The sequence below is a fragment of the Urocampus carinirostris genome, chromosome 1 (genome assembly GCF_059441175.1).
Source record: "Urocampus carinirostris isolate Australia breed hairy pipefish chromosome 1, RoL_Ucar_1.0, whole genome shotgun sequence".
Classification (NCBI taxonomy): domain Eukaryota; kingdom Metazoa; phylum Chordata; class Actinopteri; order Syngnathiformes; family Syngnathidae; genus Urocampus; species Urocampus carinirostris.
In genome coordinates, this window is record NC_142349.1 from 72817804 (window position 1) to 72885705 (window position 67902).

The 67902-nt window shown below is 47.8% G+C and overlaps 12 non-coding genes across 12 annotated transcripts; all 12 read right to left on the reverse strand.

The window, feature by feature from the left end:
• Positions 1-2797: 2797 nt before the first annotated feature.
• Positions 2798-2869, reverse strand: trnae-cuc (transfer RNA glutamic acid (anticodon CUC)). Its single transcript has one exon. It is a non-coding gene; the product is annotated as a tRNA-Glu (tRNA).
• A 4240-nt stretch (positions 2870-7109) lies between these two features.
• On the reverse strand, positions 7110-7181 carry trnae-cuc (transfer RNA glutamic acid (anticodon CUC)). Its single transcript has one exon. It is a non-coding gene; the product is annotated as a tRNA-Glu (tRNA).
• Positions 7182-9085: 1904 nt separating this feature from the next.
• Positions 9086-9157, reverse strand: trnae-cuc (transfer RNA glutamic acid (anticodon CUC)). The gene has a single exon. It is a non-coding gene; the product is annotated as a tRNA-Glu (tRNA).
• A 5188-nt stretch (positions 9158-14345) lies between these two features.
• trnae-cuc (transfer RNA glutamic acid (anticodon CUC)) lies at positions 14346-14417 on the reverse strand. Its single transcript has one exon. It is a non-coding gene; the product is annotated as a tRNA-Glu (tRNA).
• Positions 14418-21157: 6740 nt separating this feature from the next.
• On the reverse strand, positions 21158-21229 carry trnae-cuc (transfer RNA glutamic acid (anticodon CUC)). Its single transcript has one exon. It is a non-coding gene; the product is annotated as a tRNA-Glu (tRNA).
• Positions 21230-25925: 4696 nt separating this feature from the next.
• trnae-cuc (transfer RNA glutamic acid (anticodon CUC)) lies at positions 25926-25997 on the reverse strand. The gene has a single exon. It is a non-coding gene; the product is annotated as a tRNA-Glu (tRNA).
• Positions 25998-30334: 4337 nt separating this feature from the next.
• On the reverse strand, positions 30335-30406 carry trnae-cuc (transfer RNA glutamic acid (anticodon CUC)). The gene has a single exon. It is a non-coding gene; the product is annotated as a tRNA-Glu (tRNA).
• Positions 30407-37428: 7022 nt separating this feature from the next.
• On the reverse strand, positions 37429-37500 carry trnae-cuc (transfer RNA glutamic acid (anticodon CUC)). Its single transcript has one exon. It is a non-coding gene; the product is annotated as a tRNA-Glu (tRNA).
• An 8066-nt stretch (positions 37501-45566) lies between these two features.
• On the reverse strand, positions 45567-45638 carry trnae-cuc (transfer RNA glutamic acid (anticodon CUC)). Its single transcript has one exon. It is a non-coding gene; the product is annotated as a tRNA-Glu (tRNA).
• Positions 45639-46766: 1128 nt separating this feature from the next.
• On the reverse strand, positions 46767-46838 carry trnae-cuc (transfer RNA glutamic acid (anticodon CUC)). The gene has a single exon. It is a non-coding gene; the product is annotated as a tRNA-Glu (tRNA).
• Positions 46839-54936: 8098 nt separating this feature from the next.
• trnae-cuc (transfer RNA glutamic acid (anticodon CUC)) lies at positions 54937-55008 on the reverse strand. Its single transcript has one exon. It is a non-coding gene; the product is annotated as a tRNA-Glu (tRNA).
• Positions 55009-58790: 3782 nt separating this feature from the next.
• trnae-cuc (transfer RNA glutamic acid (anticodon CUC)) lies at positions 58791-58862 on the reverse strand. The gene has a single exon. It is a non-coding gene; the product is annotated as a tRNA-Glu (tRNA).
• Between the last annotated feature and the right edge of the window lie 9040 nt (positions 58863-67902).

Sequence of the window (67902 nt, forward strand, 5' to 3'; positions counted from 1 at the left end):
CTGTCTGTCTGTCTGTCTGTCTGTCTGTCTGTCTGTCTGTCTGTCTGTCTGTCTGTCTGTCTGTCTGTCTGTCTGTCTGTCTGTCTGTCTGTCTGTCTGTCTGTCTGTCTGTCTGTCTGTCTGTCTGTCTGTCTGTCTGTCTGTCTGTCTGTCTGTCTGTCTGTCTGTCTGTCTGTCTGTCTGTCTGTCTGTCTGTCTGTCTGTCTGTCTGTCTGTCTGTCTGTCTGTCTGTCTGTCTGTCTGTCTGTCTGTCTGTCTGTCTGTCTGTCTGTCTGTCTGTCTGTCTGTCTGTCTGTCTGTCTGTCTGTCTGTCTGTCTGTCTGTCTGTCTGTCTGTCTGTCTGTCTGTCTGTCTGTCTGTCTGTCTGTCTGTCTGTCTGTCTGTCTGTCTGTCTGTCTGTCTGTCTGTCTGTCTGTCTGTCTGTCTGTCTGTCTGTCTGTCTGTCTGTCTGTCTGTCTGTCTGTCTGTCTGTCTGTCTGTCTGTCTGTCTGTCTGTCTGTCTGTCTGTCTGTCTGTCTGTCTGTCTGTCTGTCTGTCTGTCTGTCTGTCTGTCTGTCTGTCTGTCTGTCTGTCTGTCTGTCTGTCTGTCTGTCTGTCTGTCTGTCTGTCTGTCTGTCTGTCTGTCTGTCTGTCTGTCTGTCTGTCTGTCTGTCTGTCTGTCTGTCTGTCTGTCTGTCTGTCTGTCTGTCTGTCTGTCTGTCTGTCTGTCTGTCTGTCTGTCTGTCTGTCTGTCTGTCTGTCTGTCTGTCTGTCTGTCTGTCTGTCTGTCTGTCTGTCTGTCTGTCTGTCTGTCTGTCTGTCTGTCTGTCTGTCTGTCTGTCTGTCTGTCTGTCTGTCTGTCTGTCTGTCTGTCTGTCTGTCTGTCTGTCTGTCTGTCTGTCTGTCTGTCTGTCTGTCTGTCTGTCTGTCTGTCTGTCTGTCTGTCTGTCTGTCTGTCTGTCTGTCTGTCTGTCTGTCTGTCTGTCTGTCTGTCATAGTTTCCCTGACCGGGAATCAAACCCGGGCCACAGCAGTGAGAGTGCTGGATCCTAGCCACTAGACCACCAAGGACTTTACTAGAAAAAAGTTGACTGTCGTCAAATCCATTTTATAAAAGGAACCTCTTTCAATGCTTTCTCCGATAAAAAAATTTCTGTCTTTCCGTCTATTATAATAGACCTGACCGGGAATCGAACCCGGGCCACAGCAGTGAGAGTGCTGGATCCTAGCCACTAGACCACCAAGGACTTTACTAGAAAAAAAGTTGACTGTCGGAAAACCCATTCTAGAAAAAGGAACCTCTTTCAATGTTCATTCCAATTCCTCAAGAGGAATTTTCTATCTGCGTGTAACAGTTTCCCTGACCTGGAATCGAACCCAGGCCACAGCAGTGAAAGTGCTGAATCCTAGCCACTAGACCACCAAGGACTTTACTAGAAAAAAAGTTGACTGTCGTCAAATCCATTCTATAAAAGGAACCTCTTTCAATGCTTTCTCCAATAAGAATTTTCTGTCTTTCCGTCTATAATAATAGACCTGACCTGGAATCGAACCCAGGCCACAGCAGTGAAAGTGCTGGATCCTAGCCACTAGACCACCAAGGACTTTACTAGAAAAAAAGTTGACTGTCGGAAAACCCATTCTAGAAAAAGGAACCTCTTTCAATGCTTTCTCCAATAAGAATTTTCTGTCTTTCCGTCTATTATAATAGACCTGACCGGGAATCGAACCCGGGCCACAGCAGTGAGAGTGCTGGATCCTAGCCACTAGTCCATCAGGGAATGAACAGGAAAAAAGTTGACTGTCGGAAAACCCATTCTAGAAAAAGGAACATCTTTCAATTTTCTTTCCAATTCCTCAAGAGGAATTTTCTATCTGCGTGTAACAGTTTTCCTGACCTGGAATCGAACCCAGGCCACAGCAGTGAAAGTGCTGGATCCTAGCCACTAGACCACCAAGGACTTTACTAGAAAAAAAGTTGACTGTCGTCAAATCCATTCTATAAAAGGAACCTCTTTCAATGCTTTCTCCAATAAGAATTGTCCGTCCGTCCGTCCGTCCGTCCGTCCGTCCGTCCGTCCGTCCGTCCGTCCGTCCGTCCGTCCGTCCGTCCGTCCGTCCGTCCGTCCGTCCGTCCGTCCGTCCGTCCGTCCGTCCGTCCGTCCGTCCGTCCGTCCGTCCGTCCGTCCGTCCGTCCGTCCGTCCGTCCGTCCGTCCGTCCGTCCGTCCGTCCGTCCGTCCGTCCGTCCGTCCGTCCGTCCGTCCGTCCGTCCGTCCGTCCGTCCGTCCGTCCGTCCGTCCGTCCGTCCGTCCGTCCGTCCGTCCGTCCGTCCGTCCGTCCGTCCGTCCGTCCGTCCGTCCGTCCGTCCGTCGGAAAACCCATTCTAGAAAAAGGAACATCTTTCAATTTTCTTTCCAATTCCTCAAGAGGAATTTTCTATCTGCGTGTAACAGTTTTCCTGACCTGGAATCGAACCCAGGCCACAGCAGTGAAAGTGCTGGATCCTAGCCACTAGACCACCAAGGACTTTACTAGAAAAAAAGTTGACTGTCGTCAAATCCATTCTATAAAAGGAACCTCTTTCAATGCTTTCTCCAATAAGAATTTTCTGTCTTTCCGTCTATTATAATAGACCTGACCGGGAATCGAACCCGGGCCACAGCAGTGAGAGTGGATCCTAGCCACTAGACCACCAAGGACTTTACTAGAAAAAAAGTTGACTGTCGGAAAACCCATTCTAGAAAAAGGAACATCTTTCCAATTCCTCAAGAGGAATTGTCTGTCTGTCTGTCTGTCTGTCTGTCTGTCTGTCATAGTTTCCCTGACCGGGAATCGAACCCGGGCCACAGCAGTGAGAGTGCTGGATCCTAGCCACTAGACCACCAAGGACTTTACTAGAAAAAAAGTTGACTGTCGTCAAATCCATTCTATAAAAGGAACCTCTTTCAATGCTTTCTCCAATAAGAATTTTCTGTCTTTCCGACTATTATAATAGACCTGACCGGCAATCGAACCCGGGCCACAGCAGTGAGAGTGCTGGATCCTAGCCACTAGTCCATCAGGGAATGAACAGGAAAAAAGTTGACTGTCGGAAAACCCATTCTAGAAAAAGGAACATCTTTCAATTTTCTTTCCAATTCCTCAAGAGGAATTTTCTATCTGCGTGTAACAGTTTCCCTGACCTGGAATCGAACCCGGGCCACAGCAGTGAAAGTGCTGGATCTTAGCCACTAGACCACCAAGGACTTTACTAGAAAAAAAGTTGACTGTCGTCAAATCCATTCTATAAAAAGAACCTCTTTCAATGCTTTCTCCAATAAGAATTGTCTGTCTGTCGTCCGTCCGTCCGTCCGTCCGTCCGTCCGTCCGTCCGTCCGTCCGTCCGTCCGTCCGTCCGTCCGTCCGTCCGTCCGTCCGTCCGTCCGTCCGTCCGTCCGTCCGTCCGTCCGTCCGTCCGTCCGTCCGTCCGTCCGTCCGTCCGTCCGTCCGTCCGTCCGTCCGTCCGTCTGTCTGTCATAGTTTCCCTGACCGGGAATCAAACCCGGGCCACAGCAGTGAGAGTGCTGGATCCTAGCCACTAGACCACCAAGGACTTTACTAGAAAAAAGTTGACTGTCGTCAAATCCATTTTATAAAAGGAACCTCTTTCAATGCTTTCTCCAATAAGAATTGTCTGTCTGTCTGTCTGTCTGTCTGTCTGTCTGTCTGTCTGTCTGTCTGTCTGTCTGTCTGTCTGTCTGTCTGTCTGTCTGTCTGTCTGTCTGTCTGTCTGTCTGTCTGTCTGTCTGTCTGTCTGTCTGTCTGTCTGTCTGTCTGTCTGTCTGTCTGTCTGTCATAGTTTCCCTGACCGGGAATCAAACCCGGGCCACAGCAGTGAGAGTGCTGGATCCTAGCCACTAGACCACCAAGGACTTTACTAGAAAAAAGTTGACTGTCGTCAAATCCATTTTATAAAAGGAACCTCTTTCAATGCTTTCTCCGATAAAAAAATTTCTGTCTTTCCGTCTATTATAATAGACCTGACCGGGAATCGAACCCGGGCCACAGCAGTGAGAGTGCTGGATCCTAGCCACTAGTCCATCAGGGAATGAACAGGAAAAAAGTTGACTGTCGGAAAACCCATTCTAGAAAAAGGAACATCTTTCAATTTTCTTTCCAATTCCTCAAGAGGAATTTTCTATCTGCGTGTAACAGTTTTCCTGACCTGGAATCGAACCCAGGCCACAGCAGTGAAAGTGCTGGATCCTAGCCACTAGACCACCAAGGACTTTACTAGAAAAAAAGTTGACTGTCGTCAAATCCATTCTATAAAAGGAACCTCTTTCAATGCTTTCTCCAATAAGAATTGTCTGTCTGTCTGTCTGTCCGTCCGTCCGTCCGTCCGTCCGTCCGTCCGTCCGTCCGTCCGTCCGTCCGTCCGTCCGTCCGTCCGTCCGTCCGTCCGTCCGTCCGTCCGTCCGTCCGTCCGTCCGTCCGTCCGTCCGTCCGTCCGTCCGTCCGTCCGTCCGTCCGTCCGTCCGTCCGTCCGTCCGTCCGTCCGTCCGTCCGTCCGTCCGTCCGTCCGTCCGTCCGTCCGTCCGTCCGTCCGTCCGTCTGTCTGTCTGTCTGTCATAGTTTCCCTGACCGGGAATCAAACCCGGGCCACAGCAGTGAGAGTGCTGGATCCTAGCCACTAGACCACCAAGGACTTTACTAGAAAAAAGTTGACTGTCGTCAAATCCATTTTATAAAAGGAACCTCTTTCAATGCTTTCTCCGATAAAAAAAATTCTGTCTTTCCGTCTATTATAATAGACCTGACCGGGAATCGAACCCGGGCCACAGCAGTGAGAGTGCTGGATCCTAGCCACTAGACCACCAAGGACTTTACTAGAAAAAAAGTTGACTGTCGGAAAACCCATTCTAGAAAAAGGAACCTCTTTCAATGTTCATTCCAATTCCTCAAGAGGAATTTTCTATCTGCGTGTAACAGTTTCCCTGACCTGGAATCGAACCCAGGCCACAGCAGTGAAAGTGCTGAATCCTAGCCACTAGACCACCAAGGACTTTACTAGAAAAAAAGTTGACTGTCGTCAAATCCATTCTATAAAAGGAACCTCTTTCAATGCTTTCTCCAATAAGAATTTTCTGTCTTTCCGTCTATAATAATAGACCTGACCTGGAATCGAACCCAGGCCACAGCAGTGAAAGTGCTGGATCCTAGCCACTAGACCACCAAGGACTTTACTAGAAAAAAAGTTGACTGTCGGAAAACCCATTCTAGAAAAAGGAACCTCTTTCAATGCTTTCTCCAATAAGAATTTTCTGTCTTTCCGTCTATTATAATAGACCTGACCGGGAATCGAACCCGGGCCACAGCAGTGAGAGTGCTGGATCCTAGCCACTAGTCCATCAGGGAATGAACAGGAAAAAAGTTGACTGTCGGAAAACCCATTCTAGAAAAAGGAACATCTTTCAATTTTCTTTCCAATTCCTCAAGAGGAATTTTCTATCTGCGTGTAACAGTTTTCCTGACCTGGAATCGAACCCAGGCCACAGCAGTGAAAGTGCTGGATCCTAGCCACTAGACCACCAAGGACTTTACTAGGAAAAAAGTTGACTGTCGTCAAATCCATTCTATAAAAGGAACCTCTTTCAATGCTTTCTCCAATAAGAATTGTCTGTCTGTCTGTCTGTCTGTCTGTCTGTCTGTCTGTCTGTCTGTCTGTCTGTCTGTCTGTCTGTCTGTCTGTCTGTCTGTCTGTCTGTCTGTCTGTCTGTCTGTCTGTCTGTCTGTCTGTCTGTCTGTCTGTCTGTCTGTCTGTCTGTCTGTCTGTCTGTCTGTCTGTCTGTCTGTCTGTCTGTCTGTCTGTCTGTCTGTCTGTCTGTCTGTCTGTCTGTCTGTCTGTCTGTCTGTCTGTCTGTCTGTCTGTCTGTCTGTCTGTCTGTCTGTCTGTCTGTCTGTCTGTCATAGTTTCCCTGACCGGGAATCAAACCCGGGCCACAGCAGTGAGAGTGCTGGATCCTAGCCACTAGACCACCAAGGACTTTACTAGAAAAAAGTTGACTGTCGTCAAATCCATTTTATAAAAGGAACCTCTTTCAATGCTTTCTCCGATAAAAAAATTTCTGTCTTTCCGTCTATTATAATAGACCTGACCGGGAATCGAACCCGGGCCACAGCAGTGAGAGTGCTGGATCCTAGCCACTAGTCCATCAGGGAATGAACAGGAAAAAAGTTGACTGTCGGAAAACCCATTCTAGAAAAAGGAACATCTTTCAATTTTCTTTCCAATTCCTCAAGAGGAATTTTCTATCTGCGTGTAACAGTTTTCCTGACCTGGAATCGAACCCAGGCCACAGCAGTGAAAGTGCTGGATCCTAGCCACTAGACCACCAAGGACTTTACTAGAAAAAAAGTTGACTGTCGTCAAATCCATTCTATAAAAGGAACCTCTTTCAATGCTTTCTCCAATAAGAATTGTCTGTCTGTCTGTCTGTCCGTCCGTCCGTCCGTCCGTCCGTCCGTCCGTCCGTCCGTCCGTCCGTCCGTCCGTCCGTCCGTCCGTCCGTCCGTCCGTCCGTCCGTCCGTCCGTCCGTCCGTCCGTCCGTCCGTCCGTCCGTCCGTCCGTCCGTCCGTCCGTCCGTCCGTCCGTCCGTCCGTCCGTCCGTCCGTCCGTCCGTCCGTCCGTCCGTCCGTCGGAAAACCCATTCTAGAAAAAGGAACATCTTTCAATTTTCTTTCCAATTCCTCAAGAGGAATTTTCTATCTGCGTGTAACAGTTTTCCTGACCTGGAATCGAACCCAGGCCACAGCAGTGAAAGTGCTGGATCCTAGCCACTAGACCACCAAGGACTTTACTAGAAAAAAAGTTGACTGTCGTCAAATCCATTCTATAAAAGGAACCTCTTTCAATGCTTTCTCCAATAAGAATTTTCTGTCTTTCCGTCTATTATAATAGACCTGACCGGGAATCGAACCCGGGCCACAGCAGTGAGAGTGCTGGATCCTAGCCACTAGACCACCAAGGACTTTACTAGAAAAAAAGTTGACTGTCGGAAAACCCATTCTAGAAAAAGGAACATCTTTCCAATTCCTCAAGAGGAATTGTCTGTCTGTCTGTCTGTCTGTCTGTCTGTCTGTCATAGTTTCCCTGACCGGGAATCGAACCCGGGCCACAGCAGTGAGAGTGCTGGATCCTAGCCACTAGACCACCAAGGACTTTACTAGAAAAAAAGTTGACTGTCGTCAAATCCATTCTATAAAAGGAACCTCTTTCAATGCTTTCTCCAATAAGAATTTTCTGTCTTTCCGACTATTATAATAGACCTGACCGGCAATCGAACCCGGGCCACAGCAGTGAGAGTGCTGGATCCTAGCCACTAGTCCATCAGGGAATGAACAGGAAAAAAGTTGACTGTCGGAAAACCCATTCTAGAAAAAGGAACATCTTTCAATTTTCTTTCCAATTCCTCAAGAGGAATTTTCTATCTGCGTGTAACAGTTTCCCTGACCTGGAATCGAACCCGGGCCACAGCAGTGAAAGTGCTGGATCTTAGCCACTAGACCACCAAGGACTTTACTAGAAAAAAAGTTGACTGTCGTCAAATCCATTCTATAAAAAGAACCTCTTTCAATGCTTTCTCCAATAAGAATTGTCTGTCTGTCTGTCCGTCCGTCCGTCCGTCCGTCCGTCCGTCCGTCCGTCCGTCCGTCCGTCCGTCCGTCCGTCCGTCCGTCCGTCCGTCCGTCCGTCCGTCCGTCCGTCCGTCCGTCCGTCCGTCCGTCCGTCCGTCCGTCCGTCCGTCCGTCCGTCCGTCCGTCCGTCCGTCCGTCCGTCCGTCCGTCCGTCTGTCTGTCTGTCATAGTTTCCCTGACCGGGAATCAAACCCGGGCCACAGCAGTGAGAGTGCTGGATCCTAGCCACTAGACCACCAAGGACTTTACTAGAAAAAAGTTGACTGTCGTCAAATCCATTTTATAAAAGGAACCTCTTTCAATGCTTTCTCCGATAAAAAAATTTCTGTCTTTCCGTCTATTATAATAGACCTGACCGGGAATCGAACCCGGGCCACAGCAGTGAGAGTGCTGGATCCTAGCCACTAGACCACCAAGGACTTTACTAGAAAAAAAGTTGACTGTCGGAAAACCCATTCTAGAAAAAGGAACCTCTTTCAATGTTCATTCCAATTCCTCAAGAGGAATTTTCTATCTGCGTGTAACAGTTTCCCTGACCTGGAATCGAACCCAGGCCACAGCAGTGAAAGTGCTGAATCCTAGCCACTAGACCACCAAGGACTTTACTAGAAAAAAAGTTGACTGTCGTCAAATCCATTCTATAAAAGGAACCTCTTTCAATGCTTTCTCCAATAAGAATTTTCTGTCTTTCCGTCTATAATAATAGACCTGACCTGGAATCGAACCCAGGCCACAGCAGTGAAAGTGCTGGATCCTAGCCACTAGACCACCAAGGACTTTACTAGAAAAAAAGTTGACTGTCGGAAAACCCATTCTAGAAAAAGGAACCTCTTTCAATGCTTTCTCCAATAAGAATTTTCTGTCTTTCCGTCTATTATAATAGACCTGACCGGGAATCGAACCCGGGCCACAGCAGTGAGAGTGCTGGATCCTAGCCACTAGTCCATCAGGGAATGAACAGGAAAAAAGTTGACTGTCGGAAAACCCATTCTAGAAAAAGGAACATCTTTCAATTTTCTTTCCAATTCCTCAAGAGGAATTTTCTATCTGCGTGTAACAGTTTTCCTGACCTGGAATCGAACCCAGGCCACAGCAGTGAAAGTGCTGGATCCTAGCCACTAGACCACCAAGGACTTTACTAGAAAAAAAGTTGACTGTCGTCAAATCCATTCTATAAAAGGAACCTCTTTCAATGCTTTCTCCAATAAGAATTTTCTGTCTTTCCGTCTATTATAATAGACCTGACCGGGAATCGAACCCGGGCCACAGCAGTGAGAGTGCTGGATCCTAGCCACTAGACCACCAAGGACTTTACTAGAAAAAAAGTTGACTGTCGGAAAACCCATTCTAGAAAAAGGAACATCTTTCCAATTCCTCAAGAGGAATTGTCTGTCTGTCTGTCTGTCTGTCTGTCTGTCTGTCATAGTTTCCCTGACCGGGAATCGAACCCGGGCCACAGCAGTGAGAGTGCTGGATCCTAGCCACTAGACCACCAAGGACTTTACTAGAAAAAAAGTTGACTGTCGTCAAATCCATTCTATAAAAGGAACCTCTTTCAATGCTTTCTCCAATAAGAATTTTCTGTCTTTCCGACTATTATAATAGACCTGACCGGCAATCGAACCCGGGCCACAGCAGTGAGAGTGCTGGATCCTAGCCACTAGTCCATCAGGGAATGAACAGGAAAAAAGTTGACTGTCGGAAAACCCATTCTAGAAAAAGGAACATCTTTCAATTTTCTTTCCAATTCCTCAAGAGGAATTTTCTATCTGCGTGTAACAGTTTCCCTGACCTGGAATCGAACCCGGGCCACAGCAGTGAAAGTGCTGGATCTTAGCCACTAGACCACCAAGGACTTTACTAGAAAAAAAGTTGACTGTCGTCAAATCCATTCTATAAAAAGAACCTCTTTCAATGCTTTCTCCAATAAGAATTGTCTGTCTGTCTGTCTGTCCGTCCGTCCGTCCGTCCGTCCGTCCGTCCGTCCGTCCGTCCGTCCGTCCGTCCGTCCGTCCGTCCGTCCGTCCGTCCGTCCGTCCGTCCGTCCGTCCGTCCGTCCGTCCGTCCGTCCGTCCGTCCGTCCGTCCGTCCGTCCGTCCGTCCGTCCGTCCGTCCGTCCGTCCGTCCGTCCGTCCGTCCGTCCGTCCGTCCGTCCGTCCGTCCGTCCGTCTGTCTGTCTGTCATAGTTTCCCTGACCGGGAATCAAACCCGGGCCACAGCAGTGAGAGTGCTGGATCCTAGCCACTAGACCACCAAGGACTTTACTAGAAAAAAGTTGACTGTCGTCAAATCCATTTTATAAAAGGAACCTCTTTCAATGCTTTCTCCGATAAAAAAATTTCTGTCTTTCCGTCTATTATAATAGACCTGACCGGGAATCGAACCCGGGCCACAGCAGTGAGAGTGCTGGATCCTAGCCACTAGACCACCAAGGACTTTACTAGAAAAAAAGTTGACTGTCGGAAAACCCATTCTAGAAAAAGGAACCTCTTTCAATGTTCATTCCAATTCCTCAAGAGGAATTTTCTATCTGCGTGTAACAGTTTCCCTGACCTGGAATCGAACCCAGGCCACAGCAGTGAAAGTGCTGAATCCTAGCCACTAGACCACCAAGGACTTTACTAGAAAAAAAGTTGACTGTCGTCAAATCCATTCTATAAAAGGAACCTCTTTCAATGCTTTCTCCAATAAGAATTTTCTGTCTTTCCGTCTATAATAATAGACCTGACCTGGAATCGAACCCAGGCCACAGCAGTGAAAGTGCTGGATCCTAGCCACTAGACCACCAAGGACTTTACTAGAAAAAAAGTTGACTGTCGGAAAACCCATTCTAGAAAAAGGAACCTCTTTCAATGCTTTCTCCAATAAGAATTTTCTGTCTTTCCGTCTATTATAATAGACCTGACCGGGAATCGAACCCGGGCCACAGCAGTGAGAGTGCTGGATCCTAGCCACTAGTCCATCAGGGAATGAACAGGAAAAAAGTTGACTGTCGGAAAACCCATTCTAGAAAAAGGAACATCTTTCAATTTTCTTTCCAATTCCTCAAGAGGAATTTTCTATCTGCGTGTAACAGTTTTCCTGACCTGGAATCGAACCCAGGCCACAGCAGTGAAAGTGCTGGATCCTAGCCACTAGACCACCAAGGACTTTACTAGAAAAAAAGTTGACTGTCGTCAAATCCATTCTATAAAAGGAACCTCTTTCAATGCTTTCTCCAATAAGAATTGTCTGTCTGTCTGTCTGTCTGTCTGTCTGTCTGTCTGTCTGTCTGTCTGTCTGTCTGTCTGTCTGTCTGTCTGTCTGTCTGTCTGTCTGTCTGTCTGTCTGTCTGTCTGTCTGTCTGTCTGTCTGTCTGTCTGTCTGTCTGTCTGTCTGTCTGTCTGTCTGTCTGTCTGTCTGTCTGTCTGTCTGTCTGTCTGTCTGTCTGTCTGTCTGTCTGTCTGTCTGTCTGTCTGTCTGTCTGTCTGTCTGTCTGTCTGTCTGTCTGTCTGTCTGTCTGTCTGTCTGTCTGTCTGTCTGTCTGTCTGTCTGTCTGTCTGTCTGTCTGTCTGTCTGTCTGTCTGTCTGTCTGTCTGTCTGTCTGTCTGTCTGTCTGTCTGTCTGTCTGTCTGTCTGTCTGTCTGTCTGTCTGTCATAGTTTCCCTGACCGGGAATCAAACCCGGGCCACAGCAGTGAGAGTGCTGGATCCTAGCCACTAGACCACCAAGGACTTTACTAGAAAAAAGTTGACTGTCGTCAAATCCATTTTATAAAAGGAACCTCTTTCAATGCTTTCTCCGATAAAAAAATTTCTGTCTTTCCGTCTATTATAATAGACCTGACCGGGAATCGAACCCGGGCCACAGCAGTGAGAGTGCTGGATCCTAGCCACTAGACCACCAAGGACTTTACTAGAAAAAAAGTTGACTGTCGGAAAACCCATTCTAGAAAAAGGAACCTCTTTCAATGTTCATTCCAATTCCTCAAGAGGAATTTTCTATCTGCGTGTAACAGTTTCCCTGACTCCCTGACCTGGAATCGAACCCAGGCCACAGCAGTGAAAGTGCTGAATCCTAGCCACTAGACCACCAAGGACTTTACTAGAAAAAAAGTTGACTGTCGTCAAATCCATTCTATAAAAGGAACCTCTTTCAATGCTTTCTCCAATAAGAATTTTCTGTCTTTCCGTCTATAATAATAGACCTGACCTGGAATCGAACCCAGGCCACAGCAGTGAAAGTGCTGGATCCTAGCCACTAGACCACCAAGGACTTTACTAGAAAAAAAGTTGACTGTCGGAAAACCCATTCTAGAAAAAGGAACCTCTTTCAATGCTTTCTCCAATAAGAATTTTCTGTCTTTCCGTCTATTATAATAGACCTGACCGGGAATCGAACCCGGGCCACAGCAGTGAGAGTGCTGGATCCTAGCCACTAGTCCATCAGGGAATGAACAGGAAAAAAGTTGACTGTCGGAAAACCCATTCTAGAAAAAGGAACATCTTTCAATTTTCTTTCCAATTCCTCAAGAGGAATTTTCTATCTGCGTGTAACAGTTTTCCTGACCTGGAATCGAACCCAGGCCACAGCAGTGAAAGTGCTGGATCCTAGCCACTAGACCACCAAGGACTTTACTAGAAAAAAAGTTGACTGTCGTCAAATCCATTCTATAAAAGGAACCTCTTTCAATGCTTTCTCCAATAAGAATTGTCTGTCTGTCTGTCTGTCTGTCTGTCTGTCTGTCTGTCTGTCTGTCTGTCTGTCTGTCTGTCTGTCTGTCTGTCTGTCTGTCTGTCTGTCTGTCTGTCTGTCTGTCTGTCTGTCTGTCTGTCTGTCTGTCTGTCTGTCTGTCTGTCTGTCTGTCTGTCTGTCTGTCTGTCTGTCTGTCTGTCTGTCTGTCTGTCTGTCTGTCTGTCTGTCTGTCTGTCTGTCTGTCTGTCTGTCTGTCTGTCTGTCTGTCTGTCTGTCTGTCTGTCTGTCTGTCTGTCTGTCTGTCTGTCTGTCTGTCTGTCTGTCTGTCTGTCTGTCTGTCTGTCTGTCTGTCTGTCTGTCTGTCTGTCTGTCTGTCTGTCTGTCTGTCTGTCTGTCTGTCTGTCTGTCTGTCTGTCTGTCTGTCTGTCTGTCTGTCTGTCTGTCTGTCTGTCTGTCTGTCTGTCTGTCTGTCTGTCTGTCTGTCTGTCTGTCTGTCTGTCTGTCTGTCTGTCTGTCTGTCTGTCTGTCTGTCTGTCTGTCTGTCTGTCTGTCTGTCTGTCTGTCTGTCTGTCTGTCTGTCTGTCTGTCTGTCTGTCTGTCTGTCTGTCTGTCTGTCTGTCTGTCTGTCTGTCTGTCTGTCTGTCTGTCTGTCTGTCTGTCTGTCTGTCTGTCTGTCTGTCTGTCTGTCTGTCTGTCTGTCTGTCTGTCTGTCTGTCTGTCTGTCTGTCTGTCTGTCTGTCTGTCTGTCTGTCATAGTTTCCCTGACCGGGAATCAAACCCGGGCCACAGCAGTGAGAGTGCTGGATCCTAGCCACTAGACCACCAAGGACTTTACTAGAAAAAAGTTGACTGTCGTCAAATCCATTTTATAAAAGGAACCTCTTTCAATGCTTTCTCCGATAAAAAAATTTCTGTCTTTCCGTCTATTATAATAGACCTGACCGGGAATCGAACCCGGGCCACAGCAGTGAGAGTGCTGGATCCTAGCCACTAGTCCATCAGGGAATGAACAGGAAAAAAGTTGACTGTCGGAAAACCCATTCTAGAAAAAGGAACATCTTTCAATTTTCTTTCCAATTCCTCAAGAGGAATTTTCTATCTGCGTGTAACAGTTTTCCTGACCTGGAATCGAACCCAGGCCACAGCAGTGAAAGTGCTGGATCCTAGCCACTAGACCACCAAGGACTTTACTAGAAAAAAAGTTGACTGTCGTCAAATCCATTCTATAAAAGGAACCTCTTTCAATGCTTTCTCCAATAAGAATTGTCTGTCCGTCCGTCCGTCCGTCCGTCCGTCCGTCCGTCCGTCCGTCCGTCCGTCCGTCCGTCCGTCCGTCCGTCCGTCCGTCCGTCCGTCCGTCCGTCCGTCCGTCCGTCCGTCCGTCCGTCCGTCCGTCCGTCCGTCCGTCCGTCCGTCCGTCCGTCCGTCCGTCCGTCCGTCCGTCCGTCCGTCCGTCCGTCCGTCCGTCCGTCCGTCCGTCCGTCCGTCCGTCCGTCCGTCCGTCCGTCCGTCCGTCCGTCCGTCCGTCCGTCCGTCCGTCCGTCCGTCCGTCCGTCCGTCCGTCGGAAAACCCATTCTAGAAAAAGGAACATCTTTCAATTTTCTTTCCAATTCCTCAAGAGGAATTTTCTATCTGCGTGTAACAGTTTTCCTGACCTGGAATCGAACCCAGGCCACAGCAGTGAAAGTGCTGGATCCTAGCCACTAGACCACCAAGGACTTTACTAGAAAAAAAGTTGACTGTCGTCAAATCCATTCTATAAAAGGAACCTCTTTCAATGCTTTCTCCAATAAGAATTTTCTGTCTTTCCGTCTATTATAATAGACCTGACCGGGAATCGAACCCGGGCCACAGCAGTGAGAGTGCTGGATCCTAGCCACTAGACCACCAAGGACTTTACTAGAAAAAAAGTTGACTGTCGGAAAACCCATTCTAGAAAAAGGAACATCTTTCCAATTCCTCAAGAGGAATTGTCTGTCTGTCTGTCTGTCTGTCTGTCTGTCTGTCATAGTTTCCCTGACCGGGAATCGAACCCGGGCCACAGCAGTGAGAGTGCTGGATCCTAGCCACTAGACCACCAAGGACTTTACTAGAAAAAAAGTTGACTGTCGTCAAATCCATTCTATAAAAGGAACCTCTTTCAATGCTTTCTCCAATAAGAATTTTCTGTCTTTCCGACTATTATAATAGACCTGACCGGCAATCGAACCCGGGCCACAGCAGTGAGAGTGCTGGATCCTAGCCACTAGTCCATCAGGGAATGAACAGGAAAAAAGTTGACTGTCGGAAAACCCATTCTAGAAAAAGGAACATCTTTCAATTTTCTTTCCAATTCCTCAAGAGGAATTTTCTATCTGCGTGTAACAGTTTCCCTGACCTGGAATCGAACCCGGGCCACAGCAGTGAAAGTGCTGGATCTTAGCCACTAGACCACCAAGGACTTTACTAGAAAAAAAGTTGACTGTCGTCAAATCCATTCTATAAAAAGAACCTCTTTCAATGCTTTCTCCAATAAGAATTGTCTGTCTGTCTGTCCGTCCGTCCGTCCGTCCGTCCGTCCGTCCGTCCGTCCGTCCGTCCGTCCGTCCGTCCGTCCGTCCGTCCGTCCGTCCGTCCGTCCGTCCGTCCGTCCGTCCGTCCGTCCGTCCGTCCGTCCGTCCGTCCGTCCGTCCGTCCGTCCGTCCGTCCGTCCGTCCGTCCGTCCGTCCGTCCGTCCGTCCGTCCGTCCGTCCGTCCGTCCGTCCGTCCGTCCGTCCGTCCGTCCGTCCGTCTGTCTGTCATAGTTTCCCTGACCGGGAATCAAACCCGGGCCACAGCAGTGAGAGTGCTGGATCCTAGCCACTAGACCACCAAGGACTTTACTAGAAAAAAGTTGACTGTCGTCAAATCCATTTTATAAAAGGAACCTCTTTCAATGCTTTCTCCGATAAAAAAATTTCTGTCTTTCCGTCTATTATAATAGACCTGACCGGGAATCGAACCCGGGCCACAGCAGTGAGAGTGCTGGATCCTAGCCACTAGACCACCAAGGACTTTACTAGAAAAAAAGTTGACTGTCGGAAAACCCATTCTAGAAAAAGGAACCTCTTTCAATGTTCATTCCAATTCCTCAAGAGGAATTTTCTATCTGCGTGTAACAGTTTCCCTGACCTGGAATCGAACCCAGGCCACAGCAGTGAAAGTGCTGACACTAGACCACCAAGGACTTTACTAGAAAAAAAGTTGACTGTCGTCAAATCCATTCTATAAAAGGAACCTCTTTCAATGCTTTCTCCAATAAGAATTTTCTGTCTTTCCGTCTATAATAATAGACCTGACCTGGAATCGAACCCAGGCCACAGCAGTGAAAGTGCTGGATCCTAGCCACTAGACCACCAAGGACTTTACTAGAAAAAAAGTTGACTGTCGGAAAACCCATTCTAGAAAAAGGAACCTCTTTCAATGCTTTCTCCAATAAGAATTTTCTGTCTTTCCGTCTATTATAATAGACCTGACCGGGAATCGAACCCGGGCCACAGCAGTGAGAGTGCTGGATCCTAGCCACTAGTCCATCAGGGAATGAACAGGAAAAAAGTTGACTGTCGGAAAACCCATTCTAGAAAAAGGAACATCTTTCAATTTTCTTTCCAATTCCTCAAGAGGAATTTTCTATCTGCGTGTAACAGTTTTCCTGACCTGGAATCGAACCCAGGCCACAGCAGTGAAAGTGCTGGATCCTAGCCACTAGACCACCAAGGACTTTACTAGAAAAAAAGTTGACTGTCGTCAAATCCATTCTATAAAAGGAACCTCTTTCAATGCTTTCTCCAATAAGAATTGTCTGTCTGTCTGTCTGTCTGTCTGTCTGTCTGTCTGTCTGTCTGTCTGTCTGTCTGTCTGTCTGTCTGTCTGTCTGTCTGTCTGTCTGTCTGTCTGTCTGTCTGTCTGTCTGTCTGTCTGTCTGTCTGTCTGTCTGTCTGTCTGTCTGTCTGTCTGTCTGTCTGTCTGTCTGTCTGTCTGTCTGTCTGTCTGTCTGTCTGTCTGTCTGTCTGTCTGTCTGTCTGTCTGTCTGTCTGTCTGTCTGTCTGTCTGTCTGTCTGTCTGTCTGTCTGTCTGTCTGTCTGTCTGTCTGTCTGTCTGTCTGTCTGTCTGTCTGTCTGTCTGTCTGTCTGTCTGTCTGTCTGTCTGTCTGTCTGTCTGTCTGTCTGTCTGTCTGTCTGTCTGTCTGTCTGTCTGTCTGTCTGTCTGTCTGTCTGTCTGTCTGTCTGTCTGTCTGTCTGTCTGTCTGTCTGTCTGTCTGTCTGTCTGTCTGTCTGTCTGTCTGTCTGTCTGTCTGTCTGTCTGTCTGTCTGTCTGTCTGTCTGTCTGTCTGTCTGTCTGTCTGTCTGTCTGTCTGTCTGTCTGTCTGTCTGTCTGTCTGTCTGTCTGTCTGTCTGTCTGTCTGTCTGTCTGTCTGTCTGTCTGTCTGTCTGTCTGTCTGTCTGTCTGTCTGTCTGTCTGTCTGTCTGTCTGTCTGTCTGTCTGTCTGTCTGTCTGTCTGTCTGTCTGTCTGTCTGTCTGTCTGTCTGTCTGTCTGTCTGTCTGTCTGTCTGTCTGTCTGTCTGTCTGTCTGTCTGTCTGTCTGTCTGTCTGTCTGTCTGTCTGTCTGTCTGTCTGTCTGTCTGTCTGTCTGTCTGTCTGTCTGTCTGTCTGTCTGTCTGTCTGTCTGTCTGTCTGTCTGTCTGTCTGTCTGTCTGTCTGTCTGTCTGTCTGTCTGTCTGTCTGTCTGTCTGTCTGTCTGTCTGTCTGTCTGTCTGTCTGTCTGTCTGTCTGTCTGTCTGTCTGTCTGTCTGTCTGTCTGTCTGTCTGTCTGTCTGTCTGTCTGTCTGTCTGTCTGTCTGTCTGTCTGTCTGTCTGTCTGTCTGTCTGTCTGTCTGTCTGTCTGTCTGTCTGTCTGTCTGTCTGTCTGTCTGTCTGTCTGTCTGTCTGTCTGTCTGTCTGTCTGTCTGTCTGTCTGTCTGTCTGTCTGTCTGTCTGTCTGTCTGTCTGTCTGTCTGTCTGTCTGTCTGTCTGTCTGTCTGTCTGTCTGTCTGTCTGTCTGTCTGTCTGTCTGTCTGTCTGTCTGTCTGTCTGTCTGTCTGTCTGTCTGTCTGTCTGTCTGTCTGTCTGTCTGTCTGTCTGTCTGTCTGTCTGTCTGTCTGTCTGTCTGTCTGTCTGTCTGTCTGTCTGTCTGTCTGTCTGTCTGTCTGTCTGTCTGTCTGTCTGTCTGTCTGTCTGTCTGTCTGTCTGTCTGTCTGTCTGTCTGTCTGTCTGTCTGTCTGTCTGTCTGTCTGTCTGTCTGTCTGTCTGTCTGTCTGTCTGTCTGTCTGTCTGTCTGTCTGTCTGTCATAGTTTCCCTGACCGGGAATCAAACCCGGGCCACAGCAGTGAGAGTGCTGGATCCTAGCCACTAGACCACCAAGGACTTTACTAGAAAAAAGTTGACTGTCGTCAAATCCATTTTATAAAAGGAACCTCTTTCAATGCTTTCTCCGATAAAAAAATTTCTGTCTTTCCGTCTATTATAATAGACCTGACCGGGAATCGAACCCGGGCCACAGCAGTGAGAGTGCTGGATCCTAGCCACTAGTCCATCAGGGAATGAACAGGAAAAAAGTTGACTGTCGGAAAACCCATTCTAGAAAAAGGAACATCTTTCAATTTTCTTTCCAATTCCTCAAGAGGAATTTTCTATCTGCGTGTAACAGTTTTCCTGACCTGGAATCGAACCCAGGCCACAGCAGTGAAAGTGCTGGATCCTAGCCACTAGACCACCAAGGACTTTACTAGAAAAAAAGTTGACTGTCGTCAAATCCATTCTATAAAAGGAACCTCTTTCAATGCTTTCTCCAATAAGAATTGTCTGTCTGTCTGTCTGTCTGTCCGTCCGTCCGTCCGTCCGTCCGTCCGTCCGTCCGTCCGTCCGTCCGTCCGTCCGTCCGTCCGTCCGTCCGTCCGTCCGTCCGTCCGTCCGTCCGTCCGTCCGTCCGTCCGTCCGTCCGTCCGTCCGTCCGTCCGTCCGTCCGTCCGTCCGTCCGTCCGTCCGTCCGTCCGTCCGTCCGTCCGTCCGTCCGTCCGTCCGTCCGTCCGTCCGTCCGTCCGTCCGTCCGTCTGTCTGTCTGTCTGTCATAGTTTCCCTGACCGGGAATCAAACCCGGGCCACAGCAGTGAGAGTGCTGGATCCTAGCCACTAGACCACCAAGGACTTTACTAGAAAAAAGTTGACTGTCGTCAAATCCATTTTATAAAAGGAACCTCTTTCAATGCTTTCTCCGATAAAAAAAATTCTGTCTTTCCGTCTATTATAATAGACCTGACCGGGAATCGAACCCGGGCCACAGCAGTGAGAGTGCTGGATCCTAGCCACTAGACCACCAAGGACTTTACTAGAAAAAAAGTTGACTGTCGGAAAACCCATTCTAGAAAAAGGAACCTCTTTCAATGTTCATTCCAATTCCTCAAGAGGAATTTTCTATCTGCGTGTAACAGTTTCCCTGACCTGGAATCGAACCCAGGCCACAGCAGTGAAAGTGCTGAATCCTAGCCACTAGACCACCAAGGACTTTACTAGAAAAAAAGTTGACTGTCGTCAAATCCATTCTATAAAAGGAACCTCTTTCAATGCTTTCTCCAATAAGAATTTTCTGTCTTTCCGTCTATAATAATAGACCTGACCTGGAATCGAACCCAGGCCACAGCAGTGAAAGTGCTGGATCCTAGCCACTAGACCACCAAGGACTTTACTAGAAAAAAAGTTGACTGTCGGAAAACCCATTCTAGAAAAAGGAACCTCTTTCAATGCTTTCTCCAATAAGAATTTTCTGTCTTTCCGTCTATTATAATAGACCTGACCGGGAATCGAACCCGGGCCACAGCAGTGAGAGTGCTGGATCCTAGCCACTAGTCCATCAGGGAATGAACAGGAAAAAAGTTGACTGTCGGAAAACCCATTCTAGAAAAAGGAACATCTTTCAATTTTCTTTCCAATTCCTCAAGAGGAATTTTCTATCTGCGTGTAACAGTTTTCCTGACCTGGAATCGAACCCAGGCCACAGCAGTGAAAGTGCTGGATCCTAGCCACTAGACCACCAAGGACTTTACTAGGAAAAAAGTTGACTGTCGTCAAATCCATTCTATAAAAGGAACCTCTTTCAATGCTTTCTCCAATAAGAATTGTCTGTCTGTCTGTCTGTCTGTCTGTCTGTCTGTCTGTCTGTCTGTCTGTCTGTCTGTCTGTCTGTCTGTCTGTCTGTCTGTCTGTCTGTCTGTCTGTCTGTCTGTCTGTCTGTCTGTCTGTCTGTCTGTCTGTCTGTCTGTCTGTCTGTCTGTCTGTCTGTCTGTCTGTCTGTCTGTCTGTCTGTCTGTCTGTCTGTCTGTCTGTCTGTCTGTCTGTCTGTCTGTCTGTCTGTCTGTCTGTCTGTCTGTCTGTCTGTCTGTCTGTCTGTCTGTCTGTCTGTCTGTCTGTCTGTCTGTCTGTCTGTCTGTCTGTCTGTCTGTCTGTCTGTCTGTCTGTCTGTCTGTCTGTCTGTCTGTCTGTCTGTCTGTCTGTCTGTCATAGTTTCCCTGACCGGGAATCAAACCCGGGCCACAGCAGTGAGAGTGCTGGATCCTAGCCACTAGACCACCAAGGACTTTACTAGAAAAAAGTTGACTGTCGTCAAATCCATTTTATAAAAGGAACCTCTTTCAATGCTTTCTCCGATAAAAAAATTTCTGTCTTTCCGTCTATTATAATAGACCTGACCGGGAATCGAACCCGGGCCACAGCAGTGAGAGTGCTGGATCCTAGCCACTAGTCCATCAGGGAATGAACAGGAAAAAAGTTGACTGTCGGAAAACCCATTCTAGAAAAAGGAACATCTTTCAATTTTCTTTCCAATTCCTCAAGAGGAATTTTCTATCTGCGTGTAACAGTTTTCCTGACCTGGAATCGAACCCAGGCCACAGCAGTGAAAGTGCTGGATCCTAGCCACTAGACCACCAAGGACTTTACTAGAAAAAAAGTTGACTGTCGTCAAATCCATTCTATAAAAGGAACCTCTTTCAATGCTTTCTCCAATAAGAATTGTCTGTCTGTCCGTCCGTCCGTCCGTCCGTCCGTCCGTCCGTCCGTCCGTCCGTCCGTCCGTCCGTCCGTCCGTCCGTCCGTCCGTCCGTCCGTCCGTCCGTCCGTCCGTCCGTCCGTCCGTCCGTCCGTCCGTCCGTCCGTCCGTCCGTCCGTCCGTCCGTCCGTCCGTCCGTCCGTCCGTCCGTCCGTCCGTCCGTCCGTCCGTCCGTCCGTCCGTCCGTCCGTCCGTCCGTCCGTCCGTCCGTCCGTCCGTCCGTCCGTCCGTCCGTCCGTCCGTCCGTCCGTCGGAAAACCCATTCTAGAAAAAGGAACATCTTTCAATTTTCTTTCCAATTCCTCAAGAGGAATTTTTTCCAATTCCTCAAGAGGAATTTTCTATCTGCGTGTAACAGTTTTCCTGACCTGGAATCGAACCCAGGCCACAGCAGTGAAAGTGCTGGATCCTAGCCACTAGACCACCAAGGACTTTACTAGAAAAAAAGTTGACTGTCGTCAAATCCAATCTATAAAAGGAACCTCTTTCAATGCTTTCTCCAATAAGAATTTTCTGTCTTTCCGTCTATTATAATAGACCTGACCGGGAATCGAACCCGGGCCACAGCAGTGAGAGTGCTGGATCCTAGCCACTAGACCACCAAGGACTTTACTAGAAAAAAAGTTGACTGTCGGAAAACCCATTCTAGAAAAAGGAACATCTTTCCAATTCCTCAAGAGGAATTGTCTGTCTGTCTGTCTGTCTGTCTGTCTGTCTGTCATAGTTTCCCTGACCGGGAATCGAACCCGGGCCACAGCAGTGAGAGTGCTGGATCCTAGCCACTAGACCACCAAGGACTTTACTAGAAAAAAAGTTGACTGTCGTCAAATCCATTCTATAAAAGGAACCTCTTTCAATGCTTTCTCCAATAAGAATTTTCTGTCTTTCCGACTATTATAATAGACCTGACCGGCAATCGAACCCGGGCCACAGCAGTGAGAGTGCTGGATCCTAGCCACTAGTCCATCAGGGAATGAACAGGAAAAAAGTTGACTGTCGGAAAACCCATTCTAGAAAAAGGAACATCTTTCAATTTTCTTTCCAATTCCTCAAGAGGAATTTTCTATCTGCGTGTAACAGTTTCCCTGACCTGGAATCGAACCCGGGCCACAGCAGTGAAAGTGCTGGATCTTAGCCACTAGACCACCAAGGACTTTACTAGAAAAAAAGTTGACTGTCGTCAAATCCATTCTATAAAAAGAACCTCTTTCAATGCTTTCTCCAATAAGAATTGTCTGTCTGTCTGTCTGTCCGTCCGTCCGTCCGTCCGTCCGTCCGTCCGTCCGTCCGTCCGTCCGTCCGTCCGTCCGTCCGTCCGTCCGTCCGTCCGTCCGTCCGTCCGTCCGTCCGTCCGTCCGTCCGTCCGTCCGTCCGTCCGTCCGTCCGTCCGTCCGTCTGTCTGTCTGTCATAGTTTCCCTGACCGGGAATCAAACCCGGGCCACAGCAGTGAGAGTGCTGGATCCTAGCCACTAGACCACCAAGGACTTTACTAGAAAAAAGTTGACTGTCGTCAAATCCATTTTATAAAAGGAACCTCTTTCAATGCTTTCTCCGATAAAAAAATTTCTGTCTTTCCGTCTATTATAATAGACCTGACCGGGAATCGAACCCGGGCCACAGCAGTGAGAGTGCTGGATCCTAGCCACTAGACCACCAAGGACTTTACTAGAAAAAAAGTTGACTGTCGGAAAACCCATTCTAGAAAAAGGAACCTCTTTCAATGTTCATTCCAATTCCTCAAGAGGAATTTTCTATCTGCGTGTAACAGTTTCCCTGACCTGGAATCGAACCCAGGCCACAGCAGTGAAAGTGCTGAATCCTAGCCACTAGACCACCAAGGACTTTACTAGAAAAAAAGTTGACTGTCGTCAAATCCATTCTATAAAAGGAACCTCTTTCAATGCTTTCTCCAATAAGAATTTTCTGTCTTTCCGTCTATAATAATAGACCTGACCTGGAATCGAACCCAGGCCACAGCAGTGAAAGTGCTGGATCCTAGCCACTAGACCACCAAGGACTTTACTAGAAAAAAAGTTGACTGTCGGAAAACCCATTCTAGAAAAAGGAACCTCTTTCAATGCTTTCTCCAATAAGAATTTTCTGTCTTTCCGTCTATTATAATAGACCTGACCGGGAATCGAACCCGGGCCACAGCAGTGAGAGTGCTGGATCCTAGCCACTAGTCCATGGAACATCTTTCAATTTTCTTTCCAATCATTCTAGAAAAAGGAACATCTTTCAATTTTCTTTCCAATTCCTCAAGAGGAATTTTCTATCTGCGTGTAACAGTTTTCCTGACCTGGAATCGAACCCAGGCCACAGCAGTGAAAGTGCTGGATCCTAGCCACTAGACCACCAAGGACTTTACTAGAAAAAAAGTTGACTGTCGTCAAATCCATTCTATAAAAGGAACCTCTTTCAATGCTTTCTCCAATAAGAATTGTCTGTCTGTCTGTCTGTCTGTCTGTCTGTCTGTCTGTCTGTCTGTCTGTCTGTCTGTCTGTCTGTCTGTCTGTCTGTCTGTCTGTCTGTCTGTCTGTCTGTCTGTCTGTCTGTCTGTCTGTCTGTCTGTCTGTCTGTCTGTCTGTCTGTCTGTCTGTCTGTCTGTCTGTCTGTCTGTCTGTCTGTCTGTCTGTCTGTCTGTCTGTCTGTCTGTCTGTCTGTCTGTCTGTCTGTCTGTCTGTCTGTCTGTCTGTCTGTCTGTCTGTCTGTCTGTCTGTCTGTCTGTCTGTCTGTCTGTCTGTCTGTCTGTCTGTCTGTCTGTCTGTCTGTCTGTCTGTCTGTCTGTCTGTCTGTCTGTCTGTCTGTCTGTCTGTCTGTCTGTCTGTCTGTCTGTCTGTCTGTCTGTCTGTCTGTCTGTCTGTCTGTCTGTCTGTCTGTCTGTCTGTCTGTCTGTCTGTCTGTCTGTCTGTCTGTCTGTCTGTCTGTCTGTCTGTCTGTCTGTCTGTCTGTCTGTCTGTCTGTCTGTCTGTCTGTCTGTCTGTCTGTCTGTCTGTCTGTCTGTCTGTCTGTCTGTCTGTCTGTCTGTCTGTCTGTCTGTCTGTCTGTCTGTCTGTCTGTCTGTCTGTCTGTCTGTCTGTCTGTCTGTCTGTCTGTCTGTCTGTCTGTCTGTCTGTCTGTCTGTCTGTCTGTCTGTCTGTCTGTCTGTCTGTCTGTCTGTCTGTCTGTCTGTCTGTCTGTCTGTCTGTCTGTCTGTCTGTCTGTCTGTCTGTCTGTCTGTCTGTCTGTCTGTCTGTCTGTCTGTCTGTCTGTCTGTCTGTCTGTCTGTCTGTCTGTCTGTCTGTCTGTCTGTCTGTCTGTCTGTCTGTCTGTCTGTCTGTCTGTCTGTCTGTCTGTCTGTCTGTCTGTCTGTCTGTCTGTCTGTCTGTCTGTCTGTCTGTCTGTCTGTCTGTCTGTCTGTCTGTCTGTCTGTCTGTCTGTCTGTCTGTCTGTCTGTCTGTCTGTCTGTCTGTCTGTCTGTCTGTCTGTCTGTCTGTCTGTCTGTCTGTCTGTCTGTCTGTCTGTCTGTCTGTCTGTCTGTCTGTCTGTCTGTCTGTCTGTCTGTCTGTCTGTCTGTCTGTCTGTCTGTCTGTCTGTCTGTCTGTCTGTCTGTCTGTCTGTCTGTCTGTCTGTCTGTCTGTCTGTCTGTCTGTCTGTCTGTCTGTCTGTCTGTCTGTCTGTCTGTCTGTCTGTCTGTCTGTCTGTCTGTCTGTCATAGTTTCCCTGACCGGGAATCAAACCCGGGCCACAGCAGTGAGAGTGCTGGATCCTAGCCACTAGACCACCAAGGACTTTACTAGAAAAAAGTTGACTGTCGTCAAATCCATTTTATAAAAGGAACCTCTTTCAATGCTTTCTCCGATAAAAAAATTTCTGTCTTTCCGTCTATTATAATAGACCTGACCGGGAATCGAACCCGGGCCACAGCAGTGAGAGTGCTGGATCCTAGCCACTAGACCACCAAGGACTTTACTAGAAAAAAAGTTGACTGTCGGAAAACCCATTCTAGAAAAAGGAACCTCTTTCAATGTTCATTCCAATTCCTCAAGAGGAATTTTCTATCTGCGTGTAACAGTTTCCCTGACCTGGAATCGAACCCAGGCCACAGCAGTGAAAGTGCTGAATCCTAGCCACTAGACCACCAAGGACTTTACTAGAAAAAAAGTTGACTGTCGTCAAATCCATTCTATAAAAGGAACCTCTTTCAATGCTTTCTCCAATAAGAATTTTCTGTCTTTCCGTCTATAATAATAGACCTGACCTGGAATCGAACCCAGGCCACAGCAGTGAAAGTGCTGGATCCTAGCCACTAGACCACCAAGGACTTTACTAGAAAAAAAGTTGACTGTCGGAAAACCCATTCTAGAAAAAGGAACCTCTTTCAATGCTTTCTCCAATAAGAATTTTCTGTCTTTCCGTCTATTATAATAGACCTGACCGGGAATCGAACCCGGGCCACAGCAGTGAGAGTGCTGGATCCTAGCCACTAGTCCATCAGGGAATGAACAGGAAAAAAGTTGACTGTCGGAAAACCCATTCTAGAAAAAGGAACATCTTTCAATTTTCTTTCCAATTCCTCAAGAGGAATTTTCTATCTGCGTGTAACAGTTTTCCTGACCTGGAATCGAACCCAGGCCACAGCAGTGAAAGTGCTGGATCCTAGCCACTAGACCACCAAGGACTTTACTAGAAAAAAAGTTGACTGTCGTCAAATCCATTCTATAAAAGGAACCTCTTTCAATGCTTTCTCCAATAAGAATTGTCCGTCCGTCCGTCCGTCCGTCCGTCCGTCCGTCCGTCCGTCCGTCCGTCCGTCCGTCCGTCCGTCCGTCCGTCCGTCCGTCCGTCCGTCCGTCCGTCCGTCCGTCCGTCCGTCCGTCCGTCCGTCCGTCCGTCCGTCCGTCCGTCCGTCCGTCCGTCCGTCCGTCCGTCCGTCCGTCCGTCCGTCCGTCCGTCCGTCCGTCCGTCCGTCCGTCCGTCCGTCCGTCCGTCCGTCCGTCCGTCCGTCCGTCCGTCCGTCCGTCCGTCCGTCCGTCCGTCCGTCCGTCCGTCCGTCCGTCCGTCGGAAAACCCATTCTAGAAAAAGGAACATCTTTCAATTTTCTTTCCAATTCCTCAAGAGGAATTTTCTATCTGCGTGTAACAGTTTTCCTGACCTGGAATCGAACCCAGGCCACAGCAGTGAAAGTGCTGGATCCTAGCCACTAGACCACCAAGGACTTTACTAGAAAAAAAGTTGACTGTCGTCAAATCCATTCTATAAAAGGAACCTCTTTCAATGCTTTCTCCAATAAGAATTTTCTGTCTTTCCGTCTATTATAATAGACCTGACCGGGAATCGAACCCGGGCCACAGCAGTGAGAGTGCTGGATCCTAGCCACTAGACCACCAAGGACTTTACTAGAAAAAAAGTTGACTGTCGGAAAACCCATTCTAGAAAAAGGAACATCTTTCCAATTCCTCAAGAGGAATTGTCTGTCTGTCTGTCTGTCTGTCTGTCTGTCTGTCATAGTTTCCCTGACCGGGAATCGAACCCGGGCCACAGCAGTGAGAGTGCTGGATCCTAGCCACTAGACCACCAAGGACTTTACTAGAAAAAAAGTTGACTGTCGTCAAATCCATTCTATAAAAGGAACCTCTTTCAATGCTTTCTCCAATAAGAATTTTCTGTCTTTCCGACTATTATAATAGACCTGACCGGCAATCGAACCCGGGCCACAGCAGTGAGAGTGCTGGATCCTAGCCACTAGTCCATCAGGGAATGAACAGGAAAAAAGTTGACTGTCGGAAAACCCATTCTAGAAAAAGGAACATCTTTCAATTTTCTTTCCAATTCCTCAAGAGGAATTTTCTATCTGCGTGTAACAGTTTCCCTGACCTGGAATCGAACCCGGGCCACAGCAGTGAAAGTGCTGGATCTTAGCCACTAGACCACCAAGGACTTTACTAGAAAAAAAGTTGACTGTCGTCAAATCCATTCTATAAAAAGAACCTCTTTCAATGCTTTCTCCAATAAGAATTGTCTGTCTGTCCGTCCGTCCGTCCGTCCGTCCGTCCGTCCGTCCGTCCGTCCGTCCGTCCGTCCGTCCGTCCGTCCGTCCGTCCGTCCGTCCGTCCGTCCGTCCGTCCGTCCGTCCGTCCGTCCGTCCGTCCGTCCGTCCGTCCGTCCGTCCGTCCGTCCGTCCGTCCGTCCGTCCGTCCGTCTGTCTGTCATAGTTTCCCTGACCGGGAATCAAACCCGGGCCACAGCAGTGAGAGTGCTGGATCCTAGCCACTAGACCACCAAGGACTTTACTAGAAAAAAGTTGACTGTCGTCAAATCCATTTTATAAAAGGAACCTCTTTCAATGCTTTCTCCAATAAGAATTGTCTGTCTGTCTGTCTGTCTGTCTGTCTGTCTGTCTGTCTGTCTGTCTGTCTGTCTGTCTGTCTGTCTGTCTGTCTGTCTGTCTGTCTGTCTGTCTGTCTGTCTGTCTGTCTGTCTGTCTGTCTGTCTGTCTGTCTGTCTGTCTGTCTGTCTGTCTGTCTGTCATAGTTTCCCTGACCGGGAATCAAACCCGGGCCACAGCAGTGAGAGTGCTGGATCCTAGCCACTAGACCACCAAGGACTTTACTAGAAAAAAGTTGACTGTCGTCAAATCCATTTTATAAAAGGAACCTCTTTCAATGCTTTCTCCGATAAAAAAATTTCTGTCTTTCCGTCTATTATAATAGACCTGACCGGGAATCGAACCCGGGCCACAGCAGTGAGAGTGCTGGATCCTAGCCACTAGTCCATCAGGGAATGAACAGGAAAAAAGTTGACTGTCGGAAAACCCATTCTAGAAAAAGGAACATCTTTCAATTTTCTTTCCAATTCCTCAAGAGGAATTTTCTATCTGCGTGTAACAGTTTTCCTGACCTGGAATCGAACCCAGGCCACAGCAGTGAAAGTGCTGGATCCTAGCCACTAGACCACCAAGGACTTTACTAGAAAAAAAGTTGACTGTCGTCAAATCCATTCTATAAAAGGAACCTCTTTCAATGCTTTCTCCAATAAGAATTGTCTGTCTGTCTGTCTGTCCGTCCGTCCGTCCGTCCGTCCGTCCGTCCGTCCGTCCGTCCGTCCGTCCGTCCGTCCGTCCGTCCGTCCGTCCGTCCGTCCGTCCGTCCGTCCGTCCGTCCGTCCGTCCGTCCGTCCGTCCGTCCGTCCGTCCGTCCGTCCGTCCGTCCGTCCGTCCGTCCGTCCGTCCGTCCGTCCGTCCGTCCGTCCGTCCGTCCGTCCGTCCGTCCGTCCGTCCGTCCGTCCGTCCGTCCGTCCGTCCGTCCGTCCGTCCGTCCGTCCGTCCGTCTGTCTGTCTGTCTGTCATAGTTTCCCTGACCGGGAATCAAACCCGGGCCACAGCAGTGAGAGTGCTGGATCCTAGCCACTAGACCACCAAGGACTTTACTAGAAAAAAGTTGACTGTCGTCAAATCCATTTTATAAAAGGAACCTCTTTCAATGCTTTCTCCGATAAAAAAAATTCTGTCTTTCCGTCTATTATAATAGACCTGACCGGGAATCGAACCCGGGCCACAGCAGTGAGAGTGCTGGATCCTAGCCACTAGACCACCAAGGACTTTACTAGAAAAAAAGTTGACTGTCGGAAAACCCATTCTAGAAAAAGGAACCTCTTTCAATGTTCATTCCAATTCCTCAAGAGGAATTTTCTATCTGCGTGTAACAGTTTCCCTGACCTGGAATCGAACCCAGGCCACAGCAGTGAAAGTGCTGAATCCTAGCCACTAGACCACCAAGGACTTTACTAGAAAAAAAGTTGACTGTCGTCAAATCCATTCTATAAAAGGAACCTCTTTCAATGCTTTCTCCAATAAGAATTTTCTGTCTTTCCGTCTATAATAATAGACCTGACCTGGAATCGAACCCAGGCCACAGCAGTGAAAGTGCTGGATCCTAGCCACTAGACCACCAAGGACTTTACTAGAAAAAAAGTTGACTGTCGGAAAACCCATTCTAGAAAAAGGAACCTCTTTCAATGCTTTCTCCAATAAGAATTTTCTGTCTTTCCGTCTATTATAATAGACCTGACCGGGAATCGAACCCGGGCCACAGCAGTGAGAGTGCTGGATCCTAGCCACTAGTCCATCAGGGAATGAACAGGAAAAAAGTTGACTGTCGGAAAACCCATTCTAGAAAAAGGAACATCTTTCAATTTTCTTTCCAATTCCTCAAGAGGAATTTTCTATCTGCGTGTAACAGTTTTCCTGACCTGGAATCGAACCCAGGCCACAGCAGTGAAAGTGCTGGATCCTAGCCACTAGACCACCAAGGACTTTACTAGGAAAAAAGTTGACTGTCGTCAAATCCATTCTATAAAAGGAACCTCTTTCAATGCTTTCTCCAATAAGAATTGTCTGTCTGTCTGTCTGTCTGTCTGTCTGTCTGTCTGTCTGTCTGTCTGTCTGTCTGTCTGTCTGTCTGTCTGTCTGTCTGTCTGTCTGTCTGTCTGTCTGTCTGTCTGTCTGTCTGTCTGTCTGTCTGTCTGTCTGTCTGTCTGTCTGTCTGTCTGTCTGTCTGTCTGTCTGTCTGTCTGTCTGTCTGTCTGTCTGTCTGTCTGTCTGTCTGTCTGTCTGTCTGTCTGTCTGTCTGTCTGTCTGTCTGTCTGTCTGTCTGTCTGTCTGTCTGTCTGTCTGTCTGTCTGTCTGTCTGTCTGTCTGTCTGTCTGTCTGTCTGTCTGTCTGTCTGTCTGTCTGTCTGTCTGTCTGTCATAGTTTCCCTGACCGGGAATCAAACCCGGGCCACAGCAGTGAGAGTGCTGGATCCTAGCCACTAGACCACCAAGGACTTTACTAGAAAAAAGTTGACTGTCGTCAAATCCATTTTATAAAAGGAACCTCTTTCAATGCTTTCTCCGATAAAAAAATTTCTGTCTTTCCGTCTATTATAATAGACCTGACCGGGAATCGAACCCGGGCCACAGCAGTGAGAGTGCTGGATCCTAGCCACTAGTCCATCAGGGAATGAACAGGAAAAAAGTTGACTGTCGGAAAACCCATTCTAGAAAAAGGAACATCTTTCAATTTTCTTTCCAATTCCTCAAGAGGAATTTTCTATCTGCGTGTAACAGTTTTCCTGACCTGGAATCGAACCCAGGCCACAGCAGTGAAAGTGCTGGATCCTAGCCACTAGACCACCAAGGACTTTACTAGAAAAAAAGTTGACTGTCGTCAAATCCATTCTATAAAAGGAACCTCTTTCAATGCTTTCTCCAATAAGAATTGTCTGTCTGTCTGTCTGTCCGTCCGTCCGTCCGTCCGTCCGTCCGTCCGTCCGTCCGTCCGTCCGTCCGTCCGTCCGTCCGTCCGTCCGTCCGTCCGTCCGTCCGTCCGTCCGTCCGTCCGTCCGTCCGTCCGTCCGTCCGTCCGTCCGTCCGTCCGTCCGTCCGTCCGTCCGTCCGTCCGTCCGTCCGTCCGTCCGTCCGTCCGTCCGTCGGAAAACCCATTCTAGAAAAAGGAACATCTTTCAATTTTCTTTCCAATTCCTCAAGAGGAATTTTCTATCTGCGTGTAACAGTTTTCCTGACCTGGAATCGAACCCAGGCCACAGCAGTGAAAGTGCTGGATCCTAGCCACTAGACCACCAAGGACTTTACTAGAAAAAAAGTTGACTGTCGTCAAATCCATTCTATAAAAGGAACCTCTTTCAATGCTTTCTCCAATAAGAATTTTCTGTCTTTCCGTCTATTATAATAGACCTGACCGGGAATCGAACCCGGGCCACAGCAGTGAGAGTGCTGGATCCTAGCCACTAGACCACCAAGGACTTTACTAGAAAAAAAGTTGACTGTCGGAAAACCCATTCTAGAAAAAGGAACATCTTTCCAATTCCTCAAGAGGAATTGTCTGTCTGTCTGTCTGTCTGTCTGTCTGTCTGTCATAGTTTCCCTGACCGGGAATCGAACCCGGGCCACAGCAGTGAGAGTGCTGGATCCTAGCCACTAGACCACCAAGGACTTTACTAGAAAAAAAGTTGACTGTCGTCAAATCCATTCTATAAAAGGAACCTCTTTCAATGCTTTCTCCAATAAGAATTTTCTGTCTTTCCGACTATTATAATAGACCTGACCGGCAATCGAACCCGGGCCACAGCAGTGAGAGTGCTGGATCCTAGCCACTAGTCCATCAGGGAATGAACAGGAAAAAAGTTGACTGTCGGAAAACCCATTCTAGAAAAAGGAACATCTTTCAATTTTCTTTCCAATTCCTCAAGAGGAATTTTCTATCTGCGTGTAACAGTTTCCCTGACCTGGAATCGAACCCGGGCCACAGCAGTGAAAGTGCTGGATCTTAGCCACTAGACCACCAAGGACTTTACTAGAAAAAAAGTTGACTGTCGTCAAATCCATTCTATAAAAAGAACCTCTTTCAATGCTTTCTCCAATAAGAATTGTCTGTCTGTCTGTCCGTCCGTCCGTCCGTCCGTCCGTCCGTCCGTCCGTCCGTCCGTCCGTCCGTCCGTCCGTCCGTCCGTCCGTCCGTCCGTCCGTCCGTCCGTCCGTCCGTCCGTCCGTCCGTCCGTCCGTCCGTCCGTCCGTCCGTCCGTCCGTCCGTCCGTCCGTCCGTCCGTCCGTCCGTCCGTCTGTCTGTCTGTCATAGTTTCCCTGACCGGGAATCAAACCCGGGCCACAGCAGTGAGAGTGCTGGATCCTAGCCACTAGACCACCAAGGACTTTACTAGAAAAAAGTTGACTGTCGTCAAATCCATTTTATAAAAGGAACCTCTTTCAATGCTTTCTCCGATAAAAAAATTTCTGTCTTTCCGTCTATTATAATAGACCTGACCGGGAATCGAACCCGGGCCACAGCAGTGAGAGTGCTGGATCCTAGCCACTAGACCACCAAGGACTTTACTAGAAAAAAAGTTGACTGTCGGAAAACCCATTCTAGAAAAAGGAACCTCTTTCAATGTTCATTCCAATTCCTCAAGAGGAATTTTCTATCTGCGTGTAACAGTTTCCCTGACCTGGAATCGAACCCAGGCCACAGCAGTGAAAGTGCTGAATCCTAGCCACTAGACCACCAAGGACTTTACTAGAAAAAAAGTTGACTGTCGTCAAATCCATTCTATAAAAGGAACCTCTTTCAATGCTTTCTCCAATAAGAATTTTCTGTCTTTCCGTCTATAATAATAGACCTGACCTGGAATCGAACCCAGGCCACAGCAGTGAAAGTGCTGGATCCTAGCCACTAGACCACCAAGGACTTTACTAGAAAAAAAGTTGACTGTCGGAAAACCCATTCTAGAAAAAGGAACCTCTTTCAATGCTTTCTCCAATAAGAATTTTCTGTCTTTCCGTCTATTATAATAGACCTGACCGGGAATCGAACCCGGGCCACAGCAGTGAGAGTGCTGGATCCTAGCCACTAGTCCATCAGGGAATGAACAGGAAAAAAGTTGACTGTCGGAAAACCCATTCTAGAAAAAGGAACATCTTTCAATTTTCTTTCCAATTCCTCAAGAGGAATTTTCTATCTGCGTGTAACAGTTTTCCTGACCTGGAATGGCCACAGCAGTGAAAGTGCTGGATCCTAGCCACTAGACCACCAAGGACTTTACTAGAAAAAAAGTTGACTGTCGTCAAATCCATTCTATAAAAGGAACCTCTTTCAATGCTTTCTCCAATAAGAATTGTCTGTCTGTCTGTCTGTCTGTCTGTCTGTCTGTCTGTCTGTCTGTCTGTCTGTCTGTCTGTCTGTCTGTCTGTCTGTCTGTCTGTCTGTCTGTCTGTCTGTCTGTCTGTCTGTCTGTCTGTCTGTCTGTCTGTCTGTCTGTCTGTCTGTCTGTCTGTCTGTCTGTCTGTCTGTCTGTCTGTCTGTCTGTCTGTCTGTCTGTCTGTCTGTCTGTCTGTCTGTCTGTCTGTCTGTCTGTCTGTCTGTCTGTCTGTCTGTCTGTCTGTCTGTCTGTCTGTCTGTCTGTCTGTCTGTCTGTCTGTCTGTCTGTCTGTCTGTCTGTCTGTCTGTCTGTCTGTCTGTCTGTCTGTCTGTCTGTCTGTCTGTCTGTCTGTCTGTCTGTCTGTCTGTCTGTCTGTCTGTCTGTCTGTCTGTCTGTCTGTCTGTCTGTCTGTCTGTCTGTCTGTCTGTCTGTCTGTCTGTCTGTCTGTCTGTCTGTCTGTCTGTCTGTCTGTCTGTCTGTCTGTCTGTCTGTCTGTCTGTCTGTCTGTCTGTCTGTCTGTCATAGTTTCCCTGACCGGGAATCAAACCCGGGCCACAGCAGTGAGAGTGCTGGATCCTAGCCACTAGACCACCAAGGACTTTACTAGAAAAAAGTTGACTGTCGTCAAATCCATTTTATAAAAGGAACCTCTTTCAATGCTTTCTCCGATAAAAAAATTTCTGTCTTTCCGTCTATTATAATAGACCTGACCGGGAATCGAACCCGGGCCACAGCAGTGAGAGTGCTGGATCCTAGCCACTAGACCACCAAGGACTTTACTAGAAAAAAAGTTGACTGTCGGAAAACCCATTCTAGAAAAAGGAACCTCTTTCAATGTTCATTCCAATTCCTCAAGAGGAATTTTCTATCTGCGTGTAACAGTTTCCCTGACCTGGAATCGAACCCAGGCCACAGCAGTGAAAGTGCTGAATCCTAGCCACTAGACCACCAAGGACTTTACTAGAAAAAAAGTTGACTGTCGTCAAATCCATTCTATAAAAGGAACCTCTTTCAATGCTTTCTCCAATAAGAATTTTCTGTCTTTCCGTCTATAATAATAGACCTGACCTGGAATCGAACCCAGGCCACAGCAGTGAAAGTGCTGGATCCTAGCCACTAGACCACCAAGGACTTTACTAGAAAAAAAGTTGACTGTCGGAAAACCCATTCTAGAAAAAGGAACCTCTTTCAATGCTTTCTCCAATAAGAATTTTCTGTCTTTCCGTCTATTATAATAGACCTGACCGGGAATCGAACCCGGGCCACAGCAGTGAGAGTGCTGGATCCTAGCCACTAGTCCATCAGGGAATGAACAGGAAAAAAGTTGACTGTCGGAAAACCCATTCTAGAAAAAGGAACATCTTTCAATTTTCTTTCCAATTCCTCAAGAGGAATTTTCTATCTGCGTGTAACAGTTTTCCTGACCTGGAATCGAACCCAGGCCACAGCAGTGAAAGTGCTGGATCCTAGCCACTAGACCACCAAGGACTTTACTAGAAAAAAAGTTGACTGTCGTCAAATCCATTCTATAAAAGGAACCTCTTTCAATGCTTTCTCCAATAAGAATTGTCTGTCTGTCTGTCTGTCTGTCTGTCTGTCTGTCTGTCTGTCTGTCTGTCTGTCTGTCTGTCTGTCTGTCTGTCTGTCTGTCTGTCTGTCTGTCTGTCTGTCTGTCTGTCTGTCTGTCTGTCTGTCTGTCTGTCTGTCTGTCTGTCTGTCTGTCTGTCTGTCTGTCTGTCTGTCTGTCTGTCTGTCTGTCTGTCTGTCTGTCTGTCTGTCTGTCTGTCTGTCTGTCTGTCTGTCTGTCTGTCTGTCTGTCTGTCTGTCTGTCTGTCTGTCTGTCTGTCTGTCTGTCTGTCTGTCTGTCTGTCTGTCTGTCATAGTTTCCCTGACCGGGAATCAAACCCGGGCCACAGCAGTGAGAGTGCTGGATCCTAGCCACTAGACCACCAAGGACTTTACTAGAAAAAAGTTGACTGTCGTCAAATCCATTTTATAAAAGGAACCTCTTTCAATGCTTTCTCCGATAAAAAAATTTCTGTCTTTCCGTCTATTATAATAGACCTGACCGGGAATCGAACCCGGGCCACAGCAGTGAGAGTGCTGGATCCTAGCCACTAGTCCATCAGGGAATGAACAGGAAAAAAGTTGACTGTCGGAAAACCCATTCTAGAAAAAGGAACATCTTTCAATTTTCTTTCCAATTCCTCAAGAGGAATTTTCTATCTGCGTGTAACAGTTTTCCTGACCTGGAATCGAACCCAGGCCACAGCAGTGAAAGTGCTGGATCCTAGCCACTAGACCACCAAGGACTTTACTAGAAAAAAAGTTGACTGTCGTCAAATCCATTCTATAAAAGGAACCTCTTTCAATGCTTTCTCCAATAAGAATTGTCTGTCTGTCTGTCTGTCTGTCCGTCCGTCCGTCCGTCCGTCCGTCCGTCCGTCCGTCCGTCCGTCCGTCCGTCCGTCCGTCCGTCCGTCCGTCCGTCCGTCCGTCCGTCCGTCCGTCCGTCCGTCCGTCCGTCCGTCCGTCCGTCCGTCCGTCCGTCCGTCCGTCCGTCCGTCCGTCCGTCCGTCCGTCCGTCCGTCCGTCCGTCTGTCTGTCATAGTTTCCCTGACCGGGAATCAAACCCGGGCCACAGCAGTGAGAGTGCTGGATCCTAGCCACTAGACCACCAAGGACTTTACTAGAAAAAAGTTGACTGTCGTCAAATCCATTTTATAAAAGGAACCTCTTTCAATGCTTTCTCCGATAAAAAAAATTCTGTCTTTCCGTCTATTATAATAGACCTGACCGGGAATCGAACCCGGGCCACAGCAGTGAGAGTGCTGGATCCTAGCCACTAGACCACCAAGGACTTTACTAGAAAAAAAGTTGACTGTCGGAAAACCCATTCTAGAAAAAGGAACCTCTTTCAATGTTCATTCCAATTCCTCAAGAGGAATTTTCTATCTGCGTGTAACAGTTTCCCTGACCTGGAATCGAACCCAGGCCACAGCAGTGAAAGTGCTGAATCCTAGCCACTAGACCACCAAGGACTTTACTAGAAAAAAAGTTGACTGTCGTCAAATCCATTCTATAAAAGGAACCTCTTTCAATGCTTTCTCCAATAAGAATTTTCTGTCTTTCCGTCTATAATAATAGACCTGACCTGGAATCGAACCCAGGCCACAGCAGTGAAAGTGCTGGATCCTAGCCACTAGACCACCAAGGACTTTACTAGAAAAAAAGTTGACTGTCGGAAAACCCATTCTAGAAAAAGGAACCTCTTTCAATGCTTTCTCCAATAAGAATTTTCTGTCTTTCCGTCTATTATAATAGACCTGACCGGGAATCGAACCCGGGCCACAGCAGTGAGAGTGCTGGATCCTAGCCACTAGTCCATCAGGGAATGAACAGGAAAAAAGTTGACTGTCGGAAAACCCATTCTAGAAAAAGGAACATCTTTCAATTTTCTTTCCAATTCCTCAAGAGGAATTTTCTATCTGCGTGTAACAGTTTTCCTGACCTGGAATCGAACCCAGGCCACAGCAGTGAAAGTGCTGGATCCTAGCCACTAGACCACCAAGGACTTTACTAGGAAAAAAGTTGACTGTCGTCAAATCCATTCTATAAAAGGAACCTCTTTCAATGCTTTCTCCAATAAGAATTGTCTGTCTGTCTGTCTGTCTGTCTGTCTGTCTGTCTGTCTGTCTGTCTGTCTGTCTGTCTGTCTGTCTGTCTGTCTGTCTGTCTGTCTGTCTGTCTGTCTGTCTGTCTGTCTGTCTGTCTGTCTGTCTGTCTGTCTGTCTGTCTGTCTGTCTGTCTGTCTGTCTGTCTGTCTGTCTGTCTGTCTGTCTGTCTGTCTGTCTGTCTGTCTGTCTGTCTGTCTGTCTGTCTGTCTGTCTGTCTGTCTGTCTGTCTGTCTGTCTGTCTGTCTGTCTGTCTGTCTGTCTGTCTGTCTGTCTGTCTGTCTGTCTGTCTGTCTGTCTGTCTGTCTGTCTGTCTGTCTGTCTGTCTGTCTGTCTGTCTGTCTGTCTGTCTGTCTGTCTGTCTGTCTGTCTGTCTGTCTGTCTGTCTGTCTGTCTGTCTGTCTGTCTGTCTGTCTGTCTGTCTGTCTGTCTGTCATAGTTTCCCTGACCGGGAATCAAACCCGGGCCACAGCAGTGAGAGTGCTGGATCCTAGCCACTAGACCACCAAGGACTTTACTAGAAAAAAGTTGACTGTCGTCAAATCCATTTTATAAAAGGAACCTCTTTCAATGCTTTCTCCGATAAAAAAATTTCTGTCTTTCCGTCTATTATAATAGACCTGACCGGGAATCGAACCCGGGCCACAGCAGTGAGAGTGCTGGATCCTAGCCACTAGTCCATCAGGGAATGAACAGGAAAAAAGTTGACTGTCGGAAAACCCATTCTAGAAAAAGGAACATCTTTCAATTTTCTTTCCAATTCCTCAAGAGGAATTTTCTATCTGCGTGTAACAGTTTTCCTGACCTGGAATCGAACCCAGGCCACAGCAGTGAAAGTGCTGGATCCTAGCCACTAGACCACCAAGGACTTTACTAGAAAAAAAGTTGACTGTCGTCAAATCCATTCTATAAAAGGAACCTCTTTCAATGCTTTCTCCAATAAGAATTGTCTGTCTGTCCGTCCGTCCGTCCGTCCGTCCGTCCGTCCGTCCGTCCGTCCGTCCGTCCGTCCGTCCGTCCGTCCGTCCGTCCGTCCGTCCGTCCGTCCGTCCGTCCGTCCGTCCGTCCGTCCGTCCGTCCGTCCGTCCGTCCGTCCGTCCGTCCGTCCGTCCGTCCGTCCGTCCGTCCGTCCGTCCGTCCGTCCGTCCGTCCGTCCGTCCGTCCGTCCGTCCGTCCGTCCGTCCGTCCGTCCGTCCGTCGGAAAACCCATTCTAGAAAAAGGAACATCTTTCAATTTTCTTTCCAATTCCTCAAGAGGAATTTTCTATCTGCGTGTAACAGTTTTCCTGACCTGGAATCGAACCCAGGCCACAGCAGTGAAAGTGCTGGATCCTAGCCACTAGACCACCAAGGACTTTACTAGAAAAAAAGTTGACTGTCGTCAAATCCATTCTATAAAAGGAACCTCTTTCAATGCTTTCTCCAATAAGAATTTTCTGTCTTTCCGTCTATTATAATAGACCTGACCGGGAATCGAACCCGGGCCACAGCAGTGAGAGTGCTGGATCCTAGCCACTAGACCACCAAGGACTTTACTAGAAAAAAAGTTGACTGTCGGAAAACCCATTCTAGAAAAAGGAACATCTTTCCAATTCCTCAAGAGGAATTGTCTGTCTGTCTGTCTGTCTGTCTGTCTGTCTGTCATAGTTTCCCTGACCGGGAATCGAACCCGGGCCACAGCAGTGAGAGTGCTGGATCCTAGCCACTAGACCACCAAGGACTTTACTAGAAAAAAAGTTGACTGTCGTCAAATCCATTCTATAAAAGGAACCTCTTTCAATGCTTTCTCCAATAAGAATTTTCTGTCTTTCCGACTATTATAATAGACCTGACCGGCAATCGAACCCGGGCCACAGCAGTGAGAGTGCTGGATCCTAGCCACTAGTCCATCAGGGAATGAACAGGAAAAAAGTTGACTGTCGGAAAACCCATTCTAGAAAAAGGAACATCTTTCAATTTTCTTTCCAATTCCTCAAGAGGAATTTTCTATCTGCGTGTAACAGTTTCCCTGACCTGGAATCGAACCCGGGCCACAGCAGTGAAAGTGCTGGATCTTAGCCACTAGACCACCAAGGACTTTACTAGAAAAAAAGTTGACTGTCGTCAAATCCATTCTATAAAAAGAACCTCTTTCAATGCTTTCTCCAATAAGAATTGTCTGTCTGTCTGTCTGTCCGTCCGTCCGTCCGTCCGTCCGTCCGTCCGTCCGTCCGTCCGTCCGTCCGTCCGTCCGTCCGTCCGTCCGTCCGTCCGTCCGTCCGTCCGTCCGTCCGTCCGTCCGTCCGTCCGTCCGTCCGTCCGTCCGTCCGTCCGTCCGTCCGTCCGTCCGTCCGTCCGTCCGTCCGTCCGTCCGTCTGTCTGTCTGTCATAGTTTCCCTGACCGGGAATCAAACCCGGGCCACAGCAGTGAGAGTGCTGGATCCTAGCCACTAGACCACCAAGGACTTTACTAGAAAAAAGTTGACTGTCGTCAAATCCATTTTATAAAAGGAACCTCTTTCAATGCTTTCTCCGATAAAAAAATTTCTGTCTTTCCGTCTATTATAATAGACCTGACCGGGAATCGAACCCGGGCCACAGCAGTGAGAGTGCTGGATCCTAGCCACTAGACCACCAAGGACTTTACTAGAAAAAAAGTTGACTGTCGGAAAACCCATTCTAGAAAAAGGAACCTCTTTCAATGTTCATTCCAATTCCTCAAGAGGAATTTTCTATCTGCGTGTAACAGTTTCCCTGACCTGGAATCGAACCCAGGCCACAGCAGTGAAAGTGCTGAATCCTAGCCACTAGACCACCAAGGACTTTACTAGAAAAAAAGTTGACTGTCGTCAAATCCATTCTATAAAAGGAACCTCTTTCAATGCTTTCTCCAATAAGAATTTTCTGTCTTTCCGTCTATAATAATAGACCTGACCTGGAATCGAACCCAGGCCACAGCAGTGAAAGTGCTGGATCCTAGCCACTAGACCACCAAGGACTTTACTAGAAAAAAAGTTGACTGTCGGAAAACCCATTCTAGAAAAAGGAACCTCTTTCAATGCTTTCTCCAATAAGAATTTTCTGTCTTTCCGTCTATTATAATAGACCTGACCGGGAATCGAACCCGGGCCACAGCAGTGAGAGTGCTGGATCCTAGCCACTAGTCCATCAGGGAATGAACAGGAAAAAAGTTGACTGTCGGAAAACCCATTCTAGAAAAAGGAACATCTTTCAATTTTCTTTCCAATTCCTCAAGAGGAATTTTCTATCTGCGTGTAACAGTTTTCCTGACCTGGAATCGAACCCAGGCCACAGCAGTGAAAGTGCTGGATCCTAGCCACTAGACCACCAAGGACTTTACTAGAAAAAAAGTTGACTGTCGTCAAATCCATTCTATAAAAGGAACCTCTTTCAATGCTTTCTCCAATAAGAATTGTCTGTCTGTCTGTCTGTCTGTCTGTCTGTCTGTCTGTCTGTCTGTCTGTCTGTCTGTCTGTCTGTCTGTCTGTCTGTCTGTCTGTCTGTCTGTCTGTCTGTCTGTCTGTCTGTCTGTCTGTCTGTCTGTCTGTCTGTCTGTCTGTCTGTCTGTCTGTCTGTCTGTCTGTCTGTCTGTCTGTCTGTCTGTCTGTCTGTCTGTCTGTCTGTCTGTCTGTCTGTCTGTCTGTCTGTCTGTCTGTCTGTCTGTCTGTCTGTCTGTCTGTCTGTCTGTCTGTCTGTCTGTCTGTCTGTCTGTCTGTCTGTCTGTCTGTCTGTCTGTCTGTCTGTCTGTCTGTCTGTCTGTCTGTCTGTCTGTCTGTCTGTCTGTCTGTCTGTCTGTCTGTCTGTCTGTCTGTCTGTCTGTCTGTCTGTCTGTCTGTCTGTCTGTCTGTCTGTCTGTCTGTCTGTCTGTCTGTCTGTCTGTCTGTCTGTCTGTCTGTCTGTCTGTCTGTCTGTCTGTCTGTCTGTCTGTCTGTCTGTCTGTCTGTCTGTCTGTCTGTCTGTCTGTCTGTCTGTCTGTCTGTCTGTCTGTCTGTCTGTCTGTCTGTCTGTCTGTCTGTCTGTCTGTCTGTCTGTCTGTCTGTCTGTCTGTCTGTCTGTCTGTCTGTCTGTCTGTCTGTCTGTCTGTCTGTCTGTCTGTCTGTCTGTCTGTCTGTCTGTCTGTCTGTCTGTCTGTCTGTCTGTCTGTCTGTCTGTCTGTCTGTCTGTCTGTCTGTCTGTCTGTCTGTCTGTCTGTCTGTCTGTCTGTCTGTCTGTCTGTCTGTCTGTCTGTCTGTCTGTCTGTCTGTCTGTCTGTCTGTCTGTCTGTCTGTCTGTCTGTCTGTCTGTCTGTCTGTCTGTCTGTCTGTCTGTCTGTCTGTCTGTCTGTCTGTCTGTCTGTCTGTCTGTCTGTCTGTCTGTCTGTCTGTCTGTCTGTCTGTCTGTCTGTCTGTCTGTCTGTCTGTCTGTCTGTCTGTCTGTCTGTCTGTCTGTCTGTCTGTCTGTCTGTCTGTCTGTCTGTCTGTCTGTCTGTCTGTCTGTCTGTCTGTCTGTCTGTCTGTCTGTCTGTCTGTCTGTCTGTCTGTCTGTCTGTCTGTCTGTCTGTCTGTCTGTCTGTCTGTCTGTCTGTCTGTCTGTCTGTCTGTCTGTCTGTCTGTCTGTCTGTCTGTCTGTCTGTCTGTCTGTCTGTCTGTCTGTCTGTCTGTCTGTCTGTCTGTCTGTCTGTCTGTCTGTCTGTCTGTCTGTCTGTCTGTCTGTCATAGTTTCCCTGACCGGGAATCAAACCCGGGCCACAGCAGTGAGAGTGCTGGATCCTAGCCACTAGACCACCAAGGACTTTACTAGAAAAAAGTTGACTGTCGTCAAATCCATTTTATAAAAGGAACCTCTTTCAATGCTTTCTCCGATAAAAAAATTTCTGTCTTTCCGTCTATTATAATAGACCTGACCGGGAATCGAACCCGGGCCACAGCAGTGAGAGTGCTGGATCCTAGCCACTAGACCACCAAGGACTTTACTAGAAAAAAAGTTGACTGTCGGAAAACCCATTCTAGAAAAAGGAACCTCTTTCAATGTTCATTCCAATTCCTCAAGAGGAATTTTCTATCTGCGTGTAACAGTTTCCCTGACCTGGAATCGAACCCAGGCCACAGCAGTGAAAGTGCTGAATCCTAGCCACTAGACCACCAAGGACTTTACTAGAAAAAAAGTTGACTGTCGTCAAATCCATTCTATAAAAGGAACCTCTTTCAATGCTTTCTCCAATAAGAATTTTCTGTCTTTCCGTCTATAATAATAGACCTGACCTGGAATCGAACCCAGGCCACAGCAGTGAAAGTGCTGGATCCTAGCCACTAGACCACCAAGGACTTTACTAGAAAAAAAGTTGACTGTCGGAAAACCCATTCTAGAAAAAGGAACCTCTTTCAATGCTTTCTCCAATAAGAATTTTCTGTCTTTCCGTCTATTATAATAGACCTGACCGGGAATCGAACCCGGGCCACAGCAGTGAGAGTGCTGGATCCTAGCCACTAGTCCATCAGGGAATGAACAGGAAAAAAGTTGACTGTCGGAAAACCCATTCTAGAAAAAGGAACATCTTTCAATTTTCTTTCCAATTCCTCAAGAGGAATTTTCTATCTGCGTGTAACAGTTTTCCTGACCTGGAATCGAACCCAGGCCACAGCAGTGAAAGTGCTGGATCCTAGCCACTAGACCACCAAGGACTTTACTAGAAAAAAAGTTGACTGTCGTCAAATCCATTCTATAAAAGGAACCTCTTTCAATGCTTTCTCCAATAAGAATTGTCTGTCTGTCTGTCTGTCTGTCTGTCTGTCTGTCTGTCTGTCTGTCTGTCTGTCTGTCTGTCTGTCTGTCTGTCTGTCTGTCTGTCTGTCTGTCTGTCTGTCTGTCTGTCTGTCTGTCTGTCTGTCTGTCTGTCTGTCTGTCTGTCTGTCTGTCTGTCTGTCTGTCTGTCTGTCTGTCTGTCTGTCTGTCTGTCTGTCTGTCTGTCTGTCTGTCTGTCTGTCTGTCTGTCTGTCTGTCTGTCTGTCTGTCTGTCTGTCTGTCTGTCTGTCTGTCTGTCTGTCTGTCTGTCTGTCTGTCTGTCTGTCTGTCTGTCTGTCTGTCTGTCTGTCATAGTTTCCCTGACCGGGAATCAAACCCGGGCCACAGCAGTGAGAGTGCTGGATCCTAGCCACTAGACCACCAAGGACTTTACTAGAAAAAAGTTGACTGTCGTCAAATCCATTTTATAAAAGGAACCTCTTTCAATGCTTTCTCCGATAAAAAAATTTCTGTCTTTCCGTCTATTATAATAGACCTGACCGGGAATCGAACCCGGGCCACAGCAGTGAGAGTGCTGGATCCTAGCCACTAGTCCATCAGGGAATGAACAGGAAAAAAGTTGACTGTCGGAAAACCCATTCTAGAAAAAGGAACATCTTTCAATTTTCTTTCCAATTCCTCAAGAGGAATTTTCTATCTGCGTGTAACAGTTTTCCTGACCTGGAATCGAACCCAGGCCACAGCAGTGAAAGTGCTGGATCCTAGCCACTAGACCACCAAGGACTTTACTAGAAAAAAAGTTGACTGTCGTCAAATCCATTCTATAAAAGGAACCTCTTTCAATGCTTTCTCCAATAAGAATTGTCTGTCTGTCTGTCTGTCCGTCCGTCCGTCCGTCCGTCCGTCCGTCCGTCCGTCCGTCCGTCCGTCCGTCCGTCCGTCCGTCCGTCCGTCCGTCCGTCCGTCCGTCCGTCCGTCCGTCCGTCCGTCCGTCCGTCCGTCCGTCCGTCCGTCCGTCCGTCCGTCCGTCCGTCCGTCCGTCCGTCCGTCCGTCCGTCCGTCCGTCCGTCCGTCCGTCCGTCCGTCCGTCCGTCCGTCCGTCCGTCCGTCCGTCCGTCCGTCCGTCCGTCCGTCCGTCCGTCCGTCCGTCCGTCCGTCTGTCTGTCATAGTTTCCCTGACCGGGAATCAAACCCGGGCCACAGCAGTGAGAGTGCTGGATCCTAGCCACTAGACCACCAAGGACTTTACTAGAAAAAAGTTGACTGTCGTCAAATCCATTTTATAAAAGGAACCTCTTTCAATGCTTTCTCCGATAAAAAAAATTCTGTCTTTCCGTCTATTATAATAGACCTGACCGGGAATCGAACCCGGGCCACAGCAGTGAGAGTGCTGGATCCTAGCCACTAGACCACCAAGGACTTTACTAGAAAAAAAGTTGACTGTCGGAAAACCCATTCTAGAAAAAGGAACCTCTTTCAATGTTCATTCCAATTCCTCAAGAGGAATTTTCTATCTGCGTGTAACAGTTTCCCTGACCTGGAATCGAACCCAGGCCACAGCAGTGAAAGTGCTGAATCCTAGCCACTAGACCACCAAGGACTTTACTAGAAAAAAAGTTGACTGTCGTCAAATCCATTCTATAAAAGGAACCTCTTTCAATGCTTTCTCCAATAAGAATTTTCTGTCTTTCCGTCTATAATAATAGACCTGACCTGGAATCGAACCCAGGCCACAGCAGTGAAAGTGCTGGATCCTAGCCACTAGACCACCAAGGACTTTACTAGAAAAAAAGTTGACTGTCGGAAAACCCATTCTAGAAAAAGGAACCTCTTTCAATGCTTTCTCCAATAAGAATTTTCTGTCTTTCCGTCTATTATAATAGACCTGACCGGGAATCGAACCCGGGCCACAGCAGTGAGAGTGCTGGATCCTAGCCACTAGTCCATCAGGGAATGAACAGGAAAAAAGTTGACTGTCGGAAAACCCATTCTAGAAAAAGGAACATCTTTCAATTTTCTTTCCAATTCCTCAAGAGGAATTTTCTATCTGCGTGTAACAGTTTTCCTGACCTGGAATCGAACCCAGGCCACAGCAGTGAAAGTGCTGGATCCTAGCCACTAGACCACCAAGGACTTTACTAGGAAAAAAGTTGACTGTCGTCAAATCCATTCTATAAAAGGAACCTCTTTCAATGCTTTCTCCAATAAGAATTGTCTGTCTGTCTGTCTGTCTGTCTGTCTGTCTGTCTGTCTGTCTGTCTGTCTGTCTGTCTGTCTGTCTGTCTGTCTGTCTGTCTGTCTGTCTGTCTGTCTGTCTGTCTGTCTGTCTGTCTGTCTGTCTGTCTGTCTGTCTGTCTGTCTGTCTGTCTGTCTGTCTGTCTGTCTGTCTGTCTGTCTGTCTGTCTGTCTGTCTGTCTGTCTGTCTGTCTGTCTGTCTGTCTGTCTGTCTGTCTGTCTGTCTGTCTGTCTGTCTGTCTGTCTGTCTGTCTGTCTGTCTGTCTGTCTGTCTGTCTGTCTGTCTGTCTGTCTGTCTGTCTGTCTGTCTGTCTGTCTGTCTGTCTGTCTGTCTGTCTGTCTGTCTGTCTGTCTGTCTGTCTGTCTGTCTGTCTGTCTGTCTGTCTGTCTGTCTGTCTGTCTGTCTGTCTGTCTGTCTGTCTGTCTGTCTGTCTGTCTGTCTGTCTGTCTGTCTGTCTGTCTGTCTGTCTGTCTGTCTGTCTGTCTGTCTGTCTGTCTGTCTGTCTGTCTGTCTGTCTGTCTGTCTGTCTGTCTGTCTGTCTGTCTGTCTGTCTGTCTGTCTGTCTGTCTGTCTGTCTGTCTGTCTGTCTGTCTGTCTGTCTGTCTGTCTGTCTGTCATAGTTTCCCTGACCGGGAATCAAACCCGGGCCACAGCAGTGAGAGTGCTGGATCCTAGCCACTAGACCACCAAGGACTTTACTAGAAAAAAGTTGACTGTCGTCAAATCCATTTTATAAAAGGAACCTCTTTCAATGCTTTCTCCGATAAAAAAATTTCTGTCTTTCCGTCTATTATAATAGACCTGACCGGGAATCGAACCCGGGCCACAGCAGTGAGAGTGCTGGATCCTAGCCACTAGTCCATCAGGGAATGAACAGGAAAAAAGTTGACTGTCGGAAAACCCATTCTAGAAAAAGGAACATCTTTCAATTTTCTTTCCAATTCCTCAAGAGGAATTTTCTATCTGCGTGTAACAGTTTTCCTGACCTGGAATCGAACCCAGGCCACAGCAGTGAAAGTGCTGGATCCTAGCCACTAGACCACCAAGGACTTTACTAGAAAAAAAGTTGACTGTCGTCAAATCCATTCTATAAAAGGAACCTCTTTCAATGCTTTCTCCAATAAGAATTGTCTGTCTGTCCGTCCGTCCGTCCGTCCGTCCGTCCGTCCGTCCGTCCGTCCGTCCGTCCGTCCGTCCGTCCGTCCGTCCGTCCGTCCGTCCGTCCGTCCGTCCGTCCGTCCGTCCGTCCGTCCGTCCGTCCGTCCGTCCGTCCGTCCGTCCGTCCGTCCGTCCGTCCGTCCGTCCGTCCGTCCGTCCGTCCGTCCGTCCGTCCGTCCGTCCGTCCGTCCGTCCGTCCGTCCGTCCGTCCGTCCGTCCGTCGGAAAACCCATTCTAGAAAAAGGAACATCTTTCAATTTTCTTTCCAATTCCTCAAGAGGAATTTTCTATCTGCGTGTAACAGTTTTCCTGACCTGGAATCGAACCCAGGCCACAGCAGTGAAAGTGCTGGATCCTAGCCACTAGACCACCAAGGACTTTACTAGAAAAAAAGTTGACTGTCGTCAAATCCATTCTATAAAAGGAACCTCTTTCAATGCTTTCTCCAATAAGAATTTTCTGTCTTTCCGTCTATTATAATAGACCTGACCGGGAATCGAACCCGGGCCACAGCAGTGAGAGTGCTGGATCCTAGCCACTAGACCACCAAGGACTTTACTAGAAAAAAAGTTGACTGTCGGAAAACCCATTCTAGAAAAAGGAACATCTTTCCAATTCCTCAAGAGGAATTGTCTGTCTGTCTGTCTGTCTGTCTGTCTGTCTGTCATAGTTTCCCTGACCGGGAATCGAACCCGGGCCACAGCAGTGAGAGTGCTGGATCCTAGCCACTAGACCACCAAGGACTTTACTAGAAAAAAAGTTGACTGTCGTCAAATCCATTCTATAAAAGGAACCTCTTTCAATGCTTTCTCCAATAAGAATTTTCTGTCTTTCCGACTATTATAATAGACCTGACCGGCAATCGAACCCGGGCCACAGCAGTGAGAGTGCTGGATCCTAGCCACTAGTCCATCAGGGAATGAACAGGAAAAAAGTTGACTGTCGGAAAACCCATTCTAGAAAAAGGAACATCTTTCAATTTTCTTTCCAATTCCTCAAGAGGAATTTTCTATCTGCGTGTAACAGTTTCCCTGACCTGGAATCGAACCCGGGCCACAGCAGTGAAAGTGCTGGATCTTAGCCACTAGACCACCAAGGACTTTACTAGAAAAAAAGTTGACTGTCGTCAAATCCATTCTATAAAAAGAACCTCTTTCAATGCTTTCTCCAATAAGAATTGTCTGTCTGTCTGTCTGTCCGTCCGTCCGTCCGTCCGTCCGTCCGTCCGTCCGTCCGTCCGTCCGTCCGTCCGTCCGTCCGTCCGTCCGTCCGTCCGTCCGTCCGTCCGTCCGTCCGTCCGTCCGTCCGTCCGTCCGTCCGTCCGTCCGTCCGTCCGTCCGTCCGTCCGTCCGTCCGTCCGTCCGTCCGTCCGTCCGTCCGTCCGTCCGTCCGTCCGTCCGTCCGTCCGTCCGTCCGTCCGTCGGAAAACCCATTCTAGAAAAAGGAACATCTTTCAATTTTCTTTCCAATTCCTCAAGAGGAATTTTCTATCTGCGTGTAACAGTTTTCCTGACCTGGAATCGAACCCAGGCCACAGCAGTGAAAGTGCTGGATCCTAGCCACTAGACCACCAAGGACTTTACTAGAAAAAAAGTTGACTGTCGTCAAATCCATTCTATAAAAGGAACCTCTTTCAATGCTTTCTCCAATAAGAATTTTCTGTCTTTCCGTCTATTATAATAGACCTGACCGGGAATCGAACCCGGGCCACAGCAGTGAGAGTGCTGGATCCTAGCCACTAGACCACCAAGGACTTTACTAGAAAAAAAGTTGACTGTCGGAAAACCCATTCTAGAAAAAGGAACATCTTTCCAATTCCTCAAGAGGAATTGTCTGTCTGTCTGTCTGTCTGTCTGTCTGTCTGTCATAGTTTCCCTGACCGGGAATCGAACCCGGGCCACAGCAGTGAGAGTGCTGGATCCTAGCCACTAGACCACCAAGGACTTTACTAGAAAAAAAGTTGACTGTCGTCAAATCCATTCTATAAAAGGAACCTCTTTCAATGCTTTCTCCAATAAGAATTTTCTGTCTTTCCGACTATTATAATAGACCTGACCGGCAATCGAACCCGGGCCACAGCAGTGAGAGTGCTGGATCCTAGCCACTAGTCCATCAGGGAACTGTCGGAAAACCCATTCTAGAAAAAGGAACATCTTTCAATTTTCTTTCCAATTCCTCAAGAGGAATTTTCTATCTGCGTGTAACAGTTTCCCTGACCTGGAATCGAACCCGGGCCACAGCAGTGAAAGTGCTGGATCTTAGCCACTAGACCACCAAGGACTTTACTAGAAAAAAAGTTGACTGTCGTCAAATCCATTCTATAAAAAGAACCTCTTTCAATGCTTTCTCCAATAAGAATTGTCTGTCTGTCTGTCCGTCCGTCCGTCCGTCCGTCCGTCCGTCCGTCCGTCCGTCCGTCCGTCCGTCCGTCCGTCCGTCCGTCCGTCCGTCCGTCCGTCCGTCCGTCCGTCCGTCCGTCCGTCCGTCCGTCCGTCCGTCCGTCCGTCCGTCCGTCCGTCCGTCCGTCCGTCCGTCCGTCCGTCCGTCCGTCCGTCCGTCCGTCCGTCCGTCCGTCCGTCGTCTGTCTGTCTGTCATAGTTTCCCTGACCGGGAATCAAACCCGGGCCACAGCAGTGAGAGTGCTGGATCCTAGCCACTAGACCACCAAGGACTTTACTAGAAAAAAGTTGACTGTCGTCAAATCCATTTTATAAAAGGAACCTCTTTCAATGCTTTCTCCGATAAAAAAATTTCTGTCTTTCCGTCTATTATAATAGACCTGACCGGGAATCGAACCCGGGCCACAGCAGTGAGAGTGCTGGATCCTAGCCACTAGACCACCAAGGACTTTACTAGAAAAAAAGTTGACTGTCGGAAAACCCATTCTAGAAAAAGGAACCTCTTTCAATGTTCATTCCAATTCCTCAAGAGGAATTTTCTATCTGCGTGTAACAGTTTCCCTGACCTGGAATCGAACCCAGGCCACAGCAGTGAAAGTGCTGAATCCTAGCCACTAGACCACCAAGGACTTTACTAGAAAAAAAGTTGACTGTCGTCAAATCCATTCTATAAAAGGAACCTCTTTCAATGCTTTCTCCAATAAGAATTTTCTGTCTTTCCGTCTATAATAATAGACCTGACCTGGAATCGAACCCAGGCCACAGCAGTGAAAGTGCTGGATCCTAGCCACTAGACCACCAAGGACTTTACTAGAAAAAAAGTTGACTGTCGGAAAACCCATTCTAGAAAAAGGAACCTCTTTCAATGCTTTCTCCAATAAGAATTTTCTGTCTTTCCGTCTATTATAATAGACCTGACCGGGAATCGAACCCGGGCCACAGCAGTGAGAGTGCTGGATCCTAGCCACTAGTCCATCAGGGAATGAACAGGAAAAAAGTTGACTGTCGGAAAACCCATTCTAGAAAAAGGAACATCTTTCAATTTTCTTTCCAATTCCTCAAGAGGAATTTTCTATCTGCGTGTAACAGTTTTCCTGACCTGGAATCGAACCCAGGCCACAGCAGTGAAAGTGCTGGATCCTAGCCACTAGACCACCAAGGACTTTACTAGAAAAAAAGTTGACTGTCGTCAAATCCATTCTATAAAAGGAACCTCTTTCAATGCTTTCTCCAATAAGAATTGTCTGTCTGTCTGTCTGTCTGTCTGTCTGTCTGTCTGTCTGTCTGTCTGTCTGTCTGTCTGTCTGTCTGTCTGTCTGTCTGTCTGTCTGTCTGTCTGTCTGTCTGTCTGTCTGTCTGTCTGTCTGTCTGTCTGTCTGTCTGTCTGTCTGTCTGTCTGTCTGTCTGTCTGTCTGTCTGTCTGTCTGTCTGTCTGTCTGTCTGTCTGTCTGTCTGTCTGTCTGTCTGTCTGTCTGTCTGTCTGTCTGTCTGTCTGTCTGTCTGTCTGTCTGTCTGTCTGTCTGTCTGTCTGTCTGTCTGTCTGTCTGTCTGTCTGTCTGTCTGTCTGTCTGTCTGTCTGTCTGTCTGTCTGTCTGTCTGTCTGTCTGTCTGTCTGTCTGTCTGTCTGTCTGTCTGTCTGTCTGTCTGTCTGTCTGTCTGTCTGTCTGTCTGTCTGTCTGTCTGTCTGTCTGTCTGTCTGTCTGTCTGTCTGTCTGTCTGTCTGTCTGTCTGTCTGTCTGTCTGTCTGTCTGTCTGTCTGTCTGTCTGTCTGTCTGTCTGTCTGTCTGTCTGTCTGTCTGTCTGTCTGTCTGTCTGTCTGTCTGTCTGTCTGTCTGTCTGTCTGTCTGTCTGTCTGTCTGTCTGTCTGTCTGTCTGTCTGTCTGTCTGTCTGTCTGTCTGTCTGTCTGTCTGTCTGTCTGTCTGTCTGTCTGTCTGTCTGTCTGTCTGTCTGTCTGTCTGTCTGTCTGTCTGTCTGTCTGTCTGTCTGTCTGTCTGTCTGTCTGTCTGTCTGTCTGTCTGTCTGTCTGTCTGTCTGTCTGTCTGTCTGTCTGTCTGTCTGTCTGTCTGTCTGTCTGTCTGTCTGTCTGTCTGTCTGTCTGTCTGTCTGTCTGTCTGTCTGTCTGTCTGTCTGTCTGTCTGTCTGTCTGTCTGTCTGTCTGTCTGTCTGTCTGTCTGTCTGTCTGTCTGTCTGTCTGTCTGTCTGTCTGTCTGTCTGTCTGTCTGTCTGTCTGTCTGTCTGTCTGTCTGTCTGTCTGTCTGTCTGTCTGTCTGTCTGTCTGTCTGTCTGTCTGTCTGTCTGTCTGTCTGTCATAGTTTCCCTGACCGGGAATCAAACCCGGGCCACAGCAGTGAGAGTGCTGGATCCTAGCCACTAGACCACCAAGGACTTTACTAGAAAAAAGTTGACTGTCGTCAAATCCATTTTATAAAAGGAACCTCTTTCAATGCTTTCTCCGATAAAAAAATTTCTGTCTTTCCGTCTATTATAATAGACCTGACCGGGAATCGAACCCGGGCCACAGCAGTGAGAGTGCTGGATCCTAGCCACTAGACCACCAAGGACTTTACTAGAAAAAAAGTTGACTGTCGGAAAACCCATTCTAGAAAAAGGAACCTCTTTCAATGTTCATTCCAATTCCTCAAGAGGAATTTTCTATCTGCGTGTAACAGTTTCCCTGACCTGGAATCGAACCCAGGCCACAGCAGTGAAAGTGCTGAATCCTAGCCACTAGACCACCAAGGACTTTACTAGAAAAAAAGTTGACTGTCGTCAAATCCATTCTATAAAAGGAACCTCTTTCAATGCTTTCTCCAATAAGAATTTTCTGTCTTTCCGTCTATAATAATAGACCTGACCTGGAATCGAACCCAGGCCACAGCAGTGAAAGTGCTGGATCCTAGCCACTAGACCACCAAGGACTTTACTAGAAAAAAAGTTGACTGTCGGAAAACCCATTCTAGAAAAAGGAACCTCTTTCAATGCTTTCTCCAATAAGAATTTTCTGTCTTTCCGTCTATTATAATAGACCTGACCGGGAATCGAACCCGGGCCACAGCAGGGGCCACAGCAGTGAGAGTGCTGGATCCTAGCCACTAGTCCATCAGGGAATGAACAGGAAAAAAGTTGACTGTCGGAAAACCCATTCTAGAAAAAGGAACATCTTTCAATTTTCTTTCCAATTCCTCAAGAGGAATTTTCTATCTGCGTGTAACAGTTTTCCTGACCTGGAATCGAACCCAGGCCACAGCAGTGAAAGTGCTGGATCCTAGCCACTAGACCACCAAGGACTTTACTAGAAAAAAAGTTGACTGTCGTCAAATCCATTCTATAAAAGGAACCTCTTTCAATGCTTTCTCCAATAAGAATTGTCTGTCTGTCTGTCTGTCTGTCTGTCTGTCTGTCTGTCTGTCTGTCTGTCTGTCTGTCTGTCTGTCTGTCTGTCTGTCTGTCTGTCTGTCTGTCTGTCTGTCTGTCTGTCTGTCTGTCTGTCTGTCTGTCTGTCTGTCTGTCTGTCTGTCTGTCTGTCTGTCTGTCTGTCTGTCTGTCTGTCTGTCTGTCTGTCTGTCTGTCTGTCTGTCTGTCTGTCTGTCTGTCTGTCTGTCTGTCTGTCTGTCTGTCTGTCTGTCTGTCTGTCTGTCTGTCTGTCTGTCTGTCTGTCTGTCTGTCTGTCTGTCTGTCTGTCTGTCTGTCTGTCTGTCTGTCTGTCTGTCTGTCTGTCTGTCTGTCTGTCTGTCTGTCTGTCTGTCTGTCTGTCTGTCTGTCTGTCTGTCTGTCTGTCTGTCTGTCTGTCTGTCTGTCTGTCTGTCTGTCTGTCTGTCTGTCTGTCTGTCTGTCTGTCTGTCTGTCTGTCATAGTTTCCCTGACCGGGAATCAAACCCGGGCCACAGCAGTGAGAGTGCTGGATCCTAGCCACTAGACCACCAAGGACTTTACTAGAAAAAAGTTGACTGTCGTCAAATCCATTTTATAAAAGGAACCTCTTTCAATGCTTTCTCCGATAAAAAAATTTCTGTCTTTCCGTCTATTATAATAGACCTGACCGGGAATCGAACCCGGGCCACAGCAGTGAGAGTGCTGGATCCTAGCCACTAGTCCATCAGGGAATGAACAGGAAAAAAGTTGACTGTCGGAAAACCCATTCTAGAAAAAGGAACATCTTTCAATTTTCTTTCCAATTCCTCAAGAGGAATTTTCTATCTGCGTGTAACAGTTTTCCTGACCTGGAATCGAACCCAGGCCACAGCAGTGAAAGTGCTGGATCCTAGCCACTAGACCACCAAGGACTTTACTAGAAAAAAAGTTGACTGTCGTCAAATCCATTCTATAAAAGGAACCTCTTTCAATGCTTTCTCCAATAAGAATTGTCTGTCTGTCTGTCTGTCTGTCCGTCCGTCCGTCCGTCCGTCCGTCCGTCCGTCCGTCCGTCCGTCCGTCCGTCCGTCCGTCCGTCCGTCCGTCCGTCCGTCCGTCCGTCCGTCCGTCCGTCCGTCCGTCCGTCCGTCCGTCCGTCCGTCCGTCCGTCCGTCCGTCCGTCCGTCCGTCCGTCCGTCCGTCCGTCCGTCCGTCCGTCCGTCCGTCCGTCCGTCCGTCCGTCCGTCCGTCCGTCCGTCCGTCCGTCCGTCCGTCTGTCTGTCATAGTTTCCCTGACCGGGAATCAAACCCGGGCCACAGCAGTGAGAGTGCTGGATCCTAGCCACTAGACCACCAAGGACTTTACTAGAAAAAAGTTGACTGTCGTCAAATCCATTTTATAAAAGGAACCTCTTTCAATGCTTTCTCCGATAAAAAAAATTCTGTCTTTCCGTCTATTATAATAGACCTGACCGGGAATCGAACCCGGGCCACAGCAGTGAGAGTGCTGGATCCTAGCCACTAGACCACCAAGGACTTTACTAGAAAAAAAGTTGACTGTCGGAAAACCCATTCTAGAAAAAGGAACCTCTTTCAATGTTCATTCCAATTCCTCAAGAGGAATTTTCTATCTGCGTGTAACAGTTTCCCTGACCTGGAATCGAACCCAGGCCACAGCAGTGAAAGTGCTGAATCCTAGCCACTAGACCACCAAGGACTTTACTAGAAAAAAAGTTGACTGTCGTCAAATCCATTCTATAAAAGGAACCTCTTTCAATGCTTTCTCCAATAAGAATTTTCTGTCTTTCCGTCTATAATAATAGACCTGACCTGGAATCGAACCCAGGCCACAGCAGTGAAAGTGCTGGATCCTAGCCACTAGACCACCAAGGACTTTACTAGAAAAAAAGTTGACTGTCGGAAAACCCATTCTAGAAAAAGGAACCTCTTTCAATGCTTTCTCCAATAAGAATTTTCTGTCTTTCCGTCTATTATAATAGACCTGACCGGGAATCGAACCCGGGCCACAGCAGTGAGAGTGCTGGATCCTAGCCACTAGTCCATCAGGGAATGAACAGGAAAAAAGTTGACTGTCGGAAAACCCATTCTAGAAAAAGGAACATCTTTCAATTTTCTTTCCAATTCCTCAAGAGGAATTTTCTATCTGCGTGTAACAGTTTTCCTGACCTGGAATCGAACCCAGGCCACAGCAGTGAAAGTGCTGGATCCTAGCCACTAGACCACCAAGGACTTTACTAGGAAAAAAGTTGACTGTCGTCAAATCCATTCTATAAAAGGAACCTCTTTCAATGCTTTCTCCAATAAGAATTGTCTGTCTGTCTGTCTGTCTGTCTGTCTGTCTGTCTGTCTGTCTGTCTGTCTGTCTGTCTGTCTGTCTGTCTGTCTGTCTGTCTGTCTGTCTGTCTGTCTGTCTGTCTGTCTGTCTGTCTGTCTGTCTGTCTGTCTGTCTGTCTGTCTGTCTGTCTGTCTGTCTGTCTGTCTGTCTGTCTGTCTGTCTGTCTGTCTGTCTGTCTGTCTGTCTGTCTGTCTGTCTGTCTGTCTGTCTGTCTGTCTGTCTGTCTGTCTGTCTGTCTGTCTGTCTGTCTGTCTGTCTGTCTGTCTGTCTGTCTGTCTGTCTGTCTGTCTGTCTGTCTGTCTGTCTGTCTGTCTGTCTGTCTGTCTGTCTGTCTGTCTGTCTGTCTGTCTGTCTGTCTGTCTGTCTGTCTGTCTGTCTGTCTGTCTGTCTGTCTGTCTGTCTGTCTGTCTGTCTGTCTGTCTGTCTGTCTGTCTGTCTGTCTGTCTGTCTGTCTGTCTGTCTGTCTGTCTGTCTGTCTGTCTGTCTGTCTGTCTGTCTGTCTGTCTGTCTGTCTGTCTGTCTGTCTGTCTGTCTGTCTGTCTGTCTGTCTGTCTGTCTGTCTGTCTGTCTGTCTGTCTGTCTGTCTGTCTGTCTGTCTGTCTGTCTGTCTGTCTGTCTGTCTGTCTGTCTGTCTGTCTGTCTGTCTGTCTGTCTGTCTGTCTGTCTGTCTGTCTGTCTGTCTGTCTGTCTGTCTGTCTGTCTGTCTGTCTGTCTGTCATAGTTTCCCTGACCGGGAATCAAACCCGGGCCACAGCAGTGAGAGTGCTGGATCCTAGCCACTAGACCACCAAGGACTTTACTAGAAAAAAGTTGACTGTCGTCAAATCCATTTTATAAAAGGAACCTCTTTCAATGCTTTCTCCGATAAAAAAATTTCTGTCTTTCCGTCTATTATAATAGACCTGACCGGGAATCGAACCCGGGCCACAGCAGTGAGAGTGCTGGATCCTAGCCACTAGTCCATCAGGGAATGAACAGGAAAAAAGTTGACTGTCGGAAAACCCATTCTAGAAAAAGGAACATCTTTCAATTTTCTTTCCAATTCCTCAAGAGGAATTTTCTATCTGCGTGTAACAGTTTTCCTGACCTGGAATCGAACCCAGGCCACAGCAGTGAAAGTGCTGGATCCTAGCCACTAGACCACCAAGGACTTTACTAGAAAAAAAGTTGACTGTCGTCAAATCCATTCTATAAAAGGAACCTCTTTCAATGCTTTCTCCAATAAGAATTGTCTGTCTGTCCGTCCGTCCGTCCGTCCGTCCGTCCGTCCGTCCGTCCGTCCGTCCGTCCGTCCGTCCGTCCGTCCGTCCGTCCGTCCGTCCGTCCGTCCGTCCGTCCGTCCGTCCGTCCGTCCGTCCGTCCGTCCGTCCGTCCGTCCGTCCGTCCGTCCGTCCGTCCGTCCGTCCGTCCGTCCGTCCGTCCGTCCGTCCGTCCGTCCGTCCGTCCGTCCGTCCGTCCGTCCGTCCGTCCGTCCGTCCGTCCGTCGGAAAACCCATTCTAGAAAAAGGAACATCTTTCAATTTTCTTTCCAATTCCTCAAGAGGAATTTTCTATCTGCGTGTAACAGTTTTCCTGACCTGGAATCGAACCCAGGCCACAGCAGTGAAAGTGCTGGATCCTAGCCACTAGACCACCAAGGACTTTACTAGAAAAAAAGTTGACTGTCGTCAAATCCATTCTATAAAAGGAACCTCTTTCAATGCTTTCTCCAATAAGAATTTTCTGTCTTTCCGTCTATTATAATAGACCTGACCGGGAATCGAACCCGGGCCACAGCAGTGAGAGTGCTGGATCCTAGCCACTAGACCACCAAGGACTTTACTAGAAAAAAAGTTGACTGTCGGAAAACCCATTCTAGAAAAAGGAACATCTTTCCAATTCCTCAAGAGGAATTGTCTGTCTGTCTGTCTGTCTGTCTGTCTGTCTGTCATAGTTTCCCTGACCGGGAATCGAACCCGGGCCACAGCAGTGAGAGTGCTGGATCCTAGCCACTAGACCACCAAGGACTTTACTAGAAAAAAAGTTGACTGTCGTCAAATCCATTCTATAAAAGGAACCTCTTTCAATGCTTTCTCCAATAAGAATTTTCTGTCTTTCCGACTATTATAATAGACCTGACCGGCAATCGAACCCGGGCCACAGCAGTGAGAGTGCTGGATCCTAGCCACTAGTCCATCAGGGAATGAACAGGAAAAAAGTTGACTGTCGGAAAACCCATTCTAGAAAAAGGAACATCTTTCAATTTTCTTTCCAATTCCTCAAGAGGAATTTTCTATCTGCGTGTAACAGTTTCCCTGACCTGGAATCGAACCCGGGCCACAGCAGTGAAAGTGCTGGATCTTAGCCACTAGACCACCAAGGACTTTACTAGAAAAAAAGTTGACTGTCGTCAAATCCATTCTATAAAAAGAACCTCTTTCAATGCTTTCTCCAATAAGAATTGTCTGTCTGTCTGTCTGTCCGTCCGTCCGTCCGTCCGTCCGTCCGTCCGTCCGTCCGTCCGTCCGTCCGTCCGTCCGTCCGTCCGTCCGTCCGTCCGTCCGTCCGTCCGTCCGTCCGTCCGTCCGTCCGTCCGTCCGTCCGTCCGTCCGTCCGTCCGTCCGTCCGTCCGTCCGTCCGTCCGTCCGTCCGTCTGTCTGTCTGTCATAGTTTCCCTGACCGGGAATCAAACCCGGGCCACAGCAGTGAGAGTGCTGGATCCTAGCCACTAGACCACCAAGGACTTTACTAGAAAAAAGTTGACTGTCGTCAAATCCATTTTATAAAAGGAACCTCTTTCAATGCTTTCTCCGATAAAAAAAATTCTGTCTTTCCGTCTATTATAATAGACCTGACCGGGAATCGAACCCGGGCCACAGCAGTGAGAGTGCTGGATCCTAGCCACTAGACCACCAAGGACTTTACTAGAAAAAAAGTTGACTGTCGGAAAACCCATTCTAGAAAAAGGAACCTCTTTCAATGTTCATTCCAATTCCTCAAGAGGAATTTTCTATCTGCGTGTAACAGTTTCCCTGACCTGGAATCGAACCCAGGCCACAGCAGTGAAAGTGCTGAATCCTAGCCACTAGACCACCAAGGACTTTACTAGAAAAAAAGTTGACTGTCGTCAAATCCATTCTATAAAAGGAACCTCTTTCAATGCTTTCTCCAATAAGAATTTTCTGTCTTTCCGTCTATAATAATAGACCTGACCTGGAATCGAACCCAGGCCACAGCAGTGAAAGTGCTGGATCCTAGCCACTAGACCACCAAGGACTTTACTAGAAAAAAAGTTGACTGTCGGAAAACCCATTCTAGAAAAAGGAACCTCTTTCAATGCTTTCTCCAATAAGAATTTTCTGTCTTTCCGTCTATTATAATAGACCTGACCGGGAATCGAACCCGGGCCACAGCAGTGAGAGTGCTGGATCCTAGCCACTAGTCCATCAGGGAATGAACAGGAAAAAAGTTGACTGTCGGAAAACCCATTCTAGAAAAAGGAACATCTTTCAATTTTCTTTCCAATTCCTCAAGAGGAATTTTCTATCTGCGTGTAACAGTTTTCCTGACCTGGAATCGAACCCAGGCCACAGCAGTGAAAGTGCTGGATCCTAGCCACTAGACCACCAAGGACTTTACTAGGAAAAAAGTTGACTGTCGTCAAATCCATTCTATAAAAGGAACCTCTTTCAATGCTTTCTCCAATAAGAATTGTCTGTCTGTCTGTCTGTCTGTCTGTCTGTCTGTCTGTCTGTCTGTCTGTCTGTCTGTCTGTCTGTCTGTCTGTCTGTCTGTCTGTCTGTCTGTCTGTCTGTCTGTCTGTCTGTCTGTCTGTCTGTCTGTCTGTCTGTCTGTCTGTCTGTCTGTCTGTCTGTCTGTCTGTCTGTCTGTCTGTCTGTCTGTCTGTCTGTCTGTCTGTCTGTCTGTCTGTCTGTCTGTCTGTCTGTCTGTCTGTCTGTCTGTCTGTCTGTCTGTCTGTCTGTCTGTCTGTCTGTCTGTCTGTCTGTCTGTCTGTCTGTCTGTCTGTCTGTCTGTCTGTCTGTCTGTCTGTCTGTCTGTCTGTCTGTCTGTCTGTCTGTCTGTCTGTCTGTCTGTCTGTCTGTCTGTCTGTCTGTCTGTCTGTCTGTCTGTCTGTCTGTCTGTCTGTCTGTCTGTCTGTCTGTCTGTCTGTCTGTCTGTCTGTCTGTCTGTCTGTCTGTCTGTCTGTCTGTCTGTCTGTCTGTCTGTCTGTCTGTCTGTCTGTCTGTCTGTCTGTCTGTCTGTCTGTCTGTCTGTCTGTCTGTCTGTCTGTCTGTCTGTCTGTCTGTCTGTCTGTCTGTCTGTCTGTCTGTCTGTCTGTCTGTCTGTCTGTCTGTCTGTCTGTCTGTCTGTCTGTCTGTCTGTCTGTCTGTCTGTCTGTCTGTCTGTCTGTCTGTCTGTCTGTCTGTCTGTCTGTCTGTCTGTCTGTCTGTCTGTCTGTCTGTCTGTCTGTCTGTCTGTCTGTCTGTCTGTCTGTCTGTCTGTCTGTCTGTCTGTCTGTCTGTCTGTCTGTCTGTCTGTCTGTCTGTCTGTCTGTCTGTCTGTCTGTCTGTCATAGTTTCCCTGACCGGGAATCAAACCCGGGCCACAGCAGTGAGAGTGCTGGATCCTAGCCACTAGACCACCAAGGACTTTACTAGAAAAAAGTTGACTGTCGTCAAATCCATTTTATAAAAGGAACCTCTTTCAATGCTTTCTCCGATAAAAAAATTTCTGTCTTTCCGTCTATTATAATAGACCTGACCGGGAATCGAACCCGGGCCACAGCAGTGAGAGTGCTGGATCCTAGCCACTAGTCCATCAGGGAATGAACAGGAAAAAAGTTGACTGTCGGAAAACCCATTCTAGAAAAAGGAACATCTTTCAATTTTCTTTCCAATTCCTCAAGAGGAATTTTCTATCTGCGTGTAACAGTTTTCCTGACCTGGAATCGAACCCAGGCCACAGCAGTGAAAGTGCTGGATCCTAGCCACTAGACCACCAAGGACTTTACTAGAAAAAAAGTTGACTGTCGTCAAATCCATTCTATAAAAGGAACCTCTTTCAATGCTTTCTCCAATAAGAATTGTCTGTCCGTCCGTCCGTCCGTCCGTCCGTCCGTCCGTCCGTCCGTCCGTCCGTCCGTCCGTCCGTCCGTCCGTCCGTCCGTCCGTCCGTCCGTCCGTCCGTCCGTCCGTCCGTCCGTCCGTCCGTCCGTCCGTCCGTCCGTCCGTCCGTCCGTCCGTCCGTCCGTCCGTCCGTCCGTCCGTCCGTCCGTCCGTCCGTCCGTCCGTCCGTCCGTCCGTCCGTCCGTCCGTCCGTCCGTCCGTCCGTCCGTCCGTCCGTCCGTCCGTCCGTCCGTCGGAAAACCCATTCTAGAAAAAGGAACATCTTTCAATTTTCTTTCCAATTCCTCAAGAGGAATTTTCTATCTGCGTGTAACAGTTTTCCTGACCTGGAATCGAACCCAGGCCACAGCAGTGAAAGTGCTGGATCCTAGCCACTAGACCACCAAGGACTTTACTAGAAAAAAAGTTGACTGTCGTCAAATCCATTCTATAAAAGGAACCTCTTTCAATGCTTTCTCCAATAAGAATTTTCTGTCTTTCCGTCTATTATAATAGACCTGACCGGGAATCGAACCCGGGCCACAGCAGTGAGAGTGCTGGATCCTAGCCACTAGACCACCAAGGACTTTACTAGAAAAAAAGTTGACTGTCGGAAAACCCATTCTAGAAAAAGGAACATCTTTCCAATTCCTCAAGAGGAATTGTCTGTCTGTCTGTCTGTCTGTCTGTCTGTCTGTCATAGTTTCCCTGACCGGGAATCGAACCCGGGCCACAGCAGTGAGAGTGCTGGATCCTAGCCACTAGACCACCAAGGACTTTACTAGAAAAAAAGTTGACTGTCGTCAAATCCATTCTATAAAAGGAACCTCTTTCAATGCTTTCTCCAATAAGAATTTTCTGTCTTTCCGACTATTATAATAGACCTGACCGGCAATCGAACCCGGGCCACAGCAGTGAGAGTGCTGGATCCTAGCCACTAGTCCATCAGGGAATGAACAGGAAAAAAGTTGACTGTCGGAAAACCCATTCTAGAAAAAGGAACATCTTTCAATTTTCTTTCCAATTCCTCAAGAGGAATTTTCTATCTGCGTGTAACAGTTTCCCTGACCTGGAATCGAACCCGGGCCACAGCAGTGAAAGTGCTGGATCTTAGCCACTAGACCACCAAGGACTTTACTAGAAAAAAAGTTGACTGTCGTCAAATCCATTCTATAAAAAGAACCTCTTTCAATGCTTTCTCCAATAAGAATTGTCTGTCTGTCTGTCTGTCCGTCCGTCCGTCCGTCCGTCCGTCCGTCCGTCCGTCCGTCCGTCCGTCCGTCCGTCCGTCCGTCCGTCCGTCCGTCCGTCCGTCCGTCCGTCCGTCCGTCCGTCCGTCCGTCCGTCCGTCCGTCCGTCCGTCCGTCCGTCCGTCCGTCCGTCCGTCCGTCCGTCCGTCCGTCCGTCCGTCCGTCCGTCCGTCCGTCCGTCCGTCCGTCCGTCTGTCTGTCTGTCATAGTTTCCCTGACCGGGAATCAAACCCGGGCCACAGCAGTGAGAGTGCTGGATCCTAGCCACTAGACCACCAAGGACTTTACTAGAAAAAAGTTGACTGTCGTCAAATCCATTTTATAAAAGGAACCTCTTTCAATGCTTTCTCCGATAAAAAAATTTCTGTCTTTCCGTCTATTATAATAGACCTGACCGGGAATCGAACCCGGGCCACAGCAGTGAGAGTGCTGGATCCTAGCCACTAGACCACCAAGGACTTTACTAGAAAAAAAGTTGACTGTCGGAAAACCCATTCTAGAAAAAGGAACCTCTTTCAATGTTCATTCCAATTCCTCAAGAGGAATTTTCTATCTGCGTGTAACAGTTTCCCTGACCTGGAATCGAACCCAGGCCACAGCAGTGAAAGTGCTGAATCCTAGCCACTAGACCACCAAGGACTTTACTAGAAAAAAAGTTGACTGTCGTCAAATCCATTCTATAAAAGGAACCTCTTTCAATGCTTTCTCCAATAAGAATTTTCTGTCTTTCCGTCTATAATAATAGACCTGACCTGGAATCGAACCCAGGCCACAGCAGTGAAAGTGCTGGATCCTAGCCACTAGACCACCAAGGACTTTACTAGAAAAAAAGTTGACTGTCGGAAAACCCATTCTAGAAAAAGGAACCTCTTTCAATGCTTTCTCCAATAAGAATTTTCTGTCTTTCCGTCTATTATAATAGACCTGACCGGGAATCGAACCCGGGCCACCGGGCCACAGCAGTGAGAGTGCTGGATCCTAGCCACTAGTCCATCAGGGAATGAACAGGAAAAAAGTTGACTGTCGGAAAACCCATTCTAGAAAAAGGAACATCTTTCAATTTTCTTTCCAATTCCTCAAGAGGAATTTTCTATCTGCGTGTAACAGTTTTCCTGACCTGGAATCGAACCCAGGCCACAGCAGTGAAAGTGCTGGATCCTAGCCACTAGACCACCAAGGACTTTACTAGAAAAAAAGTTGACTGTCGTCAAATCCATTCTATAAAAGGAACCTCTTTCAATGCTTTCTCCAATAAGAATTGTCTGTCTGTCTGTCTGTCTGTCTGTCTGTCTGTCTGTCTGTCTGTCTGTCTGTCTGTCTGTCTGTCTGTCTGTCTGTCTGTCTGTCTGTCTGTCTGTCTGTCTGTCTGTCTGTCTGTCTGTCTGTCTGTCTGTCTGTCTGTCTGTCTGTCTGTCTGTCTGTCTGTCTGTCTGTCTGTCTGTCTGTCTGTCTGTCTGTCTGTCTGTCTGTCTGTCTGTCTGTCTGTCTGTCTGTCTGTCTGTCTGTCTGTCTGTCTGTCTGTCTGTCTGTCTGTCTGTCTGTCTGTCTGTCTGTCTGTCTGTCTGTCTGTCTGTCTGTCTGTCTGTCTGTCTGTCTGTCTGTCTGTCTGTCTGTCTGTCTGTCTGTCTGTCTGTCTGTCTGTCTGTCTGTCTGTCTGTCTGTCTGTCTGTCTGTCTGTCTGTCTGTCTGTCTGTCTGTCTGTCTGTCTGTCTGTCTGTCTGTCTGTCTGTCTGTCTGTCTGTCTGTCTGTCTGTCTGTCTGTCTGTCTGTCTGTCTGTCTGTCTGTCTGTCTGTCTGTCTGTCTGTCTGTCTGTCTGTCTGTCTGTCTGTCTGTCTGTCTGTCTGTCTGTCTGTCTGTCTGTCTGTCTGTCTGTCTGTCTGTCTGTCTGTCTGTCTGTCTGTCTGTCTGTCTGTCTGTCTGTCTGTCTGTCTGTCTGTCTGTCTGTCTGTCTGTCTGTCTGTCTGTCTGTCTGTCTGTCTGTCTGTCTGTCTGTCTGTCTGTCTGTCTGTCTGTCTGTCTGTCTGTCTGTCTGTCTGTCTGTCTGTCTGTCTGTCTGTCTGTCTGTCTGTCTGTCTGTCTGTCTGTCTGTCTGTCTGTCTGTCTGTCTGTCTGTCTGTCTGTCTGTCTGTCTGTCTGTCTGTCTGTCTGTCTGTCTGTCTGTCTGTCTGTCTGTCTGTCTGTCTGTCTGTCTGTCTGTCTGTCTGTCTGTCTGTCTGTCTGTCTGTCTGTCTGTCTGTCTGTCTGTCTGTCTGTCTGTCTGTCTGTCTGTCTGTCTGTCTGTCTGTCTGTCTGTCTGTCTGTCTGTCTGTCTGTCTGTCTGTCTGTCTGTCTGTCTGTCTGTCTGTCTGTCTGTCTGTCTGTCTGTCTGTCTGTCTGTCTGTCTGTCTGTCTGTCTGTCTGTCTGTCTGTCTGTCTGTCTGTCTGTCTGTCTGTCTGTCTGTCTGTCTGTCTGTCTGTCTGTCTGTCTGTCTGTCTGTCTGTCTGTCTGTCTGTCTGTCTGTCTGTCTGTCTGTCTGTCTGTCTGTCTGTCTGTCTGTCTGTCTGTCTGTCTGTCTGTCTGTCTGTCTGTCTGTCTGTCTGTCTGTCTGTCTGTCTGTCTGTCTGTCTGTCTGTCTGTCTGTCTGTCTGTCTGTCTGTCTGTCTGTCTGTCTGTCTGTCTGTCTGTCTGTCTGTCTGTCTGTCTGTCTGTCTGTCATAGTTTCCCTGACCGGGAATCAAACCCGGGCCACAGCAGTGAGAGTGCTGGATCCTAGCCACTAGACCACCAAGGACTTTACTAGAAAAAAGTTGACTGTCGTCAAATCCATTTTATAAAAGGAACCTCTTTCAATGCTTTCTCCGATAAAAAAATTTCTGTCTTTCCGTCTATTATAATAGACAGACCTGACCGGGAATCGAACCCGGGCCACAGCAGTGAGAGTGCTGGATCCTAGCCACTAGACCACCAAGGACTTTACTAGAAAAAAAGTTGACTGTCGGAAAACCCATTCTAGAAAAAGGAACCTCTTTCAATGTTCATTCCAATTCCTCAAGAGGAATTTTCTATCTGCGTGTAACAGTTTCCCTGACCTGGAATCGAACCCAGGCCACAGCAGTGAAAGTGCTGAATCCTAGCCACTAGACCACCAAGGACTTTACTAGAAAAAAAGTTGACTGTCGTCAAATCCATTCTATAAAAGGAACCTCTTTCAATGCTTTCTCCAATAAGAATTTTCTGTCTTTCCGTCTATAATAATAGACCTGACCTGGAATCGAACCCAGGCCACAGCAGTGAAAGTGCTGGATCCTAGCCACTAGACCACCAAGGACTTTACTAGAAAAAAAGTTGACTGTCGGAAAACCCATTCTAGAAAAAGGAACCTCTTTCAATGCTTTCTCCAATAAGAATTTTCTGTCTTTCCGTCTATTATAATAGACCTGACCGGGAATCGAACCCGGGCCACAGCAGTGAGAGTGCTGGATCCTAGCCACTAGTCCATCAGGGAATGAACAGGAAAAAAGTTGACTGTCGGAAAACCCATTCTAGAAAAAGGAACATCTTTCAATTTTCTTTCCAATTCCTCAAGAGGAATTTTCTATCTGCGTGTAACAGTTTTCCTGACCTGGAATCGAACCCAGGCCACAGCAGTGAAAGTGCTGGATCCTAGCCACTAGACCACCAAGGACTTTACTAGAAAAAAAGTTGACTGTCGTCAAATCCATTCTATAAAAGGAACCTCTTTCAATGCTTTCTCCAATAAGAATTGTCTGTCTGTCTGTCTGTCTGTCTGTCTGTCTGTCTGTCTGTCTGTCTGTCTGTCTGTCTGTCTGTCTGTCTGTCTGTCTGTCTGTCTGTCTGTCTGTCTGTCTGTCTGTCTGTCTGTCTGTCTGTCTGTCTGTCTGTCTGTCTGTCTGTCTGTCTGTCTGTCTGTCTGTCTGTCTGTCTGTCTGTCTGTCTGTCTGTCTGTCTGTCTGTCTGTCTGTCTGTCTGTCTGTCTGTCTGTCTGTCTGTCTGTCTGTCTGTCTGTCTGTCTGTCTGTCTGTCTGTCTGTCTGTCTGTCTGTCTGTCTGTCTGTCTGTCTGTCTGTCTGTCTGTCTGTCTGTCTGTCTGTCTGTCTGTCTGTCTGTCTGTCTGTCTGTCTGTCTGTCTGTCTGTCTGTCTGTCTGTCTGTCTGTCTGTCTGTCTGTCTGTCTGTCTGTCTGTCTGTCTGTCTGTCTGTCTGTCTGTCTGTCTGTCTGTCTGTCTGTCTGTCTGTCTGTCTGTCTGTCTGTCTGTCTGTCTGTCTGTCTGTCTGTCTGTCTGTCTGTCTGTCTGTCTGTCTGTCTGTCTGTCTGTCTGTCTGTCTGTCTGTCTGTCTGTCTGTCTGTCTGTCTGTCTGTCTGTCTGTCTGTCTGTCTGTCTGTCTGTCTGTCTGTCTGTCTGTCTGTCTGTCTGTCTGTCTGTCTGTCTGTCTGTCTGTCTGTCTGTCTGTCTGTCTGTCTGTCTGTCTGTCTGTCTGTCTGTCTGTCTGTCTGTCTGTCTGTCTGTCTGTCTGTCTGTCTGTCTGTCTGTCTGTCTGTCTGTCTGTCTGTCTGTCTGTCTGTCTGTCTGTCTGTCTGTCTGTCTGTCTGTCTGTCTGTCTGTCTGTCTGTCTGTCTGTCTGTCTGTCTGTCTGTCTGTCTGTCTGTCTGTCTGTCTGTCTGTCTGTCTGTCTGTCTGTCTGTCTGTCTGTCTGTCTGTCTGTCTGTCTGTCTGTCTGTCTGTCTGTCTGTCTGTCTGTCTGTCTGTCTGTCTGTCTGTCTGTCTGTCTGTCTGTCTGTCTGTCTGTCTGTCTGTCTGTCTGTCTGTCTGTCTGTCTGTCTGTCTGTCTGTCTGTCTGTCTGTCTGTCTGTCTGTCTGTCTGTCTGTCTGTCTGTCTGTCTGTCTGTCTGTCTGTCTGTCTGTCTGTCTGTCTGTCTGTCTGTCTGTCTGTCTGTCTGTCTGTCTGTCTGTCTGTCTGTCTGTCTGTCTGTCTGTCTGTCTGTCTGTCTGTCTGTCTGTCTGTCTGTCTGTCTGTCTGTCTGTCTGTCTGTCTGTCTGTCTGTCTGTCTGTCTGTCTGTCTGTCTGTCTGTCTGTCTGTCTGTCTGTCTGTCTGTCTGTCTGTCTGTCTGTCTGTCTGTCTGTCTGTCTGTCTGTCTGTCTGTCTGTCTGTCTGTCTGTCTGTCTGTCTGTCTGTCTGTCTGTCTGTCTGTCTGTCTGTCTGTCTGTCTGTCTGTCTGTCTGTCTGTCTGTCTGTCTGTCTGTCTGTCTGTCTGTCTGTCTGTCTGTCTGTCTGTCTGTCTGTCTGTCTGTCTGTCTGTCTGTCTGTCTGTCTGTCATAGTTTCCCTGACCGGGAATCAAACCCGGGCCACAGCAGTGAGAGTGCTGGATCCTAGCCACTAGACCACCAAGGACTTTACTAGAAAAAAGTTGACTGTCGTCAAATCCATTTTATAAAAGGAACCTCTTTCAATGCTTTCTCCGATAAAAAAATTTCTGTCTTTCCGTCTATTATAATAGACCTGACCGGGAATCGAACCCGGGCCACAGCAGTGAGAGTGCTGGATCCTAGCCACTAGTCCATCAGGGAATGAACAGGAAAAAAGTTGACTGTCGGAAAACCCATTCTAGAAAAAGGAACATCTTTCAATTTTCTTTCCAATTCCTCAAGAGGAATTTTCTATCTGCGTGTAACAGTTTTCCTGACCTGGAATCGAACCCAGGCCACAGCAGTGAAAGTGCTGGATCCTAGCCACTAGACCACCAAGGACTTTACTAGAAAAAAAGTTGACTGTCGTCAAATCCATTCTATAAAAGGAACCTCTTTCAATGCTTTCTCCAATAAGAATTGTCTGTCCGTCCGTCCGTCCGTCCGTCCGTCCGTCCGTCCGTCCGTCCGTCCGTCCGTCCGTCCGTCCGTCCGTCCGTCCGTCCGTCCGTCCGTCCGTCCGTCCGTCCGTCCGTCCGTCCGTCCGTCCGTCCGTCCGTCCGTCCGTCCGTCCGTCCGTCCGTCCGTCCGTCCGTCCGTCCGTCCGTCCGTCCGTCCGTCCGTCCGTCCGTCCGTCCGTCCGTCCGTCCGTCCGTCCGTCCGTCCGTCCGTCCGTCCGTCCGTCCGTCCGTCCGTCCGTCCGTCCGTCCGTCCGTCCGTCCGTCCGTCGGAAAACCCATTCTAGAAAAAGGAACATCTTTCAATTTTCTTTCCAATTCCTCAAGAGGAATTTTCTATCTGCGTGTAACAGTTTTCCTGACCTGGAATCGAACCCAGGCCACAGCAGTGAAAGTGCTGGATCCTAGCCACTAGACCACCAAGGACTTTACTAGAAAAAAAGTTGACTGTCGTCAAATCCATTCTATAAAAGGAACCTCTTTCAATGCTTTCTCCAATAAGAATTTTCTGTCTTTCCGTCTATTATAATAGACCTGACCGGGAATCGAACCCGGGCCACAGCAGTGAGAGTGCTGGATCCTAGCCACTAGACCACCAAGGACTTTACTAGAAAAAAAGTTGACTGTCGGAAAACCCATTCTAGAAAAAGGAACATCTTTCCAATTCCTCAAGAGGAATTGTCTGTCTGTCTGTCTGTCTGTCTGTCTGTCTGTCATAGTTTCCCTGACCGGGAATCGAACCCGGGCCACAGCAGTGAGAGTGCTGGATCCTAGCCACTAGACCACCAAGGACTTTACTAGAAAAAAAGTTGACTGTCGTCAAATCCATTCTATAAAAGGAACCTCTTTCAATGCTTTCTCCAATAAGAATTTTCTGTCTTTCCGACTATTATAATAGACCTGACCGGCAATCGAACCCGGGCCACAGCAGTGAGAGTGCTGGATCCTAGCCACTAGTCCATCAGGGAATGAACAGGAAAAAAGTTGACTGTCGGAAAACCCATTCTAGAAAAAGGAACATCTTTCAATTTTCTTTCCAATTCCTCAAGAGGAATTTTCTATCTGCGTGTAACAGTTTCCCTGACCTGGAATCGAACCCGGGCCACAGCAGTGAAAGTGCTGGATCTTAGCCACTAGACCACCAAGGACTTTACTAGAAAAAAAGTTGACTGTCGTCAAATCCATTCTATAAAAAGAACCTCTTTCAATGCTTTCTCCAATAAGAATTGTCTGTCTGTCTGTCTGTCCGTCCGTCCGTCCGTCCGTCCGTCCGTCCGTCCGTCCGTCCGTCCGTCCGTCCGTCCGTCCGTCCGTCCGTCCGTCCGTCCGTCCGTCCGTCCGTCCGTCCGTCCGTCCGTCCGTCCGTCCGTCCGTCCGTCCGTCCGTCCGTCCGTCCGTCCGTCCGTCCGTCCGTCCGTCCGTCCGTCCGTCCGTCCGTCCGTCCGTCCGTCCGTCCGTCCGTCCGTCCGTCCGTCCGTCCGTCCGTCCGTCCGTCCGTCCGTCTGTCTGTCATAGTTTCCCTGACCGGGAATCAAACCCGGGCCACAGCAGTGAGAGTGCTGGATCCTAGCCACTAGACCACCAAGGACTTTACTAGAAAAAAGTTGACTGTCGTCAAATCCATTTTATAAAAGGAACCTCTTTCAATGCTTTCTCCGATAAAAAAATTTCTGTCTTTCCGTCTATTATAATAGACCTGACCGGGAATCGAACCCGGGCCACAGCAGTGAGAGTGCTGGATCCTAGCCACTAGACCACCAAGGACTTTACTAGAAAAAAAGTTGACTGTCGGAAAACCCATTCTAGAAAAAGGAACCTCTTTCAATGTTCATTCCAATTCCTCAAGAGGAATTTTCTATCTGCGTGTAACAGTTTCCCTGACCTGGAATCGAACCCAGGCCACAGCAGTGAAAGTGCTGAATCCTAGCCACTAGACCACCAAGGACTTTACTAGAAAAAAAGTTGACTGTCGTCAAATCCATTCTATAAAAGGAACCTCTTTCAATGCTTTCTCCAATAAGAATTTTCTGTCTTTCCGTCTATAATAATAGACCTGACCTGGAATCGAACCCAGGCCACAGCAGTGAAAGTGCTGGATCCTAGCCACTAGACCACCAAGGACTTTACTAGAAAAAAAGTTGACTGTCGGAAAACCCATTCTAGAAAAAGGAACCTCTTTCAATGCTTTCTCCAATAAGAATTTTCTGTCTTTCCGTCTATTATAATAGACCTGACCGGGAATCGAACCCGGGCCACAGCAGTGAGAGTGCTGGATCCTAGCCACTAGTCCATCAGGGAATGAACAGGAAAAAAGTTGACTGTCGGAAAACCCATTCTAGAAAAAGGAACATCTTTCAATTTTCTTTCCAATTCCTCAAGAGGAATTTTCTATCTGCGTGTAACAGTTTTCCTGACCTGGAATCGAACCCAGGCCACAGCAGTGAAAGTGCTGGATCCTAGCCACTAGACCACCAAGGACTTTACTAGAAAAAAAGTTGACTGTCGTCAAATCCATTCTATAAAAGGAACCTCTTTCAATGCTTTCTCCAATAAGAATTGTCTGTCTGTCTGTCTGTCTGTCTGTCTGTCTGTCTGTCTGTCTGTCTGTCTGTCTGTCTGTCTGTCTGTCTGTCTGTCTGTCTGTCTGTCTGTCTGTCTGTCTGTCTGTCTGTCTGTCTGTCTGTCTGTCTGTCTGTCTGT